Source organism: Camellia sinensis, chromosome 4, assembly GCF_055761805.1.
Source record: "Camellia sinensis isolate YWXY chromosome 4, ASM5576180v1, whole genome shotgun sequence".
Classification (NCBI taxonomy): domain Eukaryota; kingdom Viridiplantae; phylum Streptophyta; class Magnoliopsida; order Ericales; family Theaceae; genus Camellia; species Camellia sinensis.
This window is the reverse complement of record NC_138964.1, coordinates 115145931-115218019: the sequence shown is the minus strand read 5'-3', so window position 1 is coordinate 115218019 and position 72089 is coordinate 115145931. Positions and strand designations below refer to the sequence as shown.

Genomic DNA, 72089 nt, shown 5'->3' with positions numbered 1-72089 from the left:
CAGGTGTAGTGACCTCTGGCAGAGGATGTATAGATGAATTCTCGAACACGATGGCCACCCCCTTCCCATGAGGGTATTTCAGGATCTGGTGAAGAGTAGATGAGACAGCTTTTACTTGGTGCAGCCACGACCTTCCGAGCAATAGATTGAAAGTGGCTGGCACATTGAGGACGTGAAACTCAATATCCTGTTGAACCGAGCCCACTTGAACTAGAATCTGTTTTGTGCCTATCATTTCTCTGCTAGTATTGTCACACGTCTGGATCACCTGGACTGTAGGCACAAAATCCCTTGGTTTTAGACCAATGGCATAGGTTGTACAAGACGGGCATACACTGATTACTGACCCAGTATCGACTAATACCACTGGTACCCACTTTTCTCAGCACTCTACGGATATGTATAGAGGCTTGTTGTGGGCAGAGCCTTCTGGCGGTAATTCCTTGTCTAAAAAGGTTAAAGTTGGTGCAGTGCCTCTCGGGAAGACTAACCCCACTAATTGTTCCAGAGTGGTGTTAATTGACAACTTAGCTTTATCCATCGCCGTTAGTATAGCTTGTCTGTGCACTCGCGAAGCCATAAGCAGACCCCAGATAGATATGTCAGCTTGAATCTTCTTTAACTGTCTCAGGACAACTTCTTCCTCTAACTGTTTTTCTTTATGTTTCTCAACTTCCTTTCCTTTCCGGATGCTTTGGGTTGGTCCAGATATGGGGGTTTAAAATATCGACCATTTCTTGTCATATGGTTGACCTCTTCCATATACCAAGTGTTGTATGGCAGGCCTTTTCCACCAATCCTCATTAGTTTGGGCAAGATGCAAATCATCATCTCCCCACCATATTCTGCTGGCAATTGACAGACAATTGTCCTGTTCCGTTCTAATTGGTCTTTCATTAGAAACAATCCCCGCAGGGCATTGAACTTTTCCAGCTTCTTGTTTTCTTTGATCTCTTTCTAGCTCAAACCACTTCAATGCGGCCTCCTGCTCAGTATCTACGGTACTCACAACATCCAGTTCTTGAGCCAAATTCTTAGTACCAGGGCTTTCCAGCAATTTTCTCTTGTCTTCGGTTGTTCCAACCACTGTAGTTACCCTTACTCCCTTTTTTTCAGGTTTCGGTCTGGTTTCCTCCTCCTCATCGGGCTCATCGCTCAACCACCCAGAATTATTTATCGACCTGTTCAGATCAAACTAATCAATATGCACGTCCCCCTGATCCTGCTCATCATAGAATTGCAAATTGTCTAGATCTTCCTCTAGGTCGGCCAGATCATCTAATCCCAGGCTTGGTCCATCTTCTCGAACTACACTGACCTCCATCTCAACCGGTAACACCACCTCCGGTTTGCCTTAGTTGATTGGCACAATATAGCAACGTGGGTCATACACCCCTTCAGATAAATCCTCAGACCCCTCAGGCAATAGAAAATCACTTTCCAGTAAGGCTGACCTCCCTTCATCTACCACTGTCACCACCACTGGTTCGGGTTGGAATGAAGACGTGTTCATCATGCACAAGTCCATGCTCTCTGGGATGAACAACACTGGTTTAGGTGGGTGGGAAGGGGTTATGAATATACTGGGGTCATAAGGGATGGAGATGAGGTTTACATACTGGGGTGGAAGGACTTAGTTATGTGGTGGGAGAGAATTTGTGGTGACATTTGGCTTTTCGGGTGGCGCTATCACTTTGTTGTCGATGAGATCTTGAATCTCATGACACAATCTAAAGCACTGGTTGGTGTCATGACCATGCTGTTGGTGAAAAGCACAGTATTTGGCTGGGTTGTGTTTAGGCGGAAGAGGATCGGGTAATGGACGTTGTTCTAACGGCTTCAGATGCCCCTTTTTGATCAAGACACCTAGGGCTTTGGATAAGGACATGTACAGTAGGGGTAAAAACCCTCTGGTTTCTGGCTTGATGGCTCAAGGTTTGTGAAGTTTTATTGGAGGTGTTGGCGAAAAGGTTGGCAGTTTTGGGTGTGGTGGTGACAATATTCACATCGGAAGGCCGTGCAGAAGTGCTACTGCTCGTGTTTGCATTGGAGCTGCGTGTAGAGAGTCTTTTGGGCTATTCCTTCTCATGGTCTATCAGACCCTGCTTCATTGCATCCTCAATTTATACTCCCATTTCATAGAGCTCAGTAAATATAAACAAAGGCAAGACTACCATCTTCTGTAACAGTCTCGCTTGCAAGTTACGGACCACCATTCTGATTTGGTCCTTTTCAGGCAGTCGGATAGTCATCATAGAGGCCTTGGCCTTCCATCTTGTTACAAAGTCCGAGAAGCCCTTTTTCGACTCCTGAAGAGTCGCTTCAAGATCACGGGTAGTGACCTCAATCTGTGATTATAGGAGTACTGCGCGATGAAAGCCTCGGCCATTTCCTCCCAATTTCTTTTCACAGAGTCTTCAAGCTTGGCATATCAAATGGCCATTATCCCCAACAGGGTCCGGCCGAAAAGCGACAGCTTCTGCAGTCTGGTGAGACCCATTAGTAATAGGATGTCAGAGAATAAACGCAAATGGACCATAGGATCCCCGGAGGCGTCAAACCGATCTATGTGCGGCATCTTGAATCTATCTGGAGGAGTCACTGCCGAGTCAGTGTATCCATCCTTAATATCAGGGATTGAATTCACGCCCTCAGCCCATTTGAAGAGCTTTTCTAGCTTGCTGACCTTCAATGCAGTGGGGTCAACCTCGAATTCAAATGGTGCCTCCATTTGGTAGACTGGTGCCTTGGAGGTCTGAGGTGGGATTGGATCTGCTGGGATGCCCATATTCTCTTGGACATTGACTGTGACCCCAGGTGTCGAAATTCTCGATGGGGGTGCATGAGATGCAGAGGCTACCGCTGGTTGTGGTTGCTGTTGCTGAAGTCTTTCTATCACTTCTGCTTGGTGGGCTACGACCTCGACTTGGCGGGCTGTGGTCTCAGCTTAGCGAGCAGCATCCAGCTGCATAGTCTCAATGGTCTGCTGGAGTTGACGAAGCATATCTTCCATGTTGACTGGAGGGCTTTGAACTACCTGAACTGGCGAATACCCTCTTTTTGAGGTAGAAGTAGAAAACTGGGCCTGACTAGGCACAGATGAAGCAAAAGGTGACTGTGGGATTGGTGAATTCTGCCTGATCCTCTTCCGTCCGGTAACTGGTGGGAGTGGAACAAACACTGGCTGTCCCCTGACAAGATCCCTGGATCTATAAATCCTTCCAACTCAGGTCCAGAGTGCTTAGGGGTAATAGAATTGTCTGAAGCAATGATGACAAACTACCTTGCAAAAAGAAAATAAAGCAAAAAGAAAACAAATCAGAAACTGCACAGCACCTCTGCTCAGATTCTAATCAGTACATTGATGTAATCAAAGCTGCAATACTGTACTCAAAACTGATCTCTGCCCCCAAATTTTCAAACCCAATACTGATCTCAACATTGTACTCAATCTGATATCCAAACTTGCAATTGATACATACATTGTTGTAGAGTTTCACTCTAAAAGCACATATCAAGCAAGTGAGAGCCAAAACACCTCTATGATTGGGTAGGCTTACCCTGTCCTAGTTTCGTTAGGAGCTAGGGTTTCACTATGCACAATAAGTGGCTTCACACAATCTTGCATTCGGGTAAGCAACCTATCCTAATTTGGAATAGCCTCTACGGTTTTCGATGTGCAACTAGGTCGATTGGTTGAAAAGGGTACCTCATAAGACTACCTAATATACCTCTCACACCTAACACCGAGCAGTGAAATGAAGATTAAAAGGTACATCGGTAGTCCAGATCTAAGGGTTGTGTTCCCATCGTGGCAGAGCCCGCAATCGGTTAGCCTTTAGAAAGCTTTTCCAAGCAAGCCTCCGGCAAACCGTTCAGGAATAGCAGATGACAAACACTATGAATTAAGCGCACCGATGCAAATGCAAAGAAACACATAAGTGTAGATAAAATAACTTATCACGAGTTTGAGTCAAGTGCTCAAAATCCCCAACAGAGTCACAAGAAATTGTTGCCCGGCTTTTTTGCACCCCTCTTTCCAAAGGTTTGAAAGAAGCCCTACAGTTCGGACTCTCGCGGCTCTGAATCTAATCTCACAAGGGCAATGTGAAATCGATAATCACCAAAGAGTCCAAATCCGGCAAATCGTTTTTGAAAAATAGATTTTGAATCAAAAAGTGCCAAAATTGGACTGCTTTGCCAGATACAAAGTCGCCACCTAAATATTTTATTTTTAGAGAAATTTAGGAAACCCTGACTCGTGCCGAAGGCCACGTGTTTGTCATCACCAAAGTTGCCGCGGCTTGGGAACTTAGGTACGAGAGGGGAAGGTCATGAATTGAGTAGCCCCGCTCGCCCAATCAAAAATCAGCCTCTACTAATCATATTATGATTTTTTATAAACATTATGTGATCTTATTCCGATTATTAGACTAGCTTTACTATGTGATGCGTACAAACAAGTATAGACTAGTTTGCTCAAGTTGGAACAATTCAACTCATGTTTGTTTGCGAAAATGGTTTGAATTTGCCACCTCAAGTGGGCTTAAAGTTTGCGGATTTGCCACCAAACATAGTGGGCTTAAAACATGATTTGCCACTCAACAAAGTGGGCTTAAAATGCACATTCGTTGAATCGTTCCAATTCAAACAACAAGCCTTCATCCATATGCGTTCAAGCAGTTTAGCATTTAAGCACATAGCCTCATGGAAATCATGCTAATCATGGCAACATTCACACTTATGCAAGTATGCTAAAGCGTAAAAACTCACCTAGTACTCCAAGCCAAAACAGAAACTAGTTAGAAAGTTGTATGATCCTAACTATACAAGATGCCTAATGCAACACATGCAATATGCAATTAATAGGCTCGGCTACTAATGTGGCATATGGATTGATTAAATAACATGCAGTTAAACACGTATTCAAATAAGGTATTGAAACAACAATGCAGTTTGAATGATGCGTCGTGCCTCGGTGCATGCAATACAAATGAATGGATGTAAGCATAAGGTATGCTAATTGAAACATGACCCTAATCTAACCATCAAAAGCGATTAAGTAAAAGGGAGAAAGACGTGGGGTTGGAAAACATATACACACACGCAAGCACACTTATTACAACATTATGCCCTCGCGAAGGAGGGTCCGAATGAATAGCTAACCAACTAGCTACGCTAATTAAGCTAACTAATTATTACAAACCGAAATCAAATAACTAGTTAAACTAACTAATTATTTAGAACTCTTAAATAGCTACAACTAATTAATTACAACACGTCTTTAAACTAGATATTTAAATGTTAAATAAGCTTGAAAATGCAAGGGAGGCTCATGCACATGCTCGGTTTCTTCCCGAGAAGCCGCTGTTTTGCTGCTGTAAGCCTCTGTTTTCACATTTGATCACTGAAAGTTCTGCACATCTCTAGAACACCTCTGTTTTGCCTTACCAACACACTGTACAAAATTCATTAATGGCCGACAATAGGGACAAAGGGCCGGTCAGCTACCAATGGTGGTCGTTTGGCCACTGGTGGTGGCTGTCGGCCACTGCTGGTTTGAACTTCCTTACTACAACAGAGAGCAAAACAGAGCAAAACAGTGTATTTCTCAAGGGTTGTTTGTACTGTTACCCTCTTTATCATCAAACAAACTCAAAGGAGTGAAACTCTTGGCTCCCAAACCATCAACCAAGCAATTTCTTTGCATGATGGCCAAAGAATCAAGTTTGTACAAGTTTAATAAATGCAAAACAAGACTCAAGCAACCCATCACCCTATCATGCATGATCAAGGGCAATAGAGACCAAGGAAAGTGGCACATTTCATCACTTTTGATTATGAAATGTCCCATTTTCCTTGTGTCCAAATTAACGCTCAATTTGAACACATGCAATGCAACACAAAGAATGATTATCTTGACTCTTTTACTTGCCAATTTTGTTTACTCATTTTAATCACCAAATCATTCCTTAACCCATTAAGTCCATTGGTTAGTGTCCTCTAATGGAAAGAGGGCTGAAACCACAAGTTGCTTTGGGCATGAAAGAGGCATTACACTGTTAGTAATGAACCCCCTAAGGTGTTAAACCATTAGGTGTAGCACCTCCATTTCACACTTAGGCAAACAAGTGGTTTGAAACCATTTTCAAAGCTAAAATAAAACCAAGAAAGGAGGGAGGTTGCAGAGATGATTAAGTGCTGAAATTAAGTAGAAAAAGCAGTAAAACATGCAATCAACTCACACCAATGATGATTTAAGCCTTAAAACATTGAGCTAGTGAAAGGAATTACACTACAACTGTGCAAAATAAGACTTAAACGAACTAACCAGTCCAAAACAGAGCTAAAACAGGTTATTTCAGAGGCTAAAACATGCTGGACTTGAGCAAAGTTAAGCTAGAAAAACATGCTAACATGTGAAGCTAACTAGGCATGCAAACAAGACACAAGGACGAGAGGCTAACCCCTCCAAATTTGGACCACAAAATAATTTTTTTGCCACTGAAAAACCTCTAAAATTCCGTGGTTAAAAGGTCCAAAAAAGTTGATTTGAAAGTGATGAATAAAAGCACAAAAACTTTACAAACTAATAAGCAAGAAGAGTGAACCACCCCTAACTAAAAAAAAGGGGTTCAAATCACCACTTTTAGGCCACAAAAACTGAACTTTTCTCAGTTCAAAACGAGCCCCAAAACTATAAGAAAAGATAGTAAAACAAGCTTGCAAAACAAAGTAAACAAAGCAAGTAAACTACCTCTTGAATCAAAGGGCAATTCTAGGCACAAAACCAAGCTAAAACCACTTTCAAGAGCTCAAAACAAGTCCCAAGGAACCTCATCTCGAAGGTGAGAGGATTTGGTTTAGGAAGTGTATGCAAAAGTGTAGAGAAAACAAGCACATAGGCACAAAATTGTAAGAGAGAGGGAGAAATCTAGAGAGAGAGAGAGGGATTTTTGCTTTGAATTTTCTAACCCTAAAAAATGGAGGAGGAACCCCCCCTATATATAGAAAAACATGCCTTTAGCTTGGAATAATCCTACCATACATGTGTAGGGAGATACAGCTAATTGTGCTAACAGTTGCCACAACTATCAACAAATATCAACAAATATCTGGAAAAAAAGATTGGTTGTCGTCGGATATCACTGGTGGTCGACTGGCCATCACTGGTGGCCGACCGGCCACACCAATGGCCAACAACCAAGGGCCATGGCCCATAGCCTCTGGTGGTGGTTGACAGGTCACCACAAGTTCCAAGCAACAAGTTTTGATCCAAAACAAGGCATAGAAAGGACAGGGTCAAAAGGCTTAAAGACAGGGCGTTCCACCAACGACTTCGGGCACTCAAAACCAACACATGCAACCATAATCATCAAATGTACAAGTGATGACGTCCATGTCTTGAGGACGGTCAAAAATGGGGTGTCCACACCTTCCAGCTTTACTTACTACTTCACTTTCTTTCACCAATTCCCAGCTTTTCCCCCTCCTGCCTTCTTCTGTCCCTTTGTGTTCGTGGCCAACATAGGGCCAACATGGTTGAAGACTTTCTTGGCCGACAGAACCTGCTCCCAACCCCATCATGGCAATATGTGGGCCTCTATCCTAACTCTAATGGAGCTTTATATTGGCACTTTTAACCCTCGAGCCTACAAGTGCATAGCCAAAGCCTACTGCCCTGCTCTGTTTTCTAGGCAATTTGGGCTTACTTAGGGGATTCCTATCCCTCTTTGTAGTCAAGCTAACCTAAACATTGCATGCAGAGAGCTGGAAGTTCCAAGGACTAGGTTGGAAAAGGCAACCTCCAAATTGATACAGGATTTGGTTGTATTCCAATTTACTCTATTCATTCCACAAGGCACTGTATTGAAGAGATACCAAAATTGGTGGACAGCCAATATGGAGGTACATTTGGCTATTCCTCAGGATCTGTTGGTGGGGCTAGATGTGCTTTCTCAGGCCAAGCCCAAGGAGACTGGGATCACCATCACTTCTTCCATTGTTCCTACTATCCCTGCTCCTACTTCTGCTATCTCAGTGCTTGCTCCTGCTGTTTCACCTCCTCTTCCTAGAGTCACTAGGGCTACTTCAAAGAAGGGTATGCTTTCAAGCTTCCCTATTTCTTTTCCTTTTATCATGCCTTGCTAATTTATTTATAACTTTTATTCTTGGTGCAGGAGCTCCGTAGGAAGATTCTCCTCAAATAGCTCAAGCTTTGAACATCCTTAAGGGCAAGCAACAACAACAAAAGAAAAGAAAACTTTTGCTTGACCCTGAAGACCCTGAGGCTCACCTGGAAGAGGAGGAGGCAGAGAAAGAAAAAGAGACACCATTTAAAAGAAGGAAGAAAATGACAGTCTCTCCTTCTGACCTTATTGGTGATCCTACTCACGAGGCAGCTGTCAAGGCAGTGGAAGAAAAGCACTCCAAAGAAATTATTGTATTTCATAGATCTGAAAAGAGGAAGCAACAGCAAATACTAAGGGATGAAGTTGCTGCTATTAATGCACTACAAAGGAAGACTGCAAGGAAGAAACAAACTGCTGAACATTACTCCCTTCGCAGCGCTCCAACCAACACTACTACAACCTCTGAAGCTGGTAATTTCCTTTAATCCCTTTTGGTAACTCTTTTCCTAGGATTCTAGCATAGAAATTAACAATTTCTCCTTATGTTTTGACATACAGCAGCAATCTTCCCAACTCCTTCTCTTTCAACATTGGCTTCCTCTGACTTGCAAGAAAGGCCATTAAAGGTAGCCTTAGAAAGGAAAGGAAAGAGTGACACCGAAGTACCCATGAGTGTAGAGCCTATTTAGATAGTACTTCCACTTCCTAACTCTACACTTTTGATGCCTTCTTCCCTTCCCCCTTTGAGGCTAGGCATTCCTATTTCCTTACACCTGGGCCTAACTCCCTCTCTGTCCTATTTATCCTTTATTTCATCATAATACACTCCTTCTGCAGTCCTGGCCGTCCCTTTATCACCTGAGAGAGCCCTAGTTGTCACTTCATTTTTGGTAGCAGCTGGTGCTCTCAAAGAAAACACTGGTAGCTCACACATTTCTTCTTTACCATCCAGCTCTAGCCCCTCTTCTTTGGACTTATTGGTGGCCAGGACCATGGACACTGCTAAGGAATCCTCCACCCCTTCTCCTATTCTCATGGAGCCATCTCTTCCTTCTACTCGTGACTCCTCTGTGCTTCCAATGTCTAAGGAAGAGATGGACATTTTTGAGGCTCGACTGGCTATCTTATTTAATATACCTTCCCCAGCTCAAACAGCCAGCAGTGAAGCTGAACCACTAGTCCTTGCTAACTCACTTCTGGAGATTTTTTAGAGTTCCTCCACTGCCAAAAGAGCTTCTTTGCCTCTAGTGGACTTGGGCACCTGTTTGGAGTTGCTAACCTCATTATCAAGGATCCTATTCGAAGCCTTACAAAGACACATCACTAAGTATGGTTTCCTCCAATGCTGCAAAGCTCTTGAGCAATCTAGCATGGCCTTCTCAAACCACTTATCTCAGGCAACAGCCACCTTAGATTTCTATGTCAATATTTGTAAATGGCCAAAGCTGCAGAAGAGAAATTGCTGAAGGACAAGGATTTTATCTCTCACATACATGCTGAGGTGTTCGAATTAAAGGGATAACACTCCTATGCCTTCCAATTTAAAACCCAACTTTTGAAGAAGAAGGCCCGATTGGAAGAGGAGCTAGCAGTAGTCAACTTGGCCTTAGATCGAAATGCTAAGAAGCTGTAAATTACTAACCAAGGGCAAGCTAAAAGAAGGCAGGACATGGCTACAACCATTCAGTTGTTCCCACCCCTTAGGAGTAGAGAATCAATTTTGAGGGAACAATTGAAACACTGTACTGATTTTTAGGCCAATTTGTGGCTGCATGTATTTAATTCTTTATGAAATGAAAACCTTTTATTATCTATATGAGTGTCTCATGCTTTCTCATTATTTTTATTTCGCACTCTCTACACTCCTTGTGTCTCCCACACAGTTGGATAATAAGGCTTCAGGTATTTGTCATTAATTTTCTTGAGATGCACATAACCATTTAGGTTTCTTAGATAATAGGCTCCTCCAGGCAAGACTCTCTGAACCTGATATGGTCCTTTCTAATTAGGTGACCATTTGCCAAATTCTCTTAATGCCTATTGGAAGCATTGTCTTCCATACCAAGTCACCTTCATCAAAGCTGATGTGCTTGACTTTCTTGTCATAGCTTTTGGCTGCCTTTTTCTTTTGGAAAAGGATATTGTTTAATGCCAAAATTCCTGCCTCATCCACATGTTCTATCTCTAAGAACATGCTTTGATGATACTGCTCCGTAGCTAACTGGTCTTGGCATTTTACCCTTAAGGACTTAATGTTAATTTCTACAGGCAACACTGCATCATGCCCATATACTGAAACATAGGGAGTGATCCCTGTACTTGACCTTGGAGAAGTCCTATAAGCCCATAGCACATCTAGCAACAAGTTATGCCAATCCCTGGGATTCTCTTCCACAACTCTTTGTATTCTTTTTTCAAGGACTTGTTAGATGATTCAGCTTGACTATTTGCTTGTGCATAATAAGGAGCGTAATTAATAAGACTAATCCCAAATTCTGCTGTGAAAGATTTCACCATCTTTCCATCAAACATAGTCCCATTCTCCACAATTATGGTATGTGGGATGCCAAATCTATGGATTAGTTCTTTGATGAATCCAATAACTTCAGTCTGATCTACAGCCTTATATGGTTTAGCTTCAACCTATTCGATGAAATAATATGTGGCCACTAGAATAAAGCAATGATGCTTCAAAGAGGGCGGATATATTTTTCCTATCATATCCATTGCTTATCCTCTAAATGGAAATGGCTTTACCACAACATGCAAATCAATTATTGGCACATGCCTTATCATGCCATGCTTTTGGCATGCCTGACATCCTTTTGCGTACTCTATGCAACCTTTAAGGATGGTTAGCCAATAATAGGAATGCCTTCGAAACAACCACCTTATCTTCACACTAGGCTGATGGGCACCACAAATACCTTTATGCACCTCAGCCACAACAGTCAATGCTTCTTTTGGCCCCAAGCATTCCAACAGCAATCCATCTGCTCCTCTTTTGTAAAGAGCATTCCTGTATACTATATATTGCATGGACTGCAATTTAATTTTTCTGCTAGCCTTCGAAGAAGGGCCAGCTAAATATTAAATGATTGGATGTTTCCAATCATGTTCTTCTAAGTTATTCTGGTTAACTTCTGCCATGATACCCTTTTTAGCCAAAGGTAGTATTAACTTTTGATATGTTGCTTGACTTATGTCCACTTGGGTGTGCCCCTTTCTTCTGAAATTCAAGGCCTTTTGAACTATATCATTGGCTGTGTAATTCGTGAATCTTGGGATATAAGTCACATTGGCTATTTGAAACTGAGAAAACAAATGCAATGCAGCAACATAATATGGCTACATGCTTGCACTTTGACATTTCAAAATTCCTTTTACTTGGTTGATTACCAATTGGGAATCCCCAAATATATCAGCTGCATGACCCTGTAATCCAATAAGTATCTCAAGTCCCATTATTAAAGCTTCATATTCAGCTTGGTTATTGGAACAAGTGATTTCATCAACTCTGAAACCATATATGGTTTCTACCGCCTATGGTGACTTAATTACAACACCAATTCTAATCAAACCATTGGCCTTTGATCCATCGAACCACATTTGCCATGGCTTAACATTGACCACGCCAAGATCCATTGTCTCTTAGCTTTCTGTTTAACACGGATGATCTGCCAAAAAGTTAACCAAAACCTGCCCTTTTACTGGTTTTTGGGGGACATATTCTAGATGAAACTCTAAAAGGGCCAATATCCATTTGCCAATTCTTTCTCTTAGCATAGGTCTAGATAACATATATTTAATCACGTCTGTGGTTGCAATTACCAAGACAACAGTAGGAAAAAGATAATACCTTAATTTTATTGTTGCAAAATACAATGCGAGTGTAGACTCGACTTTCTTCGCGCGCCGCCCTTTCGGAGAGGCTTGAATTGGTCCTATAGTTCGGACTCCTGTCACGATTCTGAATCTAATCTCACAAAGTACAATATGAAATTGATAAACACTAAAGAGTCCAATCCGGCAAATCTTTTTGAAAAATCGATTTTAAATCAAATAATGCCAAAATTGGACTGTTTTTCCAGATTACAGAGTCGCAACCTAAATATTTTATTTTTGGAGAAATTTAGGAAACCCTGACTCATGCCAAAGGCCACGTGTCCGTCATCACCAAAGTTGCCTCAGCTCGGGAACTTGGGTACCGGGGGGGGGGAAGGTCATGAAATGAGCAGCCTCGGTCGCCCGATCAAAGGATCAGCCTCTACTAAGCATGATATGTTGTTTTATAAACAAATGTGTTTTTATTCTGGTTATTAGCTAAGTTTACTACGTGACGCGCGTGCAAGCAAGTACAGAATAAAATCGCAAGAATCGGAACAAATTCAACTTATGTTTGTTTTCCGAAATGGTTTGAAGTTGCCACCCTCAAGTGGGCTTAAAAATGCGGATTTGCCACCTCAAGTGGGCTTCAAACATGATTTGTCACTTCGCAAAGTGGGCTTAAAACTCACATTCGTCGAATTGTTCCAATTCAAGTAATAAAGCCTTTATCCACAGGCATTCATGCAGTTAATCATATAAGCACATAACCTCATGGCAAGCATGTTATCATGGCAACACTCACACTCATGCAAGTATGTCAAAGCGTAAAAGCTTACCGAGTACTCTAAGCCAAAACAAAAGCAAGTTAGAAAAATGCATAATCCTAACTATGTTAAGTGTCTAATGCAACACATGCAATAATGCGATTAATAGGCTCGGCTACTAATATGACATATGATTTGATTCAATTTGATAACATGATGTGAAACACGTATTCAAATAATTGTATTGAAATACAATGCAATTTGAATGATGCGCCGAGCCTCGGTGCATGCAATACAAATGAATGATGCAAACATGCAAGCATAAGGTATGCTAATTGAAAATGATCTCTAAACTAACCATCGAAAGCGGATAAATAAAAGGGAGAAAGACGTGGAGTTGGAAGACATGCACACACACACACACACAAACACACACACGCTTATTACAACATTGCGCCCTCACAAAGGAGGGTCCGAATGAATAAGCTAAGCTATACTAAGCTAAGCTAATTATTACAAAACAACTAATTAACTATTCTAGTTAATTAATTATTATAACACAATTGAATAACTAGTTATGCTAAGCTAATTAAAATATTACAAAACGAATTGAATGATTAGCTACGCTAACTAACTAGTAAAGCAGTTTAAACGGCCTCGAGGGACGAGGGATGCATGCATGCTCGGTTGCTTCCTCCCGAAAATGCTCTTGCCTTGCCATCGGATGGCTCTATTTACACCCATTTGATCTTGGAAAATTGCACCAACTCCCAGATTGCCTTTGCTCCAACACAGGAACACATTTGCACAAAACTTCACTGGTGGCCGGTCGGCCACAAAAAGTGGCTGCCGGCCACCTTAACTGGCTGGTCGGCTAGTTTAAGTGGCCGGTTGGCCCCTCCATTTTCTGGACTTCTGCTTTTGCTGCAACAGAGAGCAACAGAGGCAAAACAAAGCATTTTCAAGGAATGTATGTATTGCTATACTCCTTATCATTTCTCAAGCTCAAAGGAGTATAACTCTTGGCTCTCAAGCCACCAACCAAGCATTTTCAATGCATGATGGCTAGAAAACCAAGCTTGTACAAGCTTAATGAATGCACAAATAAGACTCGAAGGACCTCCATCCTATCATGCACGATCAAGGGTGACGGTGACCAAGAAAAATGACACGTTTCATCACGTTGAGTATGAAACGTCCCATTTTTCTTGTGTTTGGATTAACGTCTGATCCAAACACATGCAATGCAACACAACATGCTTATCTTGCTCAAGTTTTACTTGGTTCATTTTATCTACACATTTTACATTACCAATTAGTCCTTTAATCGATTAAGTCGAAAGTGAGAGTCCTCTAATTGTAAAGAGGGTCTAAGCCACAAGTACCTTGATCATGAAAGAGGTCTCATGCTGTTGGTTTGGAAGAACCCTCAAGAGAGGATTAAAATTATTAGGCATGAGAGCCTCAATTCCACACTCAAGCTAACAAGGGGCTCAAGACCGCTTTCAAAACAAAGTAAACAGTGAAGAATGGTGGGAGGTTGCAGATATTTCAGTGCTGAAATGGCATGCTAAAGGACACTCAAACATGAAAACAACACATGCAAGTCATGATAAGGGCCTAAAACATTAAGCTAGTGAAGGAGATTGCACCCCAACCATACAATACAAGCCTCAAAGGGCCAAACCAACTCAAGACAGAGTTAAAACATGCCAAAATAGTGGCTAAAACATGCTGAGATTTAGGCACAAAATGCTAGAAAAACATGCTCACATGTTAGCTTGCAAATGAGACTCAAATCACAACTCTCAAAAGCAATGAAAGAGTGAAATACATGAGCACATAATAGTGGTTATGATGCTGAAACTATATGCAAAACGATGCTATAACATGCAAACAACTCAAACACTTCATGCTCAAAGCCTCAAAACAATGGACTAGTGAAGACCGATACACTATAGCCATGCAAAACAAGCCTCGAAGGACTTAACCGACCCAAAATAGAGTTAGAGTACGTCAAAATAGTAGCAAAAACAGGCTAGAGTTAAGCTAACACGAGCTAGAATAATAGGCTAACTCATTAGGCATGCTAGACTAGTAAGCACAATTGCACTACAAGTACAAAAAGCAAGCAACAAGTGCTCTAACCAACCCAAAACAGAGTTGAAGCATGTCAAAGTAGAGCCTAAAACATGCTGAGATTAAGCTAAGTTAAGCCACAAAATCATGCTACTATGTAATGTTAACTAGGCATGGAAGAGAGACACAAGGAGGGGAGGTTAACACCTCTATTTTTGGACTTCAAAACATACTTTTTACTACTGAAATAACTCTGAATTTCAATAGTTTAAAGGCCCAAAAAGTTTAGCTTTAACATGCTAAAAGATGATGCAAAGGCTCATACAAATATGGAACAAAAAGAGGGAGACAACCCCTTAGCACAAAATGGCTTCAAACTAACATGTTTAGGGCCAAAAATCAGAACTTTTTGTAGTTGAAAACTAGGCTCAAAATAGCATAAAAAGATGGCAAGACAAGAGTGTATAAAGAGCTTAAATGAGGTAAGTCTTATACCTTTGAAGCACAACACTTAAACAACCACTTTCTAGGCTCAAATGACCTTCCAACAGCCCAAAATAAGTCCCAAGAGGCCTTAGCTCCAAGGTGGTCCAATTTGGTTAAGGGGTTGTATGCAAATATGTAGAGAATTCTAACTTTCAAGCATAAACAAGATGAGAGAGAAAGAATTCTAGAAAGAGAGGGAGAAATTTTGATCCAAAAAAATCCAACCCCCCAAATGGGGGAGAGATCCCCCATTATATAGAAAATTAAGCCAAGGGCTTGCATTCATCCCTCCATACGCGTGTATGGAGATGGCCTTCAGTGAACAACAGCTGGCAAAGAAATATCTGAAAAAAGGGAACAAATGGCCGTCGGCCACCTCAACTAGCCGACCGACCACTCAAGTGGTCGACAAGAGGGAAAAGTGGTCAACAAGGCCAAAAAGTGGCCGGCAAGGCCCCTCCCCCTCCCAGGCAAGAGGCACCAAGGTTTGGCCCAAAAACAAGCACAAAACAAGAAGGGTTTAGAGGCTCAAAGACAAGGCGTTCTGCTGAGAACTTCAGCCGCTCAAAACAAGCACAAACAAACACAATCATCGAGTGCACAAACGATGACGTCTAAGTCTTGAGGTCAGTCAAAAATAGGGTGTCTACAGTTGCCCCTCTTTGACAGAACTCGGAAGTCATGAAATGACGGGAGTGAATGTCAAAGCCCTGAGACGACTCATTTTTGACACGACCGAAGACTTGGACAAAGAAGCAAGCGAAACAAAGAACAGTTGCGCCCGAGGGCTGCCTACGTATCTCTTTGCAAGAAATCAAACCAACGTAGTTCTGGGGCAAGATGCAAATAATATGCACAATGTAGAACATAACTTATGATCATGCAATTTGGGCTATAAAGAAACATCTAGATGCAAATGTTAGGCAAAGAAAATGCCACAGCAAACTTATACATAAGCAAGTAAACATGAACCATACCACATTTTATATAGAAAGGATGTAAGAAAATTAAGCAATCTTAACTATGCATAACGCAGGGAAGATAAAGAACAACACAACCATTGGACGCACCCGAGGCGTGAAACAACAACCCAATGCGTGGCACACACGAGGAGAGAAATGGTGTGAACCCAAGGACATACCTTATGGTTCCGAACCACAGAGAAGGGTGATAACAATAAAACACATCCAAACATTACGCAGCCTAAAACAAAAGCAGTAAAAGCATTGGAATCTGTCTAGATGCATTTAACCAAAGCGTCCTAACGCGCCACACATGAGAGGGAAAAGAGAGCGGTGTAAACACCGAAGGGTGGTATAAACATCAGGGCACATCCCAATGTTTCTAACCAAAACAAGGTGGTATATGCGTCAAAACACATTCCAAATGTTTCTAACCGAGGGAGCGGTACAAACATCAGGCACACATCCCAATGTTCCTAACCGAAGCAAGATGGTATAAGCGTCAGACACACATCCCAAACGCTTCTAACCGAGGAGTGGTATAAACATCGGGCACACGTCCCAATGTTTCTAACCAACAGGGTGGTATAAGCGTCGGACACACATCACAAATGCTTCTAACTGAGGGGTGGTATAAACATCGGGCACACGTCCCAATGTTTCTAGCCAAAGCAAGGTGGTATAAACATCGAGTGCACAACCCAAGTGTTTCTAACCAAAAAGAACAGTAGTCAAAGGACATGAATGATCTTACCTGGAGTTCCTCTGAATGAACCGTACATACAATACCGTCTGGTTGCACCAGCTTTGAATGAACCGTACATACAATATCGTCTAGTTGCACTAGCTTTGAATGAACCGTACATATAATATCATGCCTGCATAAGAAAGAAACTTGACAGGTACAATACAATGAGAATGCATGTTCGATGCAAGGTTAACAGCATGTTCTATGCGAATGTGAGAAGTGCATATTCTATGCAAACGTAAGAAGTGCATATTCTATGCAAACATGAGAAGTGCATATTCTATGCTCAATAGTAACAACGCATGTTTAATGCGACATCAATAGCACGTTTGATGCAAAACAGCGAATAAAGAAACGCTTGTCTCAACACGACTGATTCAGTTGCAACCTTCGATTTACCACTTGGAGGAATTACAATATATTTCAAAAGGATACACCTCGTTCTTGCCGGCCGACGATGAGTCATGCATCAAAGACATGGTCCGAAACTTTCGCAGAGACACTTTGAGCTGAAAAGTGGACTTTTCTTGCACTTTCTGGAGAACCAAGGACACAAAACAGCATAAAAAAACACAGGGAGAACACTGAACACCTACCGGCCACCCTGAAGTAGTGTAGACCACTTGCCAATGTTGTCGGCCACTTAAGTGGCCAGTTAGCCACAAAAACTAGCCGGTCAGCCAGTTGTGGCAGATTCGGGCCATTTCGGTCTTTTTGCATGGAGATCTTTAGAAACACATACCCAAGTCACATTTCCTCACACCCACAGTGCCGAAATCACTTGCTCTTCCTTCCTCAACACTTTTTCCTTCTAGATCTGTGCTTTACACGTGTTTTCCAATGCCCCACGCGAAGTTGATTTGCTAAAACCCTTTGATTTCCTCCGTTTTGAACTGATTGAAATTTGCTTTTAGAGCCTTTTTCTCCATTTTCAGCTCTTGAGGTTTGTTTCCCTCAAGTTTGTCTTGAGTTTGATGCCTTTTTCCGGGCTTTGACTTTTTCTCCCATTTTCTCTCTCTGAGAGTTGACTTTTGTTGACTCTTGGCACTTTTCACCTATTTTGCTCATTTTCGCCTACTTTTTCACCTTTTTTCCAGATGGCAGACGACGTTTCCCACGATGGGGGTTCCCCAGGAATGGAGAGAGAGCCTGAGCACATACCATTGCCGTCTAGAGTCTGACCCTTCAACACAGAGAGGTACCGCCCTGAGGCGCATGCACTACCACTTGACACGATCCGTCACTTCAGCGAATTTGCACGAGGTGCCCCAACGGATCTCCTGCTACGAGGGCCAGAGTCTCATCTTTCTCATGATGCCTCCGAGGTACACACTGTATTCTTACATTTTCTGTGATGTACTTTACATTTCCTGCATAGTTTGCACTTTTGCACTGTATTTCATCTGCTCATTCTGAACACATGTACACAATGTATTCTTTTGCTCATTCTGAACACATTCACACACTGTATTGCTTCTGCCATTCTGATCACATTGACACACCGTATTGCTTTTGCTCATTCTGAACACATTCACACACTGTATTTCTTTTGCTCACAGGTAGACTCTTGCTTCACCTGAGGATATGGGTCTACCTTAGTGAGGGAGTGGTATATGGACCCCCCTGACGGTGTCTGCCAGATCATTGATGAGGCAGGGTTTGGTTTGTTTTGCATAGGGTTGTCGCACCTCATGGCGAGCAGGACCCTCTTGGCCGCGCTGGTAGAGAAATGGTGGGATACCACCAACTCTTTCCATTTATCTACTGCTGGGGATATGACGATGACCCCATGTGATTTTTCCATGTTGACGGGCCTCGAGGTAAGAGGGCGACCGATCCCTTTTGACACCGACATGGGCGAGTGGGAGGCCGCTTGGAGCTATTTGCTGGGAGCACACCTGCCTATCTTCCGATCAGGGATGGTCCGATACACCTAGTTCGCAGACCATTACAGAGGGACCGCCCCAGCGACTGTAGAGGAGACCGAGCAGTATGCCCGAGGTTTCCTGATGTTCCTATTCAGCATTACATTGTTTGCCGACAGGGCGAACACAGTCGGGCTATATCTTTTGAGCGCCCTGGTGGACTTATCTCAGGTTCAGCATTATTATTGGAGCGGCCGCCGGCCTCGTCACTCTATACTGCTATATGAGCTCGACCTCCAGCAGGAGTGAGAACAGAGTTGGCGGCTATTGGAGAGCCTGAGAGGTATGCTTTACTGTTCTGTTTTACATTCTCTGCCGTGCTTTCTGCTTTGCACATTCTGTACACTACACACACTGCACACTACACATACATAGTCTAATCTCTGCACTTGTACTTTCTATACACTGTAGTACACACTTCGATTTCTGCATTTTCTCTGTATTATGTGTATTCTCACTGCTGCCCTCTTGCTTTTTACAGCTATGGGTGTACGCATATTTCCCGACGCTTGCTCCAGAGCAGGAGGTCATGATGCCTCTCGGGGTGCCGTATTCTCATCGATACAACAGGAGGTGCCAGCTGAGGACCCGGGAGACCCTCTCATTTCTTTGCCAGTATTTTGATACAGTGAGGGCGGTCGAGGTAACTCAAAACTCACAGTTCTTTATGCTTTCAGCTCCAGTTCATTTTACATATCTAATGACAATTAATCAATCTATGCACTGGCTGTTTGTAGATCACATGGCAGCCCTGGGCATTGATGCCAGAGGATGCTAGATTCCAGTTCGCCGGAGCTTGGGGCGCTTCCCAGTATCGGATATTGTTTGAGGGACCAGTAGGCCGTGCTTGGTTTTTAGGTGAGTGCTTCATGCGCCAGACGCTGGGTTTGCCATTACAGTCGGTTCCCTTGCCACCTCCACTTTCTATGCGAGCCACGGAGAGTCTCTCCCCTCAGGAGATCATTGACTTCATGTAGGGTGGAGATGAGACTTCTACATTAGGATGAATACTATACGACTTATATCCAGACGTACCTCATGCCTCCTCTGACAGGTGTTCATGCTCATATAGGGAGGGCATCTAATGTCCCTTCACTGAGCAGGGCCCGAGCAGCAGACGCCCCCTCGACGAGCTGGGCCAAAGCAGCGATGGGCAAGGCTAGAGGGATGCCTCCTGCCAGACAGAGTGTTAGATGGCCAGATCTTCTGACCAAGCTGACGGGTTAGCGGTGCTCTGGAGAGCCTTATCAGATCCCGATTGAGCCTTCGTTTCCTGGTCACCAAGATTTCAAGATAGCTGACTCACCACTGGTATGCATTATAGCTTTCATTTTTCATTCTAGCTCAGATACTCAGACATTCATTCATTCACTGATCATTTCAACTCACATTTACAGCCCTCCATAGAGTACGTTGAGGGGTTACTCAAGGTGTTGGCCTCATTCAAGGGCATGATCTTGAGGAGGGAGTCGATCATCGGCTCCCACGGTATTCAGGTAACTTTTCAATTTTCTTGCATTTTGGTCATCATATTCCTGCTAATATACTGAAACTGACATCTCAACTGCACACTTTACACACTGCACTGACATACTGTATGTATAGATCACATCTGATACATTGCACTCACCCACCATATCTGACTTCTGCATGTACTCACTCTACACACCATACTTGCATTTGATACACATACTATGATTGATATATTCAAACTGCCTTTTCAAGTCACACCTCTGCAGGCAGGACCATCAGCGCCCGCTCCAGCAACAGGGAGAGATAGAGAGGCTCCGGCACGCAGGCGAGGGAGACGTCGTGAGCCTATCATGCGCGATGACAATGATAAGACCAGTGAAAACGAGGAGCCAGCGAGTCCCCTGTCAGAGTCAACAAAGGGTGGAGACAACGGCACCGGCTCAGGTTCTGAGGGCGGTGACGATGCTGAGGAGGGCTCCGAGGATGGGAGCGGAGACAACTTTGGTTTACGCTCTGGCTCAGATTCGAACATTGGCGCCAACGGACACAGTGCTACAGAGTCCACTCCACCGAGGAAGAGGACGAAGAGGGCCTCTCTATCCTGAGATGGATGGCACTGATTTAGATGTTTTTGTTTAGTTTTCTTTTTGCTAGTAGTGTTAGCACATTGTACAGTCTTAGACAGTTTTATTTCTTAAAAACTTGTACTTTTTGTAAAAAAGAAACCATGTTTGGAATGAAAATAACTTTTGATTAAAAGTGTTGCATTTTATATACTGAGCATCGCGTTACACCATTTTACACAAAAAAAAAAAAAAAACGGGATTCAATGGAAATTGGATGTTGTATGGGCAATTTCTAAATTAGGTAATGAATCGACCAACACATAACAAACAAAGTAAAACAACTCAAAGAACAACTAATGCAATAACTCAATAAACAAAACAACAACTCAATAAACGAAACAAATGCAATTCGACAGGCAACAACAACACAACTTGATAAACAAATTAAAACAAACTTGGAAGTGACTCTACAAAATTACTAAAACAAAAAAGCAGAATGCATCCAGAGTAGAACAAAGCAAAGGTTCCCAGCATTCTCAACACACAGGAAGACCAAAAGCATTCTGCTGGACACAAGAAGTGGCTGGTCGGCTACTAAAGTGGCCGGTCGGCTACCTTAACTGGCCGGTCGGCCAGTGATGCAGGGAGTCTCCAGATTGCTACCACCTGTCTTCCACTCAGCATCTTATCTTCTACTAAAGTTAGGACTTCGTAGTTTCTTCATTCCAGCTCTATTTTTGCTTCAAATGGAGCCATTCTTCACCGAAAAACTCTCCAATTAGATTGCGACTTTAGATGGCTCGGAAAAGCTAAATTTTCGGGGTTTCGGGATAAATGCAGTATTCCCACTAAGTCGTACCCCACTGTGTTTTCCATTCTTTCATGCTGTGGCTAGATGTTGGAATCCGATTACTCATGTTTTTAGCTTCGAGGGAAAGAGATGTGCCCCACATTTGAAGAATTCCAAGTTTTGATGTGCCCCACATTTGCCATTTGTTCCTTTCAGGCCCCATTCCAGGTTCCGACCGCAGGAGGTGCTCCAGCTGGACCATCCGTGCTTGCCCGAGGAGGAGGGAGAGTCAGGCGGAGGATGACTATCCACAGCCGAGGTAGACACAGGCGCACCCGTGCTGAGAGCAATTCACGAGAGCCTTCCCCCGATGATTTTGATGAGGAGGCGGCGTCGTCCCAAGGTGAGGCCGGAGACAGCTCAGACTCTAACTACAGAGCCGACAGTGGTGATCCTGGACCCTCGTCCAGGAAGAGGACCAGGACCGACTCCCGCACTCGAGATGACTGATATTGATCCAGACCTTGCTGCTTTTCTTCTTTTTGCTTTGTTCAGACATTTTGTTGCTTTTCCTTTTTTTGTTTTACTTTTCTTTTTACTGGTAGTTTGAGCACATTGTACTACCTCATGCAGGTTTTACTTTCTCAAAACTATGTACTTTTTGCAAAAGAGACATATGATGAAATGAAATGGCTATTTTTGTTCAAAAAGTGTTACATTTGTACATTCTACACATCGCATCGCATCACATAACAATGTAAATGAGATTGAACTTTTGTTTTGAAAACCAAATACTCGAATTGCAATTAATCAGGTAGTGAACCAACTAACGACAAAACAACTCGATAAACAAAACAGAGACCTTGGCAAGCTAACCAAGTGTAAATACAACTCGATAAGCAAAACAAAGACTTAAAGAATGCAAATTACAACTCAATAAACAAATGTACGACAACTCGATAAGCAAATAGGCGCGACTTCGCAAAATCAACACCGGAAGGCATTGGAAGTGGAATCAATCACAAGTTACCAGCATGTTCAACACATAGACTGCTCATAGAACAAAGAGAGAGGCCATCGGCCACAAGAAATGTCCATCGGCCAACATTTTTAGCCGATCGGCCAAAAGGGATGATCGGTCGGCGCTATATTTGGTCGATCGGCCAAAAATGACAAGAACCTCCAGAATGTTGACACCTGTCTTCCACTCAACATCTTATCTTCTACAAAAGCCACAGCTTCATAGTTTTTCTCATTTCAACACTGATTTGCACCAAATGGAAGAGTTCCTTGTCCAAAATCTCACAAATTGGATTGCCAACTTGGATGACTCGGAAAGGCTAAATTTTCGGGGCTTCGGCATAAATGCACTATTCACGCTGGGTCGCACACCGCTGCGTATTCCGTTCCTCTATGCGGCGGCAAGATTTTGGATTCCGGTAACACACGTCTTTAGCTTTTGCGGTCAATAGATGTGTCCTACTTACGAGGATTTCCAAGCTTCAATGGAATCCGAGTGCGATGAAAAAATCTTGCCTTAGCTCCGGCTTGGCCACGTCCAACTTAGGACGGATGTGTGGCCTTACTTTCCATGACGCTCGGTCATTGATTCACGACAGAGAGCTAGACATTCCAAGCTTGGTTTGCCGATTTTCTGATGTCGGTGACCGCGGTGACCATCATTGGCAGGGTTATCAGTGACATGCGCTTTGCCTGTGCATGTTGTCTCATTTCTTGCTCGCCCCAGGCTCCGGTGGGTTTAGCACTCGTTTGATTGAAGTCACCGAGGGCTTAAGAGAGGGCAAGAGTTGCATCTCCATGACATTGGCTGAGACACTGATAGGTTTAGACGCTTTTCATCATCGAGAGACGACTAGGTTTGCGGGGAGTCCACTACTATTGCAGGTAATGTTTCCCACCCCATCTTACATATATTGCTCACATCACTCGGCCCTCAAGCTCGGTTTTTCTCTCAAAACCCTTTTCTTACTTTTCTCTCAGCATACACCTCTCTATTCTTTAATCTCTCATTTTTCATCCCTCCCCAGGTATGGTTGATGGACAAGTTGAGAGTGGTGGACTCGTGTGCGACATATTCAGCTCGCAACTATTTATTCTGACGACGTCTAGTCGATGCTCCGGATGAGGGATGGTGGTACAACTGGATGTGCAGTTTGTCTGCGGACCACATTGTTTGGCGTTGCCCTTGGTTCAATCTGCCGGCAATGAGTTACAGGATGACCCGTCAGCCCGGGATTCAGTTGATTGGCATGACACACTATGTCTTCTATTTTCCGTTCCGGTTCCGGCGCCAGTTCGGACATGATCAGATTTACCCGGAAGAAGGGATTGAGTACCCTGCTACATTTCTGGTCCGAGGCGCGCAGCTAGCTCGGTATGCCGCAGCATGGAGGACGAGAAAGTTTCTGGGCCCCACTCCTACTTTCAGCTACACCCTCTCTGATGAGTGCATAGATTGGCTCAATAAAGAGGCACAGATTGGGCCCAGCTTGGCATCAGAGGCTTCGACCAACTCTGGGAGGGGACGCAGGAACACCTGACTATGCCCCGGATTTATTTGCTTTAATCAGAACTTTCAAGTTTTCTTTATGAATGTAATGAAAAGCAACTTCAATTTGTATTCAAGAGTAGGAGAACTCTGTATTGAAATCAATGAAATTAAAGGTTATGGGTACTGAAAATTTTCCGTTTTGGTCCAAAAATGGTATAAGTTATAAAAAGGTTAATTTGAACAAAAACAACTTTTATTAAAACTTTTCAAAACCATTTTCGGTATGGATCAGAACTGGACACGCCTGAGATCTATCACTGAGATGCACAACCCCGAATTCCAACAACTAGAAAGTTGCCCCTAGTTTAAGTAGCACTGCACCGGAGATCATAACTGGGCTCTTGAATGCTGAATAGATAAAGATGACCAAGGCGATCACATGGACAAAGTTGATTGGGAAAGTGTTTATGGCTGGACTTCAGGATGAAGTTGCCTACGTTTCCCAAACATGAGAATCAAGCCTTATGTAGTTCGGCTAAGGTTTACTCGTGTATTAACCCTCACATTTTATGCTCTAACCTTTGCCAAGGCCGCCCTTTGCGGGTTTTCAACCTTGCGATCTCAGTTTTTATAATTTCAAATTTTTCATGCTCTAATTTTTGCCTAGGTCGCCCTTTCGGGTTTTCGGCCTAGCGAGCCACTCAGGGAAAGTATTTCTTCAACTTGTCCATGTTGATCGGTTGGGAGAACTCTAGGCCATCTAGATCCATCAGAACGACAACTCCACCCAACCAGATAGACTTGATGATGTAAGGACTAATCCAATTGGGTCTGAACTTGCCCCTAGGGTTGTGGATGGGAGCTCGATTGTCTTTGAGCACCAAATCTCCTTTTTTCAAATCCCTGGAATTAAATTTCTTGTTGACAGCCCTGGAAATTCTACATTGATAACCATGAACATGGTACAGTGCTTTCAGCCTTCGCTCATCAAACAACATGAGTTCTTCGAACCTGCTTTGCTGCCAATCTGCCTCAGCTATCTGACACTCAGCCAATACTCGTAATGACGGAACCTCAATTTCGATGGGTAGAACAACCTCCATCCCATAAACTAATGAATACGGAGTCGCCCTAGTAGAAGTTCTAATTGACGTCCGGTAGCCTCACAGAGCAAACGGTAACTTATCTGGCCAGTCCCGGTAGGTTTCCACCATCTTCTGCAAAATGTGTTTGATGTTTTTGTTGGCAGCCTTAACTGCTTCGTTGGTCTGCGGCCGATATGTGGATGACTTACGAAAAGTGACGTTTTATTTGTCTAACAAGTCGATCACTTCTTTTTTGAAGTGGGAACCATTATCTGAAATGATCTCGTTCGGGACCCCGTAGCGACAGATGATGTTGTTCCTGATGAACTTTGCAACATGTAAAGCCTTCAACACCACATAAGATTAGGCCTCAACCCACTTTGTGAAATAGTCTATCGCGACCAGAATGAACTCATGCCCATTGGACCCCTTCGGAGTAACAGCCCCGATCACATCGATCCCCCAGACTGAAAATGGCCATGGCGAAGTCATGTTGTACAGCTTTGACGGCGGAATGTTCATGCAGTTTGCATGGATCTGGCATTTGTGGCATTGCCGGACAAAGCTGATACAATCCTCCTCCATGGTGGATCAATAGTAACCCTGTCTAAGGATTTTCCGGGATAGCATCACCCTGTTCATGTGCGCTTCGACTCTTCAGCATCAACACACAGCTTATGCATTTCCAGATGACCTCTCTTGTACAGTTTACCCCCGTAGACGATGAACTGAGCATCCATTCTTCGAATTGCCCTTTTATCCTTGGCATTTGCCCCTACTGGATACGTCTCTTTTTCCAAGAAGTTCCAAACATCGTAATACCAGGGATTCTCATCTTGAACCTCATCTATGGTAGCAATCAGCTCGTAGGCCGGCACAAACTTCTGGTCAATGATGATCGGACGCATCCGGACTCCAAAAGGGATGTCTATCATAGAGGATAGAGTTGCTAGTGAATCTGCGAACCTGTTGTTCTCTCTTAACAGATGAGCGAAGTTTAGCTTTTCAAACCGAGGAATCAACAAGTCTAAGGTCTAGTGGTATATTCTCCTCTTTTCTTCTTTGACTTTCCAATCTCCTTTAGCTTGAGATACAACAAGGTTCGAGTCCCCGATGACGTCCAATCGTTTTGCCCCTAGTTCTAGGGCAGCATCTAAACCAGCAATACATGCCTTATATTCTGCTTTGTTGTTCGAGACTTTGAAATGGAGTTTGAATGCTAGAGGTATTCAGGAATTGTCGGGTGCTATTAACAATACCCCTATGCCATACCCGTATTGGTTTGACGCTTCGCCAAAGTACATCGTCCAGGTTTCGTCTTCGACATGTAAATTGGCCTCATCTGGGTATAGATACTCAACTGCTTCATCCCCTTCAACTGGGTGATTGGCTAAGAACTCCGCTACCGCTCTCCTTTTTACTGACTTACGCGTCACATATTTCAAATCAAATTCGGAAAGCAGAAGCAACCAACGAGCTAGCCTACCCGTAAGTGCTGGTTTCTCGAAGAGATATTTGATGGGATCTAATCTCGAAACCAGTATTACAGAGTGAGCTAACAGGTAGTGCCGCAGCTTCCTAGTAGCCCATACCAAGGCCAAACAAGCCTTCTCCAGAGGAGTGTAATGGGTTTCGTACTCCAGCATTTTCTTGTTCAGATAGTAGATAGCCCTCTCCACTTTGTCCTCAGACTCTTACGTGAGCATGCAGCCCATCGTAGTTTCAGTCACTGAAAGATACAAAATCAACGGTTTCCCCGGCTCAGGCAGTGACAACACGGGTGGGTTCTGTAAGTATTGCTTGATCTGTTCAAAAGCAGCTTGGCATCGGCCATCCCATTGGAATTTCTTTCCTTTCTTCAGGAGACCAAAGAGTGGTTCACAAGTCAAGGTTAATTTAGAAATAAACTATCTTATGAATTGCACTTTACCTAGAAAGCCTCGCACCTCCTTTTCAGTCCTTTGTGGTGGCATTTCTAAGATGGCCTTGATTTTGGAAGGGTCGACTTCGATACCTCTCTGTGTAATCAAGAACCCTAGCATTTTCTCTGCTGTAACACCAAACGTACATTTATGAGGATTCAACTGCAATCGAAATTCCCTAATCCTTTGGAAAAACTTTTGCAAAGGCGGTGTAGTGGCCCTCTCTTTCTTTGGACTTGACAATCATGTCGTCCACGTACACCTCAACCTCTTTGTGGATCATGTCATGCAATATCGTGGTCGCGGCCCGTTGATATGTAGCTCCAGCATTCTTTAGCCCAAACGACATCACCCTATAACAATAGGTCCCCCACGGGGTGGTAAAAGTAGTCTTCTCCCGGTCTTCGGGTGCCATCAATATCTAATTGTAGCCAGAAAACCCATCCATGAACGAGAGCAACGCATGCCCTGCAGTGAAGTTTACTAATTCATCGATTTCATCAACCAGCGATTTTACAAACCTTTCTTGCTCTTGTTCTATAAATATTTCAAAACTAGAGGAATCTCTTCCTCGTCGTTTTCATCGAAATTTTGAAAGTCTGAATTAATGCAATAAATCAAAGGCACAGAAAAATAATCGAAGGCCACAGCCACACAATTCTCATTAAGCACATCATCCAGTCCATCTGATTCTTCTATTACAACAGACTCAAAAGAAAAAGAAAAAGACGACCTAGACAGGACTGTGGCATCCAGGTTGTCACCCCCAGGAATACCGGACTCAGACTCAAACGAGCTGGAATCTGATTCCGACTCACTAGACTCGGTGGAATCAGATTTTGGCTCACTACCTGACCCGGTGCTGCTCTATAAGAATCCCTCCTCGTACTGCCAAACGAGGGAGGGCGCGATGGATGCATCCAAAATGCTCAAAGATGGGCTCGCAGCCATTTCGTTTCCAATCATAGACACTGAGAGATCATCCCCTAAGCACTCATGTACGATCGGAGGATCTGATAGTAGACAAGCCAGTGCTACCCCCATTTCGATCTTAGTGCTCTTGGAATCCACTTCCTTACACTGCTCAACCTCAGTTGATGGGTCTGTCTGCTCCTCGGCAACATCATCCCCAGATAACTGCAAGTCGAAAAAGATCTCAAATCCCGGCAGGCGCCTTTTCTCTGCATTCAACCATGGCTCTGGGAAGCCGCAGAATGGAAAGTCTTCCCCCTTCCGGATGAAGCGTTCGTTCAGGGTGCCCTGAATAGGCTGATGCATCAAATCAAAATGCCTCTCGGTCTGCTTGGCCCTGGCTTTCCCAGCCATTTCTTTACCTTTTGTCACCCAGTCCTCTTTGGTGGGCAAATAACCTAGACCAAAGGTATGCGGGTTGTGCGGCACTGCGGCCGATACTGCAATGCCTTTCCGGCCACTTTTTCCTAGTCCCATCCCAGGGATATGCTAGAGCTTGTTCATAAGGTACACTGATTGTGCGCTGACATACAACCCCTCATCAACAGCTAAGATATTTTGAACAACCTGGGCCTCGGCTAGGGTGAATCCTAATAGGAACACATCCTCCGTGTCATGCCCGATTTCCAAAACCAGTGTAGACACCTCTGGTGGAGGATGGATTGACGAATTCTCAAAAACTATAGCCACCCCCTTCCCGTGAGAGTATTTTAACATCTGATGCAGGGTGGAAGAGACCACCTTTACCTGGTGCAGCCACGGACACCCCAAGAGTAGATTAAAGGTTGCGGGAACGTCCAAGACATGAAAGTCAATCTCGTGTTGTCCTGGACCAACCTGAGTGTGAATCTTCACGGCCCCCATCACTTCTCTGCTAGTATTGTCATAGGCCCTTATTACGTGAGCAGTTGGCTCAAAGTCCACAGGCTTCAACTCGATTGCATATGCTGTCCTTGACGGGCACACGTTAATAGCGGATCCTGTATCGACAAGAACCACCGGTACCCACTTGTCTCTGCATTCCACAGAGATGGAGAGAGGTTTGTTGTGATTTGAGCCCTCAGGCGGTAGTTCCTTGTAAGAAAAAGGTCAACGTCGGGGAAGCTCCTCCCCGAAAAACCAATCCTACCAGTTGCTCAGGCGTGGTGTCTATTGAAAGTTTGGCCTTGTCCATTGCAGAAAGGACAGCTTGTCTATGTACTCTTGAGGCCATAAGCAGTCCCCAGATGGAGATGTCTGCTTGTATCTTTTTAAGCTGTTTCAGCACAGCCTCCTCTTCGAGCGGCTTTTCTTTTTGCTTCCCCGCCTCCTTGTCCTTCCCGGACGCCTCTAGTTGATCTAAGGGTGGCGGCTTGAAATACCGCCCACTCCTAGTCGTGTGGTCAACTTCGCCAATATACCAGGTATCATCCGGTTGGCTTTGTCCCCAATCTTCATCTGTGTGAGCAAGACATAGGTCGTCCTCTTCCCACCACATGCCATCGGCAGTCGACAGAAACCTGTCCGGCTCCGTTATAATTATTCCTGTGCTCACAGCACCTTCCGTTCCTGTGCCCACAGCACGTTCCGTCCCCACAGGGGCTTTGGCTTTTCTAGTCCTCTCAGAATCTTCGATCCTTTCCCGCTCAGACTGCTTCGGTATAGCCTGCTGTTCAGTTTCTTTTGTTCCCAAACTGCCTATATCCTGAGCAAAATTCTTAACACCGGTGCTCTCCGGCGATACACTCTGCTCTTCGGCCCTTCCAACCACAGTTGATGTCTCCGTCCCTGACGGACCCTGTTCTAGCTGAGGTTGTTCAACAACATCCAGCTAGTCGTCAAGCCACCCTGTAGATTCTGCTAACCCATCCAAACCAAACTAGTTAACAGTCACGTCCCCTAAGTCTTGCTCTTCAAAGAATTGCAGATTTGCAATGTCTTCTTCCAGATCCACTAGGTTATCTAGCCCCTGATTAGGTCCATCCTCCCGTACTACACAAATCTCTACCTCCACTGGCAATTTCACTCTCGGCCTAACCTGGCCTGCTGATGTAATGTAACCGCACGGGTTGTACATGAAGCTTGCAGACCCCTCAGGCTCTGTATCATCAGTCTGATCTGCCCTCACAATCGACCCACTTCTATTTTCGATAGCCACCACCACCGTATCAGGCTGGGTTTGGGAGATAACAAACATGCACAAGTCAGTGCTGTCAGGAATGAATACCTCCGGCTTGGGTAGGTGAGAAGAGGTGATATATATGCTAGGGTCGTATGACACAATCCCAGTTTGGATAAGATTGATGCATTTGGCAGGTGGAGCTTGGTTGTGTGGTGGGAGAGGGTTGGTTGTGACATTCGGTTTCTCCGGAGGCACGATCACCCTGTTGTCAATGAGATCCTGAATCTCATGACACAATCGAAAGCACTGGTCGATGTCATGACCATGTTGTTGGTAAAAGGCATAGTACTTGGCCGGGTTATGCGAAACGGGAAGTTTATCTGGTAGTGGCCGCGGCTCTAGGAGATTCAAGTGCCCTTTCTTGATCAAAACCCCCAGAGCTTTGGATAGGGGCATGTATAATGGAGTGAAGGTTCTTTGGCCTCGAGGTGAATACTTGGTTATTTGTGAGTTACTTCTGGACGCGTCGGTGAATGGCGTAGCTGCAAGGGTTCTTGGGGTGGTGGTGGTGACCATTCCCACATTTGAAGATCTGGTAGCTGCAGCACTGCTTGTGCCTGCATTTGTACTACGGTTGAATGCCCTCTTGGGCTGCTCTCTATCCTGGTCAATCGGACCCTGTTTCATAGCATCCTCGATTTGCACCCCTATCTCATGTAGATCTGCAAAGGTGGGGAGGGGAAGAACGATCATCTTCTGCATAAGCTTGGGCTGGAGGTTGCGCATAACCAACCGAATCTGATCTTTGTCGACCGGGCTGATGGTCATCATCGAGGCTTTGGCCTTCTACCGGGTCACAAAATCGGAGAAACTCTCCTTTGGCTCTTGCCTAGTTGTCTCAAGATCACGGGTTGTGACCTCGATCTGTGTATTATAGGAGTATTGAGCTATGAAGGCCTCGGCCATCTCCTTCCAACTCCTCTTGACAGAATCTTCCAGTTTTGCATACCAAATAGCCGCTACACCCGATAGGGTCCGGCCAAACAAGAAAAGCTTCTGCAATCTGGAAAGGCCCATCGGCCTTAGTATATCCAAAAACAGCCGCAAATGCACCATAGGATCTCCAGACCCATCAAAACGATCTATATGCGGCATTTTAAACCGGTCTGGCAGCGTCACGGCTGAGTCGGTGTACCCATCCTCAATATCCGGAATGGACTTCACACCTTGAGATTTCTTGAACAGCTTTTCAAGCTTGCTCACTTTTAACACCGTGGGGTCCACCTCGAACTCAAAGGGAGAATCCGACAGGTTAGTCTGTACTTTGGATAGCTGGGGTAGAATCGGGGGCGGAGCCGGCCCTATTGGAACGTCTGTATCATCCTGGACGGGTGTTGTCTCCTCGAGTATGGGAACTCTTGGTGGGGGAGGAACTTGGTGTGAAGCAGATGCTCCAGTTTGCTGCTGTAGCCTGGTGATTAACTCTGCTTGTTAGGCCATGACCTCGGCCTGGCTTGCGGCAAATGCTGCTTGACGGGTAGCGTCTTGCTGCATGATTTTCATACTTTTCTGAAGCTGACGTATCATCTCCTCTAAACCTGCCATGTTATCTTGATCTAACTGAACTGTCGGTAAATCTGCCCCTGCAGTAGGAATTGAGACCTCAGCCTGACTGTTCACTGGTGAGGTAGACCACTGATCTGGCGACCGCTGTATCGATACACTGCGTCTTTTTGACCTCCGCCTAGTAACCGGGGGTAAAGAAAGGAACACTGCTTGTCTGTCTATCAGATCCCTGGATCGATTAAGTCTACGACCTCTGACCCAGAGTGCTCGGGGGATATCTAACTGGTCGGATGCAATAGTGCTAAACTACCTTGCAAAAAGATAAATAAAGCATAATAGGGAAAATAAAATGACCAGAAAAACGGACAGCAAAACAGCTTAAATAAGGACAACACAGTTGGCAAACACAAGCTGAACGAACTGTTCTCAACCACTGATCACTGTTCCCAAAATCACTGCCCCAAATCTGAATCTAATACCCGCAGATATAACCAATTCTCAAAATACTGATGCCCGCAGGCCTGATACTCTGACTTGCAAACTGATATGTGTATTCCCTGTAGAGGCACACTCTAAAAGCATATAGCAAGCAAATGAGAGCCAAAACACCCCTATGTTGGGGTAGGGTTTCCTTGTCCTATTTTGTCAGGAGCTAGGGTTTCACTATGCACACAGCGGTTTCAAACAACCTACAATCGAGTAAGCAACCTGTCTTAGTTTAGAATAGTCACTATGGATTCCAAATATGCACTAGGTCGAATGGTCAAAAAATGGGTGCCTCGGTGAAAATTGAGGTTTGTGTTCCCGTCGTGGCAGAGCTCGCAACCGGTCAGCCTTACGGCACGTTTCTCAAAGCAAGCCTCCAGCAAACCGTTCAGGAATAGCATACAGAAAACACGGTGTCATAGGCGCACCAATGCACATGCAATGCAAAGAAACGCATAAGTGTAAAAAAAAATAAGATATCATGAATTCGAGTCAAGTTCTCTAACTCCCCAACGGAGTTGCCAGAAACTTTAGACGCGCCCTTGGGCTTCATGCTACAGTTTGGACTCAAATGTCACGGTTCTTAATCTGATCTCACAATTTGCGATGTGAGATTGATAAATCACCAAAGAGTCCAAATCTGGCAAATCGTTTTGGAAAACTGATTTTTAAGAAAGAAGTGCCAAACATGGACTGCTTTGCCAGATACAAAGTCGCTACCTAAATATTTTATTTTGGGGGAATTTAGGAAACCATGACTCGTGCCTAAGGCCACGTGTCCGTCATCACCAAAGTTGCCTCGGCTCGGGAACTTGGGTACGATTGGAGAAGGTCATCTATGAGCACCCCCGCTCGCCCGATCAAAGATCAGCCTGTACTAAGCATGATATCTTATTTTTGAAAACACATGCGTTCTTATTCCGGTTAATTAGCTAGAATTACTATGTGATGCGCACAACACACAAGTATAGACTAGATTGCCTAATTTGGAACAAAGCATCACATATCCGTTTGTTTGGAAATTGTTTGAAGTTTGCTACTCGCAAGTAAGCCAAAATGCGGATTTCAATGAATTGTTCCAATTCAAGTAATCCAACCTTCACCCACAGGCATTCAGGCAGTTATATCACATAAGCAATTAGCCTCATAGCAAGCATGCTATCATGGAAAAACTCACACTCATGCAAGATGCTAAAGCGTAAACACTTACAGTGTAATCCGAGCCAAAATAGAGAACTAGTTAGAAATCAATGCATGATCCTAGTTCATGTTAAAATAGCTAATGCATCGCATGCAAAAATGAAATCAAGATAGGCTTGGCTATCCTAAGAATGTCATGTGAAATGCAACATGGTACATGTATTCAAATTGGAATTGAAATACAATGCAGTTAGTATGATGCGCCGAGCCCGGTGCATGTAATACAGATGAATGGATGCAAACATGCGAGCATAGGAATGCTAAATGAAATATGCCCTAAAACTAACCATCGTAAGCGGTTAAGTAAAAGGGAAAAAAAAATGGGAGTTGGAAGACATGCATCACACACACGCACGCTTATTGCAGGATTGTGCTCTCTCGACGGAGGGACCGAAATAATAATACAAATTAACTAATTAACTAACTAGCAAGCTAATTAATTATTACACAACACTTAACTAATTAAACAAATTAATTAAGCTATGAAAACAATAAAACAGCCTCGGGAAGAGAGATGAATGCATGCTCGATCGACTTTGGTCGGAAATCCGTTGCCATGCTTCATGTTGCCTCTGTTTGCACTGCTCTGTTCCTCTGAAAATTGTGCCAACTTCTGTGACACTTTAGAACCACCTTGTGTACACTATGGGAGGTCATCGACCAAAAGATAGGGCCATCGGCCATGGGAAATTGGTCATCGACCAAATATAAGGCTATCGGCCAAGTGTCTGTTGCTGATCGGCACTGAATGTGGTCGATCGACCATCTCTTCCTACGAAAAGCTCATGTTGCTGCAGCAGAGGACAAACAGAGCATGGCAATACATTTACAAGATAATGTATACACAACCACCCTCCCTATCATGTCATGAGCTCAAGGGAGTATGGTTCTCGACCCTCGGGCCACCAATCACGTCTTTCAATGCATGATGGCCAAAGGTGCCAAGTGTGCAATTTATATCAAATGAAATGCACACAACACATAAGAGGGCCCCAACCTCTGTCACGCTTGATCAAGAGGTAAGAGATGCATGCATAATGCTATGCAACCTAGGCATGCAAGCAAGCTAATGCAACATGAGCATGCAAGCAATGTACAATAGGCATACAACCTAAACAAGTAAACATGCAAGGCATGTGACAACAATGCCAATGACAAACATGCAACAACATGTGAGGCAAACATGTGACAACATGTAAAGGGACAAGTATATTTAGACCAATGTAATACATACATGATGAACTTAACAAAGTTACATAATCATGCAAGCGTTACAATGTAATAGGCATGCAACAACAATACCAATGATAAGCATGCAACAACATGCAATGGGACTAGCATGGAAACGTGCAAAGCAACTTAACAAAAGGCATGCCAAATGCAATATAACTCAAGCATGCAACAACATGCAATAGGCCAAGTATGCAACAACGTGCAAGGCAAGCATGTAACAACGTGCAAGGCAAGCATGCAACAACAACATACCCAAAATGGGCCAAAATGGTAAGATGGACTTAAACCAAAATGGGTTACTCTCAAACATGCCCAAATCAGTGGCTAAAATGCTAAGAAATGAGGGCCAAAAGCATATATAAACATGCATACTAATTGGCCTATCACCTAGGCATGAAGACACAACTCTTAAGTATACTTAGAAGAGTGAAAAGTATGCAAGTGTGACAACACTACATGCTCTAAAATGATGTTAGAAATGATGTCAAATCACACATATAATCATAATCATAGCATGCATAAGGCTTAAAGCCTAAGACTAGTAAAGGGACTTGAACCAAAGCTACACAAAACAAAGAGCATATGGCAAGTATAACAAAAAACAGTCCTAAATCATGTCAAAATGAGCCTAAAACATGCAATGGCCAAGGCCAAAACATGCTAGAAAGGTGGGCTCAAAACAAGGAGCATGCAAGGCTACAAAAGGGGTATTACACTACACCTATCGAAACCGAACATGGTATGATTTAAGAAACCAAAATCAGAGTTATGGCATGTTAGAACAAGACCAAAAACACATTGAAATGGCATCCTAGAGGCCTAAACATGGAGGCATACACAATGGTCCATTCATGAGGCATAAGACATCAACTCTTTAAAACATTAAAGGAGTGATAAATGCAAGTGTTTGAGCATGCTATATGGACTGAAATAACATAACAAGTGATGCCAAATCATTGAAATGGCCCAAGTAAAGCATGCTAGTGACTTGGACACTCAAAGCTAAGAAGCTAGATTGCATGGTAGCTATACAAAACAATGCAAGCATGACCAAGACAAGGCAAAACAGAGCTCTAGCATGGTAAAACAAGGCTAAAAGCTTCATGGAGTTGAGCCAAAATCATGCTAAAATGACGTGTTACAACATGATACATGTTGAGGCAAACAAGAGGATTGCAAGACAAGTATATGAAGCATATAAGAGCCCATCAAACCAACTTGAAATAGAGGTATATTATGGCAAAAGAAAGCCTAATACACACTGAAATAAAGCTAAAACAAGCTAAGCATACAAGCCACCAACATAAGCCATTTATGCAAGCATTCAAGATGACAAGGAGAGGGGATGACCCTCTTCTATTTAAGAACTCAAAACCACCTTTCCACCACTGAAAATCCTCTGGATTTCAGTGGTAGAAAGGTCATGCAAAGCTAAGAACAAAGGCCAAAAGAGATGGCCTAAGACAAGGCCTAACAAGGCCTTGCAGGGGGTAAACAACCCCAAACCAAGAAGAGCCCTGAAACAAAGGTCTAAAGCAAGTAAAAACAGAACTTTTATCAGTTAATAGCTAAACTTAAAACAATAAGCAAGAAGGGCTAAAAGCTTAAGCAAGAATGGGGTATTAAAAGCACGTTTGCTCACCCTTGAAGAACACCTCCAAGAACACAACACCAACAAGTTTCTCTGATCAAAATTATCTCAAGAACCCTAACACCAATTCCTTAGTACCTTAGCAACCAAGGATGGTGTTCTACTAGGTGCTCTAGTGCAAAAGTATGAATAAAACAACCTTTAAGGCACAAACACACACACAAACATGTGAAGAGAGGGAGATATAGAGATAGATAGATAGATACAACTCTCTAACCCTAAATTTTCAAAACCTCTAAGAAGGGAGGAGGAGCTCCCTTCTTATAGAAGTCCAAATTCTAAGCTTCCTAAGTAAGCTATGGTAAGGGCCAAATCCCTCCATACACGGAGGGGGTGAATTGTGGATGCCAGCTGTGCCAACTGGCATAAAATATCTACATAATGCAGATGAACAAGGTTCCGCCACCAAAAATGGCTGATCAACCAACATAAGGGCCTGTCGACCAAAAATAGTGTCGATCGGCTAACACTTTTGGCTGATGGCAAGAAAACAAGGCCGATGGCTTCAAGCCTTGGCTGGTGGGTTGAGGTAATGGCCAACAAGCCACCTTCTTCCCTCAGAAGCAAAAACCAAGTCCTTGGTCCACAACCAAGTAGAAAACAGACAAGTTGAGAGATCTTGAGGCAAGGCGCGCGGCTGAGACCTCCGGGAACTCAAAACAAACTGAACATGGATGATTATCGAGTGTTCAAATGATGACGTCCAAGTCTTGAGGACGGTCAAAAATGGGGTGTCTACAAATGTATACTCTCTCCTTTATTTACCTTCTTGTGCTACTAAAAATTATCAGTTTACTATTTGGGGATTGTTAGGAATGGATAATTAATGCGTTATTATCATATCATTGATGTTGTGTTCGAATTGGCATTATTTCGTGGGCTAAAATCCTTAAGGGGAGAAATTGTGACAATTCGTTTCAGGTGACCGCTCGAGCGGTGGAAAGACCACTCCAGCGGAGATAAAGTGCTCCTAGCAGTTTGTTTTGCAAGCTGAGGGACCGCTCGAGCGAACAAGTGGTCTCTCGAGTGAAGATGAGGGGTTCCCAGTATCTCGTTTTGTAGGCAGAGATACTAAGAAATCTCATTCACTGCTCGAGCAGTGAAAAGAGCGTTCGAGTGGTCTGCGTGATTTCAACAACTTAAAAAGTCACATTTTAGATAATTTCTTCACTTTTCCTTTTCTCTATTCTTTCGTCTCTCTCTCTCTCTCTCTCTCTCTCTCTCTCTCTCTCTAATTCTAAAAACCCTTGGTTTCTCTTTCTAAATGTCTCATTTTACCAAGATCCAAGCCTAAACCGCTTATAAGAAGTGGAGTTTACATAAAAACCTCGCGTTCTACCGATTGGATTTCAATTCTACGAAGGATTCTTTTTTCAAAGTCTAGCTTTCTTGCTCTTTGCTTGAGGTAGGGTTACAATTAACTTAGTATCTCTTATTGTGAGGATGTTTATATGGTACTGTTGTGACCATGACACTTTATGTCGATGAATGATTATAAATTGAGTTTATGTTTAACAAAAAAGGGGTTTTATCCAAATTGTAATAAGATTTCAAATAAACTCTTATGGATTACTAGTATAGATGTTGAGAACTATCACATATATGAAGAGGGTGTAAAAGCCCTAAATTTATTAGAAACCCTAATTTGATTTTGATGAAAAATGAGATTCGGATGGAATTGACTTTCAAATCTTGAAATTTAATAGACATTACATATAAATAAGTGGATAGCTAGATTTTGGAGTACATTACTAATGTATGTTGTATTGGGAATTGTGGAATTGAAAATTGTTAATCCACGTATTGTGTATTTCACTATTCATCCTATGTATTTATGAATGCTTTGTAACTTTGAAGGTGGTACAAAGAGGGAGGTAAATAGTGCATAAGTACAAATAGGGAGTCCATTTTTTAGAACAATGCATTGTGTTGGTATCTGCGTAAGGAGTTTAGGTGCCCAAATGCCCTATCTTGAGTTTATCATCGGACGAATGTGAGAAAATGTTTTTGGGTGTCCACTGGTCCCGCTGTATAATAGTTGGCGAAAGTGGAAAAACGAACGATTTTGATTGTTCATTCCTCGTCGTATTAATAGTCGGCAAATATGGGGATAGTTTTGGTTATGAATCTATTTATACGTAGTATGGGGCTTCTATGAAAGATTCATGACATATTTACCACCTTGGTGTTGAGACAGGTTTTTAAGTGGAACAATGATGTATTTGTTTTTCTTGTCCTCTTTATTTTTGAACATAAAGGTTAAATTGTGTTTTGGATTATGATAAGGCCATATGGATGTTCAAGTAATTAAATACTCTTTTAAATGTATCTCTACTGGACATATAACTCATCCCTATATAACATTTTTAGGAATTGGTGATGTGTCACCACCTCAATGAGAAGGAGTAGACTCTTTGTTTTGATTGGAGCACCAAAGCTCAAGGATGTTTAATGTGAAAGCTCAAAGCTTGTTTGTTGACGATCGTGAGTCCATTTTTGTTGTAACAGGGCCATGCCTTGAATATATATATATATATATATATATATTGTAAGCCATTAAGGCATCTTACCTGTATCTTCTAACTTGTTGAATTATGTCATATGAAAGTGTATCTAATTTGTTGAACACGAAGCTGTAAATGGAAACTTTAGTTCAATGAGAAAGGACCTCATGGGGTAATGATATTATGATGATGATAAGTTTTCGGCTCAACGATGTTTTAATTTATGTTTTACATTTAATTATTATTTAGGGGTGTGACAAGTAATTACATCATTACATATCACAAAATTTAAGAAAATAATACTAATATATTATTGGTATTGATTAAGAGGATTTAAAGATTAACCAATAATATTTTTATGTAGTAATATATGTAGAAGTATAGATATAGATATATAATTCATACTATAACCATTAAAACTAAAAATAGTAGTTACATCATTACATGTTTTGAAATCACAAAATTTAAGAAAATAATACTAATATATTATTGACAATGATTAAGAGGATTTAAAAAGGATTAATTGTTGAAAAGTCTAAAATAATGAGAATATAAAGTATTAGATCTAGTGGATATTTTTTATTGGTGAGAAGTTCATTCTTTATGAAATAGATTGGTGAGAAGTCCTTTTATTAATTTTAGAGGACATTTTGTTTTCAATTTTATCCCTTAATTTATTTGTTGACTTTTTTTTTCTCTATCTGTTCAAATTTATATCTATTATTCAAATTATTTTCTATTTGTTCAAATTTTTTTATCTGTTCAATTTTTTTAACCTATCTGTTGAATTGTTTTGTCTACTGAATTTTTATAACCTATTTTTTTTCTATTTATTCAAATTTACATCGTTTTTAAACTTTTCTCTCTCTAGCTGTTCCTCTCTTAATTTCTATTTTCTCTCTATCTGTTTCTCTCTCTCTACTTCTCTTTTCTCTTATTATCTATTTCTCTCTCTATTTGTTGAAAAAAATCTCTATTGAAAATCTATCTGTTGAAAAAGAAAAAAAAAATATCTCTATTACAATCATTATCAACAACTGCAACTACACAAAAACAAAAACAAAAAAAACAACCCTCATATCTACAAAAAGAATAACCAAAAAAAAAATTGAACAAATCTGAACAGATCAGATCTGATAAATACACACAACAACAACAACAAACTTTGAAAAAATCTAAATAATTAAACAAAATGAAGAAGTACAGGGGTTTTCTGCAACTCTCTCAATATCGCATAATACACTGTAATTTTCAACTTTGGAGAAAGAGAATAGAGATATCTGCAAAGGAAAAAAAGGGAAAAAAAATTATCATTAGAATGATCAACAATAACAACAACAAAATTATCTATTTGTTTTATCTATTCAACAACAACAATAATACAGATCTGTTGGTCTGATGATCAATGAAAATTTCTCTCTTATCTGTTAAACCATGACTCCTCTTCATCATCATCATGATTAATGAACATGTTGTCCTATTCTTCACCTTCCTAGATCCACGGATGAACATGTTCAACAAAACAGTGTGTCACGACTCGAACCCGCCCCTAGAGGTTAGGATCATAACCGGCCAATAATCATGAAATTACCTACGGTCTCAGTCAGAAATCAGTCACATTTAATATTAAAATGGGACCAGAAGCGGAAGCGAAAGCAAAATTAGAAATTTTGTCCAATGAGCTGTGCATATGTGGCATTACACAAACTTTTCACAATATATTAATAACTCACACCAGACAGCCATTTAGGATATCTATATATATACAAAAGTCTGGGATCATTTCAAAATAATCTTAACAGAAACTAAGTCATATCCTTAGATACAGACTTGATCCTGCAGGACCCCAAAAGTAAAGAAAGGGAAAATCATAAACAAAGCCTCGCACGTGAGGCGTTTATAGCAGACTCCACGGTATCAGATATCCTTAACGGGTTCACTAGGGCTAGGCATCCAGCTGCTCACATACATACATATAAATAAAGAGTGAGCTAACGCCCAGTGAATAATACAAAAGTAAAGGGGTTGAGTGACCGAGCCCCTTTTAAGAGATAAGCATTTTACATCAGAACGACCTCGGGTCCAATATGCGATGGAACGAACTTAGGTCTGAGATATAGTAGAATATACAGCACGAGTTCAATCGTTACTCAACAGAATGACCTTAGGCCCAATAGTGTACAGAATGGCTGTAAGTCCAACAGTTAACAAACTCACCAATCGGATTCAGTTATCTCTTATCAGAACGACCTTGGGTCTAATCATTTACAGTCGTATAATGGCCAATCAATTATTGCAATTGCATATTTACCATTCAAACTAGTCAGCGATTCAATCATATCATATCAGTCAATCAGTTTTATCGGAGATTCAGAACGACTTTGGGTCCACTTTATCAGATACACAAACGACCTTAAGCACAATTCATATATTTTAAGCGACTTCAGTCCATTACTCAGATATATATACAAAATGACCTTAGGTTTGTTGTTCATGTTTATGTCATGTCATTCACTTGTATAGATAATATTCTCATTAATATCATATTGTTCAGACAGAAGATGGTAACTCATTTACAGTTATCAAATCATAGGTTCAGAAAAGCTTACCATATGTGAACAATTAGAAAATAGAGTATAAGTAAAATATATTTACTAAGATATTACTCACAGTGTTTAGTCGGTTGATTTGTCCTTGCAGTTGACCCTAGAGTCTTCAATTCCCATAATTCTAGCAAGAACTTGAGTTATCTTCTTCAATTCCTCAATCGCTTTAGCCAATGTTCAAGTTTTCCTACCCTTACTTTTGAATTCTCACTTCTCTCTCTATATGTGGTATTTTCTAGCCAAATGTTGAAGATGGACTCAAAATTATAAGCCTAGGCACTTACTTCACATATATATATATATATATATATATATATATATAAGGTTATTAACTTAACTTAATTAAACATGCTTAAGGTTAGTTAATCTCATTTAGTTTTAATCAATTTAATCTAATTAATTTGATCCGAATCAATTTTTAATTAAATCACCATAGGCTCTAGCAATTGTGCTAATCATAATGATACAGTCAATTTATGTTTCTATTACCTCTACGGCCCTCCATTTCATAATGTAACAGAATATAGTACAGATATCTCTATATTGGAGATATATGAATTCAAAAACACATATAATCACATGATTGGCATCCAAATTCACATTAAGCACATAATTGCAAATATAACTAAGGATTAATAGTACAATGTGGAACGGGTCTGTCACATTCTTCCCTTCTTCAGGAAGTTTGGTTCTCCAAACTTACGTTATCTTCTGTTGGGAACAGACGTGGGTAGTGTTGTCGCATCTCGTCTTCTTTCTCCCATGTGGCTTCACTTCTATAATGCTCTTTCCATTCCACTTTCACCATTGGAATGAATTTGTTTCTCAATTGTTTCACTTGTCAATAAATGATTTGTTCTGGCCATTCTTCATATTCCATATTCTCATTAAGCGCTATCCGGTGATAGTCTATAACATGAAATGGATCCTAGAGGTAGCCCATCAACATGGACACATAGAACAAGTTGTGCATTTGTTCTATACCTAACGATAAAACAACCCTATAGGCAACGGGACCAAGTCTCTCTAGAATTTGGAATGGTCCAATATAACGAGGTGACAACTTGCCATTCTTACCAAATCTCAATTGGCCTTTCATTGGAATTACACAGATGAACATATGATCACCAGTTTCATATTCAAGAGGCCTTCTTCTAACATCCGCATAACTTTTTTGTCGGCTCTGAGCTGTCTTGAGTCTTTGCTGAATCATTTGAATCTTTTCAGTGGTAGTTTGCTCAATTTCAAGCCCAAGCAAAACTTTATACCCGACTTCTATCCAACATATCGGTGATCTACATTTTCTGCCATATGAGGCTTCATACTTTGCTATGCCAATGCTGGAATGAAAGTTGTTATTATGCGCAAATTTTGTCAATGGTAAGTAATCTTCTCAATTTTCCTAAAAATCTAACGCACACATTCTGAGCATATTTTCCAAAGTCTGTATAGTTCGTTCTGATTGTCCATCAATTTGTGGATGGAATGCAATACTAAATCTCAATTCTATTCCTATTGCTCTCTGTAGGCTTTTCCAGAATCTTGACACAAATTTCGGATCTCTATCCGACACAACAAATACCGTCACTCCATGTAAACGGACAATTTCATCAACGTAAATGGTAGCCAATCTATATGCATCATAAGTGGTTCGAACATGAAGAAAATGTGCAGATCTAGTTAGCCTATCAACTATAACCTAGATAGAATTCATACCTCTTGGGGTTCGAAGCAGTCCAACAATAAAGTCCATGGTAATATATTTCCATTTCCATTAGAAAATAGAAAGAGATTGAAGTAGACTTGTCGATTTCTGGTGGCATTTAAGACATTTAGATACATATTCTGCAATTTTTTTTCTTCATTTTAGGCCACCAATAGCTTTGTTTCAAATCTTGATATATCTTGTTGTTGCCAGGATGCATTACAAGCATTGACTTGTGGGCTTTATCTAGAATTCTCTTCTTTGAATCAGAGATGTTCAAAACACACAATCTATTTTGGAATTTCAACACTTCATTCTCTACACTAAATCCTAGTCTCAGATGCATTTCAAACTCATCAATTATCTTCTTGAGGGACTCATCCTCCATTTGTTTCTGTTTGATCTCGTCAATTATTGTTGGTTTAAAATGGCAGCTATCAATCCGCCCTACTCATGTAATACTACTTTAATCTCGGATTTCTCAAAATCTTTTATGGTGTGTTTGGTTGGGGGATTTGGAGAGGGATTTGGAAAGGGAAAAGGAAAAGGTGTGTGAAACTATGTGAAATATATACATATTTTATTCACATTTCACCTACCTTTTCCATTTCTCTTTTCAAATCCCTCCCCGAATTCTCCAACCAAACACAGCATTAGTAATTCTTCTTGTTCACTATGTGAAATATATACATATTTTATTCACATTTCACCTACCTTTTCCATTTCCCTTTTCAAATCCCTCCCCGTTGACTTTCTGTTCAAAGCATCGGCTACAGTGTTGGCTTCACTTGGGTGATACTAAATTTGAAGATCGTAGCCTTTTATCAATTTGAGCCATCTTCTCTTTTGCATGTTCAACTCTTTTTGGGTAAAGAAGTACTTCAAGCTTTTGTGATCCGTTTAAACTTCACATTTTGCCTTATACAAGTAATGCCGCTAAATTTTCAAAGCAAACACTACTGCGGCCAATTCCAGGTCATGCGTCGGGTAATTCTTTTCATGTGGTCTCAATTGTCGGGAGGCATAAGCAATTACTCTTCCGTTTTGCATTAACACACAACCCAAACCCTTGTAATAAGTATCACTAAATATCACAAAATTTTTCGTACCTACAGGCAATGTCAACACTAGTGCAGTAGTCAATGTCGTTTTAAGTTCTTGGAATGCAGATTCCCTTTCATCATTCCATTCAAACAGTTGTCTCTTGCGTGTAAGTTAGGTGAGCGGTACAACTATCTTGAAGAAGTCTTTTACAAACTGTCTGTAATACCCAGCTAAGGCCGTGAAATTACAGACTTCCGTTACATTTGTCGGTGAAGGCTAGTTCACAATTGCCTCTATCTTTTGTGGGTCTGCAGAAATCTCATCTCTATTGATGACATGCCCTAAGAAGACAACCTCATCCAACCAAAATTCATATTTCTTCAATTTTAGCAAATAATTTCTTTTCTCTAAGTGTTTGCAAGACAGTTCTCAGATGCTGTTCATGTTTAATTCTACTTTTTGAATATATCATAATATCATCAATAAAAACCACAACAAACTCATCAAGGTAGGATTTAAAAATTCGGTTCATAAGATCCATAAATGCTACAGAAGCATTAGTCACTCCAAATGGCATAACCAGAAATTTATAATGTCCATATGTTGTTCTAAATGCGGTTTTCTCAACATCTTATGCTTTCATCTTCAACTAGTGGTATCTGGATCTCAAATCGATCTTTGAAAATACTTGTGAACCCTGCAACTGGTCAAATAAATCACCAATTCGGGGCAATGAATATTTATTCTTGATTGTTACCATGTTCAACTCCCTGTAATCAATTAAGGTCCCATCTTTCTTTTCACAAACAATACTGGTGCACCCTAAGGCAAAGTACTTGGTCTAATAAAACCCTTATCAAGCGAGTCTTGCAACTGCTCTTTTAATTCTTTCATTTCAGTAGTAGACATTCTCTAAGGGGTTTTTGAGATGGGTTGGGTGCCTGGTACAACATCAATGGTAAACTCTATTTCTCTATCAACCAATTCCCTTGGCAGTTCATCAAGAAATACATCCGGAAAGTCTCTAACAATAGGAATACTTTCTAATTCAACATTCATAGATTTCTCAGTCAAGATACTACACAAGTAACCCTAAGACCCTTTCCTAAGAAGTTTACATGCTTTCATTGCTGAAATTAGATAAGGTGGAGGCACTACACCATTACCAACAAATTCAAATTCATCATGTCCTGGTGATCTAAACATAATCCATTTTGTTACACAGTCAATAGTAGCATAGTACTTAGACAACCATTCCATTTCCATAATTACATCAAAGTGTCTAATATCCAAAGGTAACAAACCTATAAATAAGGTAACATTGCCAATATGCATATCACAAACACGGTACACAAATGTACATAACAGAGACTCTCCAGATGGAGCAGATACATACAATAGGTATGGCAATGATTCTAAGGGTCTATTTAATCTAAATGCGAATGTAGTAGACACAAAGGAATGTGTGGATCCGAAATCCATTAACACAAAAGCATCTTGATTACATATAGAGATAGTACTTGAGACAACAGCTTTAGTATTCTGTAGGTCACCTGGGACGAGTACAAAGACTCTCTCTTGCCTCAATGTGTCTTTGGTAGCGTTAGGTCTCACGGTGTTCCTTGGTTCACGGATAGATCAAGTTGAGCTAACGGATGGTCTTCCACCTAACCAAATGCCCAGTTTTGCCACATCGAAAACACACCCCAGATGTGTGGTAACAAACTCCCTGGTGTTTTCTACCACAGATGTTACATGTTGATGCAGAGTCCCTTGAAGGGCTAGAACTCGATGAACCCGTATTTGCTTCTTAAACATCTTCTTCTTCAAAAAGAAGCCTTGCCTCTTGCCTTTCCGTTCAAACGGTTTATTTTGATTGGCCATATTAGTTTTTGACATTAAAGCCCAGTCTAGCACATCAACATAAGTAGGAAATTTCAGTACATTCACCCTTTCCAGGATATCGTTACGAAGACTGCCCTCAAATTTTCTCACATTTTTATAGTCGGTGTCAACCATATGCGGTGCAAATCTAGCCAGTTCGGTAAACTTGGCCTCATACTTAACTGCAATCATATTGCCTTGCTTCAACCCCTCATATTTAGACACCTCTCTATCATGGACACACTGTGAAAAATACTTATCATAAAAGAGCTCAAGAAACCGTGTCTAGCATATGCCCTTGTTGTCATTACGAATTAACATCCACCACCTTCTTGCTTCATCCTCCAGTGTAAAGGTGGCCAACTGTACTTTCTGTGTTTCAAGGCATGGGAATACTTCAAATAATTTTTCAATACCATGGACCCAAGCTTCTGCTTTCAATGGATCCACTCCCTTGTGAAACAGTGGTGGCTTTATTTTCTTAAACTCTTTAGTGAGAGCTATTATTCGGTCATCATTTTGTAAGTCGTGCACAGGTTGTACCGAAGGTGAGGGTAACGGTAGTTGCCACTGTTGTTGTTGCCTTAGTGTTTCTGCAATATCCTATATCAGTCTTTCTATTCAGTCTAGCCTGGCAGTAGAAGATTCTTCTATTTCGTTGGATCTTGTTCTTACCATTATCTGATGAGACTTGTATTAAATTTCATACAAAAATAAGGTACACAATATACACAGACAGAAAGAGCATGCATATACAGACAGGCAACAGTGTATATGTCATGTAATCACATATTTCAAAACACTTTAGCATATTCTTAATGAATTCAAGAATATATTTATCACATGAATGCAACTTAAGTCTTTTCTAGACACTTTATTGTTCATTTGGACAAGTGTATGAATTATTACTTATACTTTGATACCACTCTGTCGTGACCCGAACTCGCCGCTAGAGGTTAGGATCATAACCGACCAGTAATCATGAGATTACCTACGGCCTCAGTCAGAAATTAGTCACATTTAATATTGAAAGGGGGCCAGAAGTGGAAGCAGAATTAGAAACTTTGTTCAATGAGCTGTGCATATATGGCATTACACAAACTTTTCACAATATATTGATAACTTACATTAGACAGTCATTTAGGATATCTATATATATATATATATACATAAGTCAAGGATCATTTCAAAACAATCTTCACAAAAACTAAGTTATATCCTTAGATACAAACTTGGTCCTATGGGACCACAAAACTAAAGAAAAGGAAAATCATAAACAAAGCCTCACACGTGAGACATCCATAACAGGCTCCACGATATCAGATATCCTTAACGGGTTCACTAGGGCTGAGGTTGGACATCCTGCTGCTCACCTACATACATATAAACAAAGAGTGAGCTAACGTTCAATGAATAATACCAAAGTAAAAAGGTTGAGTAATTGAGCCCTTTTTAACAGATAAGTATTTTACATTAGAACAACCTCGGGTCCAATATGCGACGGAACGACCTTAGGTCCAACAAATAGCAAAATATACAGTATGAGTTCAATCATTAGTCAACAGAACGACCTTGGGCCCAACAATGTACAGAATGACTATAGGTCCAACAGTTAACAAACTCACCGATCGGATTCAGTTTTTTCTTATCAAAACGATCTTGGGTCCAATCATTTACAGTAATATAATGGCCAATCAATTATTGCAATTGCATATCCGCCATTCAAACTAGTCAGAGATTCAATTATATCATATCAGTCAATCAGTCTTATCAGAGATCCAAAACGACCTTGGGTCCACTTTATCAAATACACAAATGGCCTTAAGCCCAATTTAGATATTTCGAGCGACTTTGCTCCATTATTCAGATATATATATATATAGAATGACCTTAGGTCCACTATTCATGTTTATGTCATGTCATTTTCTTGTACAGATAATATTCTCATTAAGATCATATTGTTCAAACAGAAGATGGTAACCCATTCACATTTATCAAATCATAGGTTTAGAAAAGTTTACCACATGTGAACAATCAGAAAATAGAGTATAAGTAAAATATCTTTACTAAGATATTACTCACAGTGTTCAGTTGCTTGATTTGTCCTCGCAGTTGACCCTAGAGTTTTCAATTCTCCTAATTCTAGCAAGAACTTGAGTTGTCTTTTTCAATTCCTCAATCCCTTAAGCCAATCTTCAAGTTTTCCTCTCCTTAGTCTTGAGTTCTCACTTCTCTCTCTCTCTCTCTCTAAATGGTATTTTCCAGCCAAATGTTGAAGATGGACTCAAAATTATAAGCCTAGGCCCTTACTTAACATATATATATAATGTCATTAACTTAACTTAATTAAACATGCTTAGGTTAGTTAACCTCATTTAGTTTTAATCAATTTAATCTAATTAATTTGATCTGAATCAATTTTTAATTAAATTTCACCGTAGGCTCTAACAATTATGTTAATCATAATGATACAGTTAATTTTGATTTATGTCACATCTACGATCCTCAATTTCATATTATAACAGAATATAGTGCAAATATCTCTACAATGGACAGACATGAATTCAAAAACACATACAATCACATGATTCGCATCCAAATTCACATTAAGCACATAATCATAAATATAACTAAAGATTAACAGCACAATGCAGAACGGGGTTGTCATACAATGAAATTAAAGTTATTCGTATATAAATACATAATTACATGTATGGACAAACATATATTATCAATACAAATTACAACTTGATCTCAATTATCAAAATCTACAGATCCATCAACAAACAAGAACACTGAAGACAATGAAAATCCAATAGCCACAACTTCAAATCTAGGACAAATTAGAGAACTAGGATAAATTTCTACAACTCTACAAACAATACACAAATCAGACGAACACAAATTAGAGAACATCAAAATCAGGGTATATAAATAACTTTGGATTCATTGAATAACGTAGAATCTATTAATAGGCGAGACCTAGGCGACTGGTGATGCCGAATCAGCGGTCTCCGCCCTTCGATCCTCCATTTGGAGTGGATTCATTGTAAGAGCAAAAGAGGAAAGACAGTTAATGATGGCACGGCAGAAAGGCTCCAACCGCTTCTTCAAAGACGAAGATCTCAACCTAGAACCACTGCTCAACAAGAACCTCAAACTCAAAGGGCTTCGGGAAGAGAGAGAAAGAGGGATATGAAGATCGAAACATACTGCTCCTATAATACCTATCCAATACCGGTGGCAATGACAGCAAGCAAGACAGATTGGGAGTTGGGCCCCCCCCCCGGTAGTGGAGGATAATGAAGATGAGTACGATTTACCTGAGAAGAGAGAGAGTGAGTGCGACCACGATGATCAGAAGAGTTGTTAGAGAAAAGCAACGGTCGACGGGGGCCACAAGAGTGGCAGCCAGCGGTGATCAAACTGTTCGTCGCCTCTGATGGAGATAGATAGAGGAGTCAATTAAAGAGAGAAAGATAGAGAATTCGATCTATGAGGAAATAGAGGGGGTTTGAAAAGAGAGATACACGTGTGATCTAAATATATGGGTGGTTTGGTCATTTTACAAAAGCATATCTTTATAAACAAAGTAATTTGATACCTGGACTTTTAGACTGAAGAAATTCAAAATTAGATTTATGAACCAAGAGCCCATTTAAAAAAATTAACTCAATTTAAGTAAATTAGATTTTAGATTAATCACAAAATGATATGTGTATTTTAATTGTTAAAAAATTCAAAAAATATGAGAAAATTATATTGAAATTTTTTATCTCAAACAGAGCACAACGTTTTTACTTATATTATATAAAATTGTTATAAAATATCTTTTTGTAACATTATTTTATATCATATAATAGATTGAAAATAGGGCATTCTATCCAACAGTCCAAATCTAAATTTCTTTTGTCCAAAGGTCAAGGCACGAAATTATTATGTCCATAAAGACATACTTTAGCACAATGACTAAACTACCCCCATATATTTAAAACCACCAGGGATGGCAATTTGAACCCAACTCGATAGGGACCCAGCCCCCCAACCTCGATTACAACGGGTTTTTCCTGAAAAATACCCTCGATGGACCAGGGATGGTATTCAAAAATGAATCCCCAACAATTTTCAAGCCGGGGACAATGATACGCTCTCTAACCTGTCCCTGTCCCCGTCCCCGTCCCTGTTTCCTCTGAATTGAAATTACTATTAGACCCCTCTATTCATTTATATATATAACCTTCTATTATACCTCTCTCTCTCTCTCTCTCTCTCTCTCTTCTCTCCACAATGACGCGGTCACCATTGCCTCCTCCTTTGCGTCATCGCTACTGCTACGATGCCAGAGTTACCGAACCTTCATAGTCTGGCGCCGGTTCCCTCCACCACAACAGATCTAAGCAGACATGAACAAAAGGTACAGACGTTGCCAGCGTCGATTCACTTTCTCTCACACCTCACGTCGTCCTCCCCCGCCATCTATCGCCCCCGACATACCGCATAATATTTTTACTCAGATCTCACTCACACACACGCACACATACACACACATACACACACACACACACACACACACACACACACATACACACACACACACTCTCTCTCTCTCTCTCTCTCTCTCTCTCTCTCTCTATGACACACTCAGATACACAAATCTCAGATCTGTTTGATGACACACAGAGATCTCAAATTTGTGTTGATGATACACATTCAGATCTCATGTATGAGTGTATGTATGTATATATGTATGTGTGTGTGTCTCTATCTGTCTCTCTCTCTATATATTTTTTGGTAGTTGTGCATGTGTATGTTTATGTGTAATTATAGTTATTTTGGTTCTTGATGTTGATTTTGATGATGTTGTTGTTGATGATGTTAATGTTGATGAAAATGAAACAGATCGGGGATGATGTTGTTGTTGGTGCTATTTGGTGCAGCTTATTGTAAGTTAAAAACTAATAATCAGAAAGCAGAAACCAAAAGCACCTATTCTCCAGCTTATAAATAATCAGCTTATTTAAGTTATTTTTGCCTAAAAAGCTGTAAGCAGATGTTGCACCAAACAGTCTGACACAGATTCCCAAATCAAAATAAGCTATAATCACCCCATATAATCCACACCAAACACCCCTGTTGATGATTTTGTTGTTTTTGTACGGGGATTTTTCGGGGTCGTGGAAACTTGATTCCCGTTAGGGGGTGGGGACGAGGAATTTTATACCTTTAGGGATCAGGGATGGGGAGCGTAATCCCTAGCGCCGCCCCGACCCAACCTATTATCATTTCTAAAAACCACACATCTTTCTATTTTACCGTCAATCCCGTCTCTTTCTTTCTCCCTCACTCTCTTTCTTTCTAAATCAATTATCTCTCTCTCTTTGTTGGGTCTCCTCTCTCTTGATTGTGTTTATCTCTCTTATTTCTTTCTTATAAGCATCATTGATCATCGGCGTAGGAAGTTCCCACCACCAACGTCCCTTTCAATCCATCATCCGATCTTGCTACGGGGCTCGCAGGGTTGGGAAGTACTCAACAATGGCATAGAGAAGGGCGGTATTGTAGATTACGTCGTATTTCTTGCAAATCTCATCTCTCTGATTTTGCTTCTGTTTTTCTCAACGCCGTCGACGAGTTGGTATTGGCGATCTGGGACTAGATCTCCATGGCCGGAGATAAGCTCAGTGCCGTATCTATAAAAGCTTAACAAAACAAACTTTCTCTCTTTTTGCAAAACTCACTCAACTATTCTCAACACGGCATTATCTCCAAAAATCTTCATCTACAATCTCCACTCCTTCCAATCTTAACTCATAGGTTTGAGTTTTTTAGATCTACACTTTGATCCATTTTTTCTCTTCAATTATATCATTTGATCTACTGAGATTCGTAGATCTATTACTATTATTCTCATTTCAATTTCGACTCATTTCTTTTAGGTTTTGATATTGATTTGCCCATCACCGCCTGTCTCCACCACACATTGTCGTTGTCTTCCGACAAGACTATCAATGAGGAAGTCACCAACACCAAGTGGTTTTATGTAACTGATCCTTCTTCAATTAAAATTAGAGACAATGAATAATTTTAGATCTATTGATACATACATATATATATATATATGTGTGTGTGTGCGTGTGTGTGTGTTTACATATAGATGGTATGCACTTTTAGATCTATGTTATGAATTTTCGTGCTCGTGCCATTGGAACTGTATCTGGCTTTTCTGAATCTGTTTTATCTGTTCAAATTTTTTTTATTTATTTTGTTGCTGGTGATTGCTGTTCAGATACTTTTTTTTTCCATTTTTTTTTTTATGATTGTTGTTGTTGTTGTTGTTTGATGACGATGATCATGATGATGAGTTGTTGAATTTGAACAGTTTTGATATGTGATTTGTTGTTGTTGTCAAAGAAGATAGGTTCAAAAATTGAATAGATAAAATATTATTTGTATATTTGTGTGTTTATTTTTTTTTGGTTGTCGTTGTCGTTGTTGTTGTGTTTGTTGTTGTTTCTGGTGAGAAAGAATTTCAATAGATAAAAGATTTGGATTTTTTTATTATTAACAAATCATGAAATTGAACAGATAAAATTTGTACAGACTATATTTCAATAATAAAAGATTTGAACAGATAAATAGAATTTAGTGAAAAAATTGAACGAGTAATAATATTTGGACATATAGATTTGAACAAATAATAAAATTTGAACAAATAAAGGGAAAAAATTGAATAGATAGATATAAATTTGAACATATAGAAAAAAAATTTGAACAAATAGATATAAATTTGAACAAATAGTCAAAAAAATGTCAAACAGATAAAAAAAAAGTCAACAAATAAATTAAGGGATAAAATTGAAAAAAAAATATCTTTCAAAACAAACAAACAAAAAATTTCTCATCAAACTATTTTGCAAATATGGACTTTTCACGAATAAAAAATATTTACTGGACCTAATGTCTTATGTAAATCATAAAGCATTATAAATTAACGCAGCGGATAACAATAATTCGTATCATACCTTAATGACACAATCTCGTGGGTAAATCACGTGCTTCCAAAATCTGATCAGTCAACGAACCCAACAGTGGAGTGATACTACAAAATGAGTATCACCCACACAAGTCACAGTGCAGAGGCTTGATCGTTGTTTTAATGGGAGAGAGTCAAAGAGAGAGTTTGGGAAAAAAGGTTATGGGTAAAAAGCACATAACGTATATCTGATATACGTATATCTTTAGATTAACCATATAATCTGATATATAACCAATATCTATCTATCCATCTATCCATATCTATTGATATGATAGATATAGATATCCTGAATGGTTATCCAAATAAGTTTTGAATTCAAATTCAAACTTACATGGATAAGGTTCAAAAGGTTCAGGTTCAAAAGGTTCTAAGGGTCATGCCACATGGGCGCCCAATTTCTAACATATCCCACTCGGACATGAGTTGGCATGATACTGCCACATCTCTATCTCAATCTCCCTAAAAGGAATAATCTCATACTAGCCAATGCACCGTGCGACTGTTGAGAACACCTGCATGTGGGAGCTCTATACTAGAAACTCAAAATGAGCCAGTATAGAGACATCAACCCAAAAAGAACAGAAATAGTGTCTCATATACCCCAGACCCATCTAATTACACCGGTCCAAAAAAACATCTCTAATCTCTAAAAAAAAGAGCAAGTTTGACCCTCTCAATTCTTGCAATATATTCACACTCAATTCGCCTCTCATACAGAGCAATGTGAGTTGCTGGCAGTGAATATACAACAGTGGTGTAATACTAGATGATCTTCCCTTTGCCCTCATGCCATTTAGTTTAGGATTGACTGTTTTCCCAGTGATGTCCCTTAAAGCCGAATCATGCATGACCGCAGGCAACATACCAAAGTAGCAGAACATCAACCCCTTACCTTATGACATAGTCAAAAGTCACAAAAGGGTACATAAATGAAAGTCATATCAATAATGACACGTAAGACTCACACGGTGAGGAAACAGGGATCCATTCTCTCACCTCATTACTCGGTCGCCAAGCACATATAGTATGAATACATGCTACGGTGGAGTAACTCTTCCATAGAGAGTGACGTCATACTCGATACACCATACAGATATTAGTCTAGTCGCTTTCTAGCGCCTAACCCGAATTCTCTATTTGCTCGCCTTCCAAGCGCCAAATGAGATCTCGCATCTGGCTAATCATAACAGGCACAACATGGAAAGTGGGTACTAACATCCATGTTTGGTCCTTAACATGACCTCATCTTGGTTATAACCAAGGCGACATACATAGTGGATGATTTAAGCCTCTCTTGGCTCCAAATAAAAATAAACCACTAGTCTCATCCTTGCTCGCTCCCAAGCGCCAAGGGCGATTGCTCGTGTGAGTGAGCTAATCTTGCCTGCTGACATCATCATCTGCTAATCATTATGACACTAACCATAATAGTGTCAACATCTCATCATCTCATAACAAATAAATGATCGATTTAAAAAAAAAAAAACACAACCACAGTCTGAGCAATTCTAGATTCCAAGCATAACCCTTATCAGCACCTCTTGCGATAAGCATATACAACAGAATCCACCATTTGCGCCTCATATGAAGTGGTTCAAGATCACTACCTCTTGCGCAATTACCTCTCTAAAGATATTTTGGTGACCAATTTGCGTTCATTCTGGATGCGCCCAACTAGCGCAGATGCGCCCAACTAGCACATTGAATCTTACAAGAAGCAAATTAATATACTACTAGTAAAGCCTTTTATCCACAATCTAATGAGCATGGTCAATGTCTAAATAACTCAGTTGACCATTTACCAAAGATAACACTTATCATGCCAAATATGCCCACATAGCGTACTTCAGGCTCCCACAACAAAAAGATCAAGGAATATAGGTCATCTGTTTTTCCCAAAGACAATCCGAGGATTCACTCAATAGCTAATGCTCTGGCTTTTACCGATAGGTAAGTCAATGGATTTGCAATTTTGCATCTAGAATCATTCTAGGATATTCTCTATGTAAGTCATCGAAGACAAACTGAGAATTTTCCTAAAACAATCCCTAAGGATCATACATCCGAGCATATAAATTACATCACCCATGTCCATCATATCTAAAATAGAGGACTGTCTACCCTAGGTGGCGACAACCTTATAAATTCCTGGCTCATAATGACTAAGTAAGGAAAAACTTTACTTTTTGGACCATTGATCATGCCTCAGTGGTCTTCATCGATCATCGTTGGCTTACCATGGCTTTGACGAAATCTAAGAACCACTATTTGGATAACTGTTTTAGGCTGTAAAAGATTTATTGGAACTAGCAACCTTTTTGCGCTCCTAACTTTTCACCATAAAAGTAGAAGGTAAACCCCTACGGATCTACTTATTCAATTCTCTAACGAGAAAGTTGGGTCACAATGTCCACAAATCAATGTTCCGAACTTATGTCAATCATAGCCTAAGTCAAAATAACCTCACTCCCCAGGAGGAAGTCTTTTCATGGTCTACACTTTCCTCAATGGTGCGACTTTTCGGTATCTAGCGAGCCTTATGCCTCAACAATGACTATCCAAATTACGCATAACTTTAGAACAGTTTCGCTTCATAATGGAAAGTCAACCAAATTATAAAAATGGTTAATCCTCAAAGACTTTGTCTTAAACTGCACAACATTAATCCACTTTCTAAAAACAGGAGACTAGAGCCTTTGGCATTATCCTAGGCTCTTTATCATCTTACGGAGCAATCATGAATGTTTCCCTCTCAATCACCCAGTGATGACGTGGAAAATTTTCACATTCGCTACCACGCAACTAAGAATGTAGAGTATTCTTCTCTAATGGAGTAATCCATTAGTAGGCACATCGCTCCCACTGTCCCTAGGATATTGGAAATTTCTTTCCATTCTCAACTAGGCTACATAAAGCGCTATGCTCAGAATTCTCTATCTTATAGAGTTCCAAAACTCTATTCACGTCACCTTTACTAAGAAAACTTTATGTGACTTAGTTATACTACCACAAAGCTGCTTACCTATATGCACATGACCCGGAGGGTTTGAATGACCTCATACAATAGTGCGCCACACGACCCTTTGTGTTTACAAGACATCATACAATAATGCGCTATAGAACCCTAGGTCTTAACTTCGCAATCTTATGAGAAGTAGAATAAAGATAAGCTGCTTAATGGTTACAGATCGCCCATAGATGGCTCTCTGCTAACCCATTACTCAAAATGGAGTGTAAAATCTGATATGGAGGGCACTTAGTTAGGGATATAGGCAACAAACTAGTGCAATTCCCAATTAGGAAACATTTTGCTCCATTATCCACCTAACATTAACAATACTTAATTCCTTACCTCTACTATACCATTATGTTATTGAGTATTAGGAATAATCAATTTTTTAAGCATCCATCTCTCTTCACAGAGCTTTCTAAAAAATAATTCAAATAGATACTCGCCACCTTGGTCAAAACTAAAAGCACAAAAGCTCTTATCTAATTGATCTCAACCTCATATGTGCAATGTCAAAAAAACATCTCAAAACTTTTAACTTATGGGAGATCAAATAGTCTTGACTCAGATGCGTATCATAATCTATAAATGTGTCGAGATTGAGGCTTAGCTATCATACCCTCACACATATCTAGTCACAAATATCATAGTGGACTAAATGCGCCAATACAAATGACCTTCTATGGCTTTCCTACTTACTTGTGCGCAACCATTGCGAACAAAGTTACACATTCACATGAGAGCAGGATGTCATAAGCAAGTGGGCCCGAGAAGGCCTACTCAAACCATCGTGTCATCATCTCATTAATGTGATTAAGTATAATAAGCCACTTGTTCATGACCAATGTCATAAACTAATTCCAATCATCTTAATGTGTGAGTTCTCGAAGACAAGTTTTAAAGGTTTAGGCCCAACTAGGTAATGACTCACGATTAATTCATATTCACTAGATCATAAAAGGATGTCATGGAGATATCAAGTGCGCCTAAGTCGCAAATTTAACTAGTAAGTGCTAATCCCCTGCACCTTTAAATCAATTTTATTCTCCATACACTTTACTGCATCTAGTTGAAAGATGACGATACTCCTCTTGCCATCTCTGTTTCTCGCTTCATAGTTACTTGCAATAAATTCTACTATCCACAAGAAGGAGAGAATAAGCTATCAATCTATGACAGCTCCTGAAGTAACTTAAGCGCGAATTAGGCTGAAGAGTCTAATTCAACACAATGCTCTCACAAGCGATGCGTCAAATTCTTAGAGTCATAACAACCTTGTCGGCCTTGACCTTTTCATTATTATGCTGCAACGTTTGCGCTTAGTGGTAAACGTTATTCAAAAACGTTAGCCTAGCTAAGGAATCATAAAAAGAAGCCCCTCCTCATGTCTCACACTCAAGTGTGGAAACAGTAAGTGTCCAGACTTAGACAAGTTGGCAATGCTAATAGATTTTGCAGCCACTAAGCGCTAATCTTTTCACTTCACGTGATATTTCAACGCACACTATTATAGTGCATCAAATTTTTGCTTCATCCACTACCAATAATTGGGTAGAGAGCAAAACACTACTCATATTGGCTACTCGTCTTACACTTAATGACTAATTCTGTTAAGCTCGTATTTCTTAGATGACGTGACTCTTGAATGTTACTTCATCCAATGATGTAACATTATTTACAAGTCAAATTACAAAGTCAATCCGCGCAGCTCAATAGTCAAGATCATATACAGATCTATTAAGGGCTTACTAATTTCATAACTCTAAAACTCGCCAACCAAAACTACGTAGCGTGCCACTAACCATAGCGCACACATTAGTTTTTATTATGCCAAATAAGGCAACAAAACCACGGCGACTTTGAGTCATGTTTCCTTACTTTGGCTCAATTAAGGTATGACCTCAAGTCTCCAAGACTTTTGCTCATCTAAAGAATGGGATTATATTGTTCACATTTGAACATCTTTACTAAGTCTAGGTCAACCAATTAACTTCCATAAGCTAAGTCAATTTAGAGAGAAATTTGCATTGGGATTAATTTGATTAGCATAATATAATTTTGCTATAAAAATCTAAATTAAATAGTGACAATATTACACAAGTCGCAAGATCGAAAATCCGCTATGCTCGTAATCATCTCTTGCGCCACATGTGACAATTATCCAAAATTTAATTTAATTTATGCGCAAAATATTGGTTTTCGGGAGTAAATCTACAAATATTTCTCTCAACCGAACAACCTCCCACTGACTATGGCATGTCAAAGCATGATAAATTCCATACAATAGCATCTTAATGTAAATTTACAAATAACTCATGCTATATTCAATTAATAATGGAATTCAAATAAATAAATAAATAAATAATCATGCTATTCTAATTACAACATATTAGAAACTCTAAAAAAAAAATATGTTGTAGTAAATATTCAAATTATGCCATAACAGAATGTGCATCATCCTGAATTTTTCTGGAATTTTTCTGAATTTTTCTGAAATTTTAAATAACTAATAAACACACATAAAATTTGAAATAAATATTTCAGAATCTGGTAAAATGCTACAATTATACCAGTAAACAGTAAACCATAACAGTAGTCTACCATAAAAAATTCAGCCACAGAAACTTAATCATGCAACACCAGATGCATTTTAAACTAGAAATAATGAATTATTATTTCAGGAAAAATATTTTTTATTTTCATAAAATTTTTAAAATTTTACAAAAGATAGAAAATATAATTCTGAGTCTAACGGTACTAACCACGCTTAAAACAAAGCTATAACGAATTAATTATGACCATTTAACGTAATTCTGAATTTAAAAACAAAACAAACAGACCCTTACATCAGCAGCCAAGCCGGCGGAGGAAAAACGGCGCGGCTCAGCGCGCGGCGCGCGTGTGTGGCATTGAGGGCCCGCATGGAAAGCGCAGAACAGCGCGCGTGGAGGCACGTGAGAGCGCGTGACAGTGCGTGGAGGCGCGTGGAAGCCTCCCACGGCGTCAGGTGGCGCGTGAGGCCCACACTCCGCCTTCCAGGGTGTTTTCTGGTTCGATTTTTGTACTGCCAGACTCTATTTTTCACAAAAAATACATTTATAATCTCAAAAATGACATTTAATGGACATAAAAATGAGATGTATCACATTCTCAATCTAATTTTCATACATATAATGTGTATATATATTTGTATAAAATTATACACATATTTTATCGCATATAAATAAGCACGAAAATACCCATATTAGCTCTGATACCAATGTAAATCATAAAGCATTATAAATTAACGCAGCGGATAAAAATAATTTGTATCATACCTTAATGACACAATCTCGTGGGTAAATCACGTGCTTCCAAAATTTGATCAGTCAACGAACCCAACAGTGGAGTGATTCTACAAAGTGAGTATCACCAACACAAGTCACAGTGCAGAGGCTTGATCGTTGTTTTAATGGGAGAGAGCCAAAGAGAGAGTTTGGGAAAAAATGTTATGGGTAAAAAGCATATAACGTATATCTGATATACGTATATCTTTAGATTAACCATATAATCTGATATATAACCAATATCTATTTATCCATCTATCCATATCTATTGATATGATAGATATAGATATCCTGAATGGTTATCCAAATAAGTTTTGAATTCAAATTCAAACTCAAACTTACATGGATAAGGTTCAAAAAGTTCAGATTCAGAAGGTTCTAAGGGTCATGCCATATGGGCGCCCAATTTCTAACATCTAAGATCCACCTTAAAAATATAAAAATATAAAAATATGATAATTTTTACTAAGTCTACATACTATTAAATTTAATATTCAATGAGTCTGACCATTAAATATGCAGCTTGTATCTAACACCTGACAAACGTATTCTAATCCATATAATATAAGGAATAAGTAATTCAAAACCAGAGAAAAATAAAACATGAAATGAGAAGTATTTGGTAACGAAATGGATGATCTCCATAACGGTTGCTACATTAGTTTAGTTTAATCCATGTTTGCTCAAATACATATGCATATTATTGTATTGGGGAAGGTAACAAGAAAGAGTATAATAAAGCAATATACAGTGCGTTACACGCCAGGCTTCCAACCTTCTTTCATTTCCAACATGTAGCTAGGGGTGTAATTTTGGCCCAATGCCCGCCTGCAGCTCGAGATAGGCCCGACCCGTTAAAGCCCGGGCCCAAGCCCAGCCCGAGGCCTTGGGCCTGGGCCATCGTTTTGAAGCTTGGCCCGGCCCATCGGCCCGCCCAAAACCCGATCCATCCGAGACTCAGTGTTATTTTTAATGGAAAATAATAAAATTTTGGTGGAAAAAAGAAAAAAAAATGTTTAGGCTCTCCCATGCCCGTCCAAAGCCCGAGCCTAGGCCCAAGCCCAGGGGCCCGGCCCACTGGCCCGCCCAAAGCTCGAATACCCCTGGGCCTGGGCTTGGGCCTAATTTTTTGGCCCGTGGCCTGGCCTGATTTTTTACGGGAGCCCGCAAGGCCGGGCCAAAATTACACCCCTACATGTAGCACAGAAGTTGATAATTCATACACAAATATCATGAATTATGTTGCCTTGGGAGTTTGGAGTTTATTAATTTATTTTCTTTATTTTTTTTAGGGTGAATTATATTAATGGTCTCTATAGTTTGGAATTCGTGTCACTTTAGTTCCTGACTTTTCAATTGTGACACATTTGATCTTGAATTTTGAATCTTATTCCAAATAAGGACAATTGAAGATACCATTGTTCAATTTCAAGAGCAAAATCGTTAATTTGATAAAATATAAACTAATTTGATAAAAATAAATGTCAAAAAAATATTTTAAAAATTTTAAAAATTATTTCTATCCACCAAAGATAAAAATATGCAAAATTGATAAATATTTTATATTTTAATTTTTTTTTACCAAATTAGTTTTTAGTATATGTTTGGATGATAATCATCTAATGGGTGGTTGTTTTTATTTTCATTAAATTAGTTTCTATTTTTCCAAATTCAAATATGGTGACAACTTTGATATTATTATTAAACCAATCTAATAAATAAAAAAAAAATCAAATTTAAAAACATTTCATATATTAAATATATCGATTACATATTAAAAGTCTAATAACTATCAATTACATGATAATCATCTAAAAATATCTGTTAACAACAAATACAACCATCTATTATATGATAACCATCGAAAAGCATCAACAAAAACAACCACCCATTACATGATCATTATCCAAACACATAATAAAAATTAATTTGGTTAAAAAAAATGTGTAAAAGATTTATCAATTTTACATAATTTTATCATTGGTGGGAACTTTTAAAAATTTTAAAATATTTTTTTGACATTTATTTTTATCAAATTAGTTTATATTCTATCAAATTAACGATTTTGCCTTTGAAATTAAGTAATGATATTTTCAATTGTCTTTATTTAAAACAAGATTTAGAATTTAGAATTAAATGTGTCATAATTAAAAAATGAGGAATCAAAGTGACATGAGTCTTAAATTATAGGCACTGCTTGTGTAACTCACATTTTTTTAGAGTTAAGCTTCCCTCTGGCCTTGATCTAAATCAGTGGATGCTATTTAGGGATATGAAATCCGTTGCGGATTTTATTTTAATTATTCAAATAATTCATTTTATATAATCTTTTATATATAAAAATTAAGTCAATTCAAAAATCGCATTATGTTCAATTTATCATATTTGACACCAAAAAAAAATGATAATCTATTTTAATTTTTTTTAAACAGACTTGTCCTTAATTTTTTAGAGTTAAATGCTATAAAATGATTACATTACGATTATTGGAACGATCTGAATTTTTATTTTTATTTTCATTTTTTTATGTGAATAATATACCTGATGATTTTAAAAGATAATTGATTCAGATTATTTTAAAATATGACCGGTAATAATTCAGTAAGGCCTCATTTGACAAGTTAATATTTTAGTCAAAAAGTTATTAAAAAAGTTAAAAAACCTATAACCTATACTAAAAAGTCAAAGATTATATTTTTTCTCTATTTTTTATACATCTTTTTATAAAAAATTAAAAAATCACCACAAACACATTAATTTTTTTTTCTCATATTTTAATTAAAAAATTAAAAAATTATTAAAATAATCGGTTCCTAAATGAGAACTAAGTCTAAACAATACTGTACAATCTAGATTTTGTAATGAAAAGAAATTAGACTTTTTTTTCATTATGCGTTAGGATACAAATGCAAATGTTGAAGAAAAACAACCACCTCACGTGTTGGTGAAATGAGTCCATCATTGACCAATTAAAAGTGTAAAAGCTTTGGTACTATTTTAGAGAGATGCTGGAGATCCCCCGCTCCGAGGCACCCCACCACTCCCACACATACGTAGAGTTAATTATTGAACGAAGAAAAAATAAATAAAAATTTAATGGACTAATCACACCTTACTCCCACACATACGTGGAGTTAATTATTGAACGAAGAAAAAATAAATAAAAATTTAATGGACTAATCACACCTTACTGGGGTCTGGGAGTCACCCCAATGGAGGTCATCCCCAGTGGGGGTCTGAGCCTTTTCCCACTATGTTATTGATTTCATGATAATGATAAGATCATTGACCATTTGGTAAAAGTGTAAAAGCTTTGGTAATTAGACTATTTTATTGGTTTCATGATATTGATAAGGAGGCAAATTGTCTCAAGTCTATATTTATTAACTATACAATTGAATTGAGCTCATAAGATTTATCACGCATTGCACTTCAATGATTTAATTTATCATGATTTATTTGTAAATCGTTCATAAATATGCAAAATTGATAAATATTTTATATTTTAATTTTTTTTTACCAAATTAGTTTTTAGTATATGTTTGGATGATAATCATCTAATGGGTGATTGTTTTTATTTTCATTAAATTAGTTTCTATTTTTCCAAATTCAAATATGGTGACAACTTTGATATTATTATTAAACCAATCTAATAAATAAAAAAAAATCAAATTTAAAAACATTTCATATATTAAATATATCGATTACATATTAAAAATCTAATAACTATCAATTGCATGATAATCATCTAAAAATATCTGTTAACAACAAATATAACCATCTATTACATGATAACCATCGAAAAGCATCAACAAAAACAACCACCCATTACACGATCATTATCCAAACACATAATAAAAATTAATTTGGTTAAAAAAAATGTGTAAAAGATTTATCAATTTTACATAATTTTATCTTTGGTGGGAACTTTTAAAAATTTAAAAATATTTTTTTGACATTTATTTTTATCAAATTAGTTTATATTTTATCAAATTGACGATTTTGCCTTTGAAATTGAACAATGGTATTTTCAATTGTCTTTATTTGAAACAAGATTTAGAATTTAGGATTAAATGTGTCATAATTAAAAAATTAGGAATCAAAGTGACACGAGTCTTAAATTATAGACACTTAAAATTTTATTTTTATTTTTATTTTTTTATGTGAATAATATACCTGATGATTTTAAAAGATAATTGATTCAGATTAAGATATGACCGGTAATAATTCAGTAAGGCCTCGTTTGGCAAGTTAACATTTTAGTTAAAAAGTTATTAAAAAAGTCAAAAAGCCTATAATCTATACCAAAAAATCAAAGATTCCCTTTTTCTCTATACTTTTTGTACATCTTTTCATAAAAAGTTAAAAAGTCATCACAAATATATTAATTTTTTTCTCATATTTTAATTAAAAAATTAAAAAATTATTAAAATAACCAATTCCTAAACGAGACATAAGTCTAAACAATACTGTACAATCTAGATTTTGTAATGAAAAGAAAACAGACTTTTTTTTCATTATGCGTTAGGATACAAATGCAAATGTTGAAGAAAAACAACCACCTCACGTGTTGGTGAAATGAGTCCATCATTGACCAATTAGAAGTGTAAAAGCTTTGGTACTATTTCAGAGAGATGCTGGAGATCCCCCCGCTCCAAGGCACCCCATCACCCCCCACACATGTAGAGTTGATTATTGCATGAAAAAAAAAAAAAAATAATGTTAGAATTGATGTATAGAGAAATAGAAAATTGTATAGATATTGATTGTATTATTGATTGATGTATGTTATTAATTACAAATGGTGAGGGGCTCCTTATATAGGAGATGTAGTGGAGTAGGTAGTAGTAGGTGGTAGTAGGTGGTGGTAGGTGTAGTAGGTGGAGTAAGTGATGGTAGGTTTTAACAGCCCCCCGCAAATTCAAGGGGGATAGGAACTAACCAACTTGAGTTTGGAGAGAGTAACAAAACAAGAAAATAATCTGAAAAATAAAAAATGGATAGGAGACACTGTATGGTCGTGTCAGACCGTTGTAGAAGACTGTATGGTTATGGCAGACCGATGTAGAAGACACTGGCTCGTGTTGGACCGATGTAGAAGACAGTTTATGGGGTCATGTCGGACCGTTGTAGCAGACAATGTTGTGACAGTTTACGGAGTCTTGCTGGACCCTTGTAGAAACTAACCGGAATCAATGTCGGGACAGTTTACAGAGTCTTGTCGGACCCATGAAGGAGCTAACCGGAATCAATGTCGGGACAGTTTACAGAGTCTTGTCGGACCCTTGTAAAAGTCGCACCATCAAAAGGTGTGCCCAATTTTTCAAAAGACGTGCCATCAAAAGGCGTGCCCAATCCATAAAAAGGCGTGCCATCAAAAGGCGAGCCCATGTCATAAAAAGATGTGCCGGACATGATGGCGAGGCGCGTCACCACATTGGCTTGCGCGCCCGTTTTGTCGTCTAGCGTCAAGTGGCGCGCGATGCGCGTGTCTGCCTTGGCTATTTAACCAAGACGGATGCTGAGGCTGAGGCAGAGGCTAAGACAAAAAACTGGCTAAAAACCTCTGAGAAACTCTTCGTTGTCTTGAGAGAGATACTCTGTAACACTCTGTAACCAACCCTTCTCTGAAACACTCAGCAACCCAAAAAACATGGCTTCTTCTTCCCGTTCAGCTACCCAGAACATAGCCTCTTCTTCCCGTGGTCTGCTCACTCTCTTTCCCGACCTCAACGAGTCGACAAGAGAGATAACTGGTGCAGTGGCCTGTGAACCTCAACCAAACACCTCTGGTTTTGCTCCGTTGAACTTTCCAATGCGGTCGGTGGAGCAAAAAATGGCGGTGCAAACTGATATTGAGGCCAATCAGTATACTTTGAAGTCATGTGTGGAGACCATGACGGCGGTCACAAACCTGTCGCACCGGCTGCAGAGTAGGACAAATGAGGTGCAGCAGTTAAACTCCCAGCTGGCTCTGCTCCAACGCATGTATAAGGATGCGCGAGCAGAGATAAGTGTGCTAAAGGCGGAAAACAAGGAGCTGAAACGGAAGGCCACCGTGATGTTTCGATTTGGAGGTCCGCCATATGCTGCAGTGGAGGAATATGGGGGAGTGAACGTGCTCGGTGGACTAGGAAGCACTGAGGCAACACCGTCAAGGGCTGCTCAGGACGGAAGCAAAAAGAAGAGACCTGCAGTAGAGTAGAGAAGGGAAAAGAAAAATCCCTCCTGGGGATGTAGTTGTTTTGTTTGTGGTTGTTTTTTTTTTTTTTTAATGTGGAAAATTGTCATCGGGTTTGATCCTGGCAAGAAGAAATGACAAATTTGTTTGTTTTTTTTTTTTTTTGTGTTTGTTGGTAACTCTCTGGTGGGAACGCGATGGAAGTAGATTCCGGAGATGAATAAAACAAGGTTTGGTGTGCAAATCTAGATGGTATGAATGGAATTTGAAAAAGATTAAAAATAATGTGAAAGAAAAATAAAGAAAGAAAAAATAAGTTTTGTGTTATTTTTTTTTTTTTTTTTATTTTTTTGTATAATAAGAATAATAATAATAATAATATATGAATGTAGAAAGCATATGCGCTGGTGGGAGTTGCATAGAAAAGAGATAAAGATAGGTGTGATAAAGAAAAGAATGAGGTAGAATATGATGATGGGAAAAATGATGATGATAAAATATGATGAGGGGGTTAAAATAAAATAAAATAAGATAAAATAAGTCTGTGATGGGCGGTGGGATCAGACAGCTGCTTTATTTGAAAGATAAAATGTAGTGGATGTGAATATTAAAATAAAAAGAGAGGAAAGAGAGGGTTAAAAGTGAGAGAGAGAGAGTCATTGGATGCATGTCTTAATGTGTGCTGTCCGTGTGTATGGTGATGTCCCATGTACCTGTGTGTGTATGGCAGGCTTTGTTGTTTTTTTTTTTTTTTTTTGTTTTGTGTTGGGTGGGTATCCATAAAGAGAGGAATGAGTTCAAGTACCAGGAATGAGATCAAGTACCCTCGCAGAAGGTCCACAAGTCTATACTTCATCAGGTATAGCCCTAAAGTTGCATTCAGACAATGCGATAACCCCAGTAGCTTTCCAACGCTCAAACTGGCGCTTTGCAACAGCAGCAATATCATCCCTTTTCCCCTCCTTGCCTCGATTTGCATCGGCCATCCGCCTCAAATTCGATGAAGCCGGTGCTTCCTTCCTAATGGGACCATCCCCTTGGTGTAAACCTTGGGAAGCCATGAGCATGATCTTAGCCCCATCGGTGACCTGGGACGACCTCAAAGTGAGTTCATCCAGCAGAACTTTCCCTTTGAAGATGAGCTTCTGACCGCGAGGGAGGACATTGGTGAGGGGTTGGAGTATAGATTTGAGATCTCTGACGCTGGAATCAAGAGAGAGGGACACAGGTATGGATCCTTAACCGAACTTTATGTTCACCTTCACAGCTGCCTCCTCCATTCGCCCCTCTCCCTCCTCTCTCTCTCTCTTTATGTCCGCCATCTGATCGATGTCGGTGAGGCCGGAGTGTACGGCGGCGATGGACTTTCCGGCGAACTTCGTGTCCATCTTCGTTTGTGGTGAGCGAGTGTGTGCGCACTGCAATAATTAATCTGTGGAAGTAAGAGAGCTTAATCGCTGGGTCTTTTTGCAGGTCCGGCGGGCGGTCAAGGCAAGGCTGCCGCCCGCCTGTGAAACGAAATTATGAGATTCTTAACCTTGCTCTGATACCATGTTAGAATTGATGTATAGAGAAATAGAGAATTGTATAGATATTGATTGTATTATTGATTGATGTATGTTATTAATTACAAATGGTGAGGGGCTCCTTATATAGGAGATGTAGTGGAGTAGGTGGTAGTAGGTGTAGTAGGTGGAGTAGGTGATGGTAGGTTTTAACAAATAAAAATTTAATGGACTAATCACACCTTACTGGGGTCTGAGAGTCACCCCAGTAGAGGTCATCCCCAGTGGGGGTCTGAGCCTTTTCCCACTATGTTATTGATTTCATGATAATGATAAGATCATTGACCATTTCGTAAAAGTGTAAAAGCTTTGGTAATTAGACTATTTTATTGGTTTCATGATATTGATAAGGAGGCAAATTGTCTCAAGTCTATATTTATTAACTATACAATTGAATTGAGCTCATAAGATTTATCACGCATTGCACTTCAATGATTTAATTTATCATGATTTATTTGTAAATCGTTCATAAATAAATATTAGTTCGATATTTGTAATCATATTTATTTATTTTTTATTTTGCAAAAAATAAATGGTAAAGATACTTTTGAAAATTAATTAATTATTTTTTTAAATAAATGTAATAAAATAATGTGACTTGAATTTATCGAACAATATGTTTTTTTTTCTTAAATAAATTATTTATAGAGATGTACAAAATAAATATATCAAATTATGGGAGTCGGGTTTTTGTGAGCTTCACAAGAAATTATTTTTTCCTCTTGTGGCAATACTATGTGGTCCTCCAACTTAAAATTCATTGGTTAAAAGTTCAAGGATAAATTACAGTATACTCAGCGAAGCCTAGGGTGTGATCCAAACATGCTATCACACAAGTAGGGGGTACAACCTATTAATGTTCCACACTTCTAGGTGGTGGAAAGGGATTTAGGTTTCAAATTATGACCACTTGAGGGTGGAGACATTTACATCTGCAGATTAGACAGATTCTATAGATGATAAAATGTAGATTTGGTTACTATCTAAAAATAAAAAGTGGGATTGCATTTCTCTCTCATATTATTTTCTTATGTGTTTTCCATTATAACCAATCTTTTTAAGTGAGAATATGAGCATTAAACTAACCCAAATATGCTATTGACACATGCGAGGCTAAAACATGTAAAGCAAAGCAAAGCACAAACTAACAAAGCTTTAAACTAACATGATCTACTTCCATCACTGAAATCCACTCCTTTCGCCACCCCAACAACCACCATATGTACTGCCACAGAAAATTACCGCGTTCAACACTCATACCATCCAAACCGAGAGGTGTCTTATGGCTCTCTTGTATTTTTCTGTTGCTCCTTGAGGATAGGCATCATTTTCTACAAAGTTCCATACCCTCTTGTGCAGCCGCACGTGTTCAGTTTAGGGACACATCCAGCTGCACCCTGAAGCACGGGTTTTCATGCAAACGTGTAGAATTTCCATGCAGACGTGCGAATTTCTCATGCAATGTGTAGATGGAGTGTGAAAAATAAAAAATGACAAAAGTGAAAATATGTTGTTGAATCCTTAGGATTAAAATCTAGTCATTTAATTTAATATCCTTAGTTTTCCAATCAACCAAACAAAGCTTGAAAAAAAGAAAGTTGTGCAATATGTACCCCTATACATGAACACGTCGTCATCCTCTCTCGTGTCCATAAACCGATCTCAGAATGCATGTGACCTTCAGCCCGTACTTCCCACAACTTCACGGTTCAATCGCGTACCGCCTAGGCTGTTCGCGACCTGCGCCTACTCCGGCTTACCTAGCCATAAATGGTTTCTTAATTATGAGATAGTGCTTCTCATATATAGAATTGAAGGTGTATTATTTTAAGGAACCCTAATTGAAAAGTACTAACTAACATCACTGTAGACATCTCATTTTTTACTAGCCTTGAGACTTGGGCACTCTCTTTTGAGTTCTCGATGATAAAGACGGGATGTGCTAATCTTTACAAGTTCCATGACAAGAAGCCTAAGGATTAAGCTTTGAACCATCCAATGCTTGCTTTGGACAAAATATTTTTTGATCAAAATGGAAACTTCTTTCAAAACAAGTTTTAGTGGTACAACTCCGTATGTTACTGCAATATTCTGAGGCTCATATTTTCAAAATCAAAACAGTGTGTTCTTTCAAACAAGCTGAGCAAAGAATGTAGTGGAAGTGAATAGGAGGGATGAAATCCTTTAAAATACTTGTTTCTCCTTTCAATTCAAGCTAACCTGCTCTTGTTGATCCAATGATGTGCCCACTAGTTGCCCAGACACCATATGATGGCTAACTACAAAAGCACTCGACCGATCACCAGGAAGTTCGATCGGTTGAATGTTCAGGGTATAGAACATTTTCAAGAATTTTAGCTTGTTTTGTTTAACTACCACAAATATCTCAGATATTTATGACCTAAGCTCTATATATAGAGTTCGACAACTCATTTCAAAGGGTTGAAAAACTTTCCCAAGCATATGAAAGCTTGGGAGTTTCTCCTTCTTTTTCTCTTACTTCCTACCTACCACCTTCACTTTTTAACATTAAACCCTCTATTAAAGCTTGATCCTAAGCTTTGAACAAAGGACTTTGGACATTAAAGAGCACACTTAAAAGCTCTCAAGGGACCTTAAAGGAAGTTTGTGAACAAGAAAACATCATCCTCTTTAAGAGGTGAATCCTTAGCATCTTTGATCTTATTCTCTTGTTTTTTAATTTTTTTAATTTTTTTTTCGCAGTTCTAATTTTGTTTTCATTATTTAATTGTTGTAAGTCTTCATGGATGTGGAGAGAGTAGCCTTAGCCACCCATCTATTGAGTTGATAGCCTTTTCTTTGCTTTCTTGCTTCCCTTGGCTCTAACTATCTAGTTCATATGTATTTTGAACCCTTGTGGATGTGACTAGGAGTAATATTAGCCATCAATTCACAAGTTCGATGAGTAGAGTAGTTTTTCTTGTTATTACACTACTTATCTTCACCTATCATATCTCTCAAGTGTGTTAATCTATGTGTTTCAACTCCTTACTCAATGATAATGAGTGTTAAGGGTTGTTCCATGGGTTGCTTGGGTAATCCATGGGATTTGGTGTTGATGAGTGGCTCCTTCCCATTTTCATTGAGTATTTTGGAAGTAAAACAAGAGATTTTGGGTCAAAGGAAGTTGAAACCTCCATTCTCAATCATTTGTGAACATAGAAAATGGTGTAACCATTCTTGTTCTATGACTAGATAAAGAGTTTTCAATAATTTTAATGAGTCTCTTATTTTAATAAGCAAAGCTTCTGCCAAGAAATGATTTACATTAATCTACGCTCTCCACTTAATAACATGGATTTGGGTATTAATTTGCCCTTATTCATAAAGAGAAGATGTAGGTTCCTATTTCTTTCTTGGGCTTGAATTTGTTCTTGATTTTGATTCATTTAATCGTTAATTTATTGCAAAATATCTATGGCATATATTTTTTTTTGTCATTATTAAGGGCTTGGCCTATCCGCCTCTTCCCCAAGTGATCTCTGTCAACAGAGAAGGCAGAAGGGGTAAGCATCCCCTAGAAAGTGCCCTTTTAGCTTCTGTCGTGGAATTCTACATTGACCTATTCCCCAACCGGAAGAGAAATTTGGCTGGTCACTTCCTAATGTAGCAAGTTCAATTTGTGTTTGGTTGGTCATTCTCCTCAAAGAGCAGAAAAGACAGTTTCTGGTGAATGCTCCCCTAGGTAGTTCTGGAACACTTGGATTGTTTCTTTTCTTTATTTGGTATAATTTGTTAGATTCAACAGTAATTTGGCTAAATCGATTTATTATTGTAATAATCTCTCCTCCCTTATTTTCTTATTCAAATTGTTGTAATAGTATTCCAACCCCATTTCTTTCTAACCCTTTTATTTACCTTTTTTCGGTACTATATCACATTTTCTTTATCAAGCCTATATATTGCATTTATTTTTCATGCATGTGGGTCTAAATCATCTGTATTTGTGGGATTTACTATCTTTAAAGATGAATACGAGCATAACCTCATGTCTTGAGATGATACTTATGTCACATCTTAGTATCTAGACTCCTAGATGCATGTTATGTATGTGCTACATTAGTAATTTGTATATAGGATCATGCATGTCTATATATATCTGCATGTGTCTTGGGACTTGCCTTGGAGTATTAGGAGAATTTATGAGCTTTAGCATATTACATGTGTATGTTTCATATCATATCTGTTATTACATCATGAGGCTAAGTGTTTAAGTGAGATACTTGTTTGAATGCTGGTGGATGGAGGTTGTGTCATTTATTTTAGAGTGTAGATGATTCTTATGCTATGGATTTTGTTTAAGAAAATATTTTCAAAACAGATGAAGTCAAAGCATAACCAAAATTAATGGCACAATCTATAGCGACTCTGGTTTAAACCTGACTCGTTTATTGTTTTGGATCTGAGACTCTTTGCCGTATTTGGTTGTTCATGTCCTTATTCATCTTGTACTTTACTGAGTTTGGTTATTGGAGTATCGTTGTCATGTTTGGAATAGGTTGGTAACTTGTTTTTCAAAGGAAATTTTGTTTAAATTTTGGCCTCTTTGCTCAAGCGGTTTTTTTGCCGCTCGAGCAGTCCTTGTAAACTCTTAATACTTTTGCAAGTCTGCAAAAGTAGTGTGTAATGACCGGTTTCATTGTGCGTTGTTTCCTTTTTGTCCTCTTTGAGTTATAGCATTTGAGAGCCTTCTTTCAAATTCTGATTCTTGTCTAACTCCAAGTTG

The 72089-nt window shown here is 39.6% G+C and overlaps 1 long non-coding RNA gene across 1 annotated transcript; it reads right to left on the bottom strand.

Moving 5' to 3' along the window:
• Window positions 1–47287: 47287 nt before the first annotated feature.
• LOC114277219 (uncharacterized) lies at window positions 47288–49782 on the bottom strand. Its single transcript, XR_003634533.2, has 2 exons — window positions 49207–49782; window positions 47288–47597 (listed from the first exon to the last, which is right to left on the bottom strand). It is a non-coding gene; the product is annotated as an uncharacterized LOC114277219 (long non-coding RNA).
• Window positions 49783–72089: the final 22307 nt, after the last annotated feature.